The following is a 72089-nucleotide window of genomic DNA, read 5'->3' on the forward strand; positions in this document are numbered from 1 at the left end:
GGGGTAAGACCATGTTGTAGGCAAATGAATGACTTACAAACTCTTTCACAGAGGACTAGGGTGGCGTGGGAAATCTCATGGGTTAAAGGAAAGTTAAGGAGTAAATGCATACTATTTACTGTTCCTAAGACAAATTCGAAGGACACTGGAGCAGATAAGTGCTAAGATCCAGTCAAGATCCATCACTTTGTAACCTAAAGAAACATAACTAGTTGTTAGTTTTTATGGCTGAGTAGTATTCCATTGTATAAATATACCACATCTTCTTTATCCAGCCATCCATTGATGGACATTTAGGCTGTTTCCATGTCTTGGCTATTGTAAATAGTGCTGCTATGAACATTGGGGTGCAGGTGTCTTTTTGAAGTAGGGTTCCTTCTGGATATATGCCCAGGAGCAGGATTCCTGGGTCATATGGTAAGTCTATTTCTAGTCTTTTGAGGAATCTCCACACTGTTTTCCACAGTGGCTGCACCAAACTGCATTCCCACAGGCAGTGTAGGAGGGTCCCCTTTTCTCCAGTATTTTTCATTTGTGGAATTTTGAATGACGGCCAATCTGACTGATGTGAGGTGATAACTCATCGTAGTTTTGATTTGCATTTCTCTGATAATTAGTGATATTTAGCATTTTTTCATGTGCCTATTGATCATTTGTATTTCTTCCTTGGAGAATTGCTTGTTTAGGTCTTCTGCCCATTTTTGGATTGGGTTGTTTGATTTTTTCTTATTAAGTCATATGAGCTGCTTATATATTCTGGAGATCAAGCCTTTATCTGTTTCATTTGCAAAAATTTTCTCCCATTCCGTAGGCTGTCGTTCTGTTTTACTTATGGTGTCCTTTGCTGTGCAGAAGCTTGTAAGTTTCATTAGGTCCCATTTGTTTATTCTTGCTTTTATTGCTATTGCTTGGGTAGACTGCCCTAGGAGAGCATTTTTGAGCTGTAACGCCATTTGCAGCAACATGAATGTTCCTGGAGAATGTCACTCTAAGTGAAGTAAGCCAGAAAGAGAAAGAAAAATACCATATGAGATCATTCATATGTGGAATCTAAAACAAACAAACAAACAAACAAAACATAAATACAAAACAGAAACAGACTCATAGACATAGAATACAAACTTGTGGTTGCCAAGGGGGCGGGGGGTGGGAAGGGACAGACTGGGATTTCAAACTGTAGAATAGATAAACAAGTTTATGCTGTATAGCACAGGGAAATATATACAATTTCTTGTGGTAGCTCACAGCGAAAAAAAATGTGACAATGAATGTATGTATGTTCATGTATAACTGAGAAATTGTGCTCTACACTGGAATTTAACACAACATTGTAAAATGATTATAACTCAATAAAAAAAATGCTGGAAAAAAAAGAAACATAACTAGTAACAAAATGTGACAAAATGCTTACCCTCAACCATAATCTTACACAATCCCATTTTCCCCAAGATATCAGTGTAAAAAGAATTTTTCAAAGATAACCCACATCTCACTAAGGTGTGATGAAACAGGTATTCGTACATATGTGTAATGGGGTCACAATATAATATAAAATTTTTATGAGTAATTGGACAATTTGTGTCACCATCTGTAACAATATTTGTACCCTTTAATATAGAAATTCCACATCTTTAGCTTTTTCATACAGAAATAATTCCAAATTCATTTAAAAATCATATGCAATAACCTATTTATTATGGTGTTATTTATTAATCAGAAAAATGGTTAACAACCTAAATTTCCAAAACAGTGCATTTAAATATAATTATAATAACTATGTAACAACATAATGTTTATGACATCATGTCAGGTTAAGGAAAACCCGATATTGAAAACGTGTAAACGGTACTTTCTGAGATTTCATCAAGTGTAGAAAGAAAGCAAAATGCTCACAATAATCATATAGATGATGAGATGATCATTTATTTTTTGTCATTATTTTCTAAAAGTATTATGCAATTTGAATATGCTATTTTAAGACAAAAACAAGTCTTTCTGAAGGAATCTTAAACAGATTTCAGTGACCATTAAAGAAATTTCTTTAAGCATTCATGTAACAACACTGCCTTAGGAACTTAACATTAAGAAAAAAAAAGTCCTTGCCCTTAGTCGACTAAACCAAGAATACAGTGTAACATATGTGTACTTACCTCTGTAGTATACACATATATGTGTGTACATAGCTCTGTAGGGATCCAGTAGAGGAAGCTAATTCTGACTGTTAACAGTGAGCCTCAAAATATATTATCTGCTCATCGATGACAGTGACACACAAGAATGCTTCCAATTGCATTCATTTCGTCCTTTGTGATCTTTTTTTTTTTTCTCAAAACGCACAAGAGTGCTGGTCACAAGCCTGATTTCATACACAGATGGTTACATAAGCAATCGTCTTAGTTCTTCCTCTGGGGATTTCTGTCAATGTGAGAAAAAGGGTCCAAGAACAGGAGCCTGGAAAGTTAGGAATCTCTGCAAGGGATTGGTGGAGACTAGAAAGATAAAACAGTTGCGGAAGAGGGTGCCTTCCCAGAGGGGAATAAACATGACCAAACAGGATCAAAGATGGCGCCATGTTGGAGACGCTCAGAAACCCATCGTGTTCTCCGGGGCTTTTTCATCTGGAAGTCGCCTTTCCAGCCAAATGCTTATGAAATGGACTCTTGCCTGGTTTCATAAACTGAAGGCTTATTATATGCTTTGCCCCTAATTTGTCAGGAGATGAGAAGTGGAAAGGCATTTACCTTAACCAATTTAAAGACAGAAATTATTTTAGACCTTGATCTAATGGCGAAAACCGGACCAGTGAACAGCTCATCTGTTCCTTGTTTTAACTTCTTCCTCATTATGTGTTTTCACAGCGGCATGATGCTTGATTTAATCGGAAGTCTGGTATCTAATTACTATCAAGGGTTAAAACGATCACCCCCCCCCCACTTACTGCTTTAGGGTGTGGGGTAATAGTCTATGTTACCGTGTATCTGGTTCTGCACTAGGCTCTTTACAGGTTATCACTAGGCTAGAAAAGATCATCTATTTTCATCTCCGTAAAAATGCATTTGATGGATATCATTGATTCCATGTTACAGATTCAGAGACTGAGGCTCAGTGAGTTTAAATACCAGAACTTGGCTCAGGGCTAGGAAGTGGCTGACTTTTCTGTATGATCCGATCCTAAGCTATCCACATACTTGAGGAGGGGGACACTGTAACTGTTTTACAGAAGTATTCCAGCGAATGAACAGCAAAAGGATTGGAGTATCCTTATTTTGCAGCTGCTCACTATTAATGAATCTAGGCAATGAATGATCAGACAGATAATTTGCATCTAACCAAGCCTGTAACTCTATAAACTCTCAACAGGCATTGCAGGTGATAGGAAAGCATGTGAAACAAAACCACCGGAAGCCAGTAGCAAAATCAAAACTGTGGGAAATCCTCCGGGATGAAAAACTCAGTTTATTCAACAACAACACAACATATAAGAGACATAAAAGAAATATCAATGCATCACAATGTATGGACTATATCTCGATTGTGATTAAAACAAGCTATTAAAAAATTTACAAGACAATCAGGAAACCGTGAACACTGACTGTGTATTTGACACCCAGGAATATTAAGGACTCGATGTTAATTGCTTGGGTGGGATGTTAGTGGCACGATTCTCTGACCTTATAGAGGTACCTAATGAAATAGATCAAATGAGGTTTGGTCTGGATTTTGGTTCAGAGTAACACTAAAGAAAGTATAGTTGGAACAAGGTAATTGCAGGTGCCTATGAAATTCATGTACAAATACGGATCCGGTTCACTCTATTTTCTCTATATATGTTTGAAATTTTTAATAAGAGAGCTCGAGAACTACTATAAAATAGCGCCTTCTCCCCCTCCCACACTTGCTGACAAATGATGTTTCCTGATCCTGTAAAACAGAACATAACGCAGTCTGGAACTTACTGGCAAATTTAACTTTCTTCAGCTTCAAAGATGACCCGGGACACGCGGGCCACTCTGGCAATGTCTGCATTGTCTTCCTACGTATCTCTAAATTGACACTAACTTTCCTTGTGACGCGGGCCATGTCCAATGACCAGATTTGGTGGTCTTGTCAGAAGAGGGGTCACCCATTTGGTTAAAACCTGGTTCTGGTCCCGGCGCCGTGGCCGCGATTATGAGAAGGGAGAATAGATACGCAGAAAAGGCCTAAAGCGCCCCCGTGTGGCCAGTGCTGGTTAAAACAAGCCGCGCCTTTCTTAACGCCCCAAAGTGGCGGGGACCTCCTTTTCCCTTCCGATCTAAGACGTACAGCCAGAGATCTTGTAAGAGCACTCCCTTTGCCAGGTCTGATACTCTCCTAAATGTTAATCCTGATCGCCCATCCTGATAGTGATCAAAAACAAATCACTTTTCTTTGGAAGAGAACAACTGAAGAATCTTCAATCATGGTATCTCTAAAAGGGTCGGCGATTCGGGGTGTTTATGGTCTTAGGCCTTCATCTTCTGCAAATGCCTTAGGTGATTTCCACTAAACTCTTCGGCATAGAAAAGGGTGTCGACACTTTGTTGTGCTTTGTAGTAAATTATTCCTGTGTCCAAACAGAAAGGGAAGAATCCTTAAAAAATTAAAACGTGAAGAAGTGGCTTTCTCTGAGAGGGCACTCCATCCTCAAAGTTAAACGGAGCAGGCTCAGGCGGCAGAGAGAGCGCGGCTTGGGACTAAGAAAGGGCAAGAGGGATGCACGGCTCTTGACTCGATCCCCAGGGCAGCTCCAGGGGGCCAGTGTTTCCATCTCTGTGTAGAGAGGCGGTGACTGGCCCGGGGACACGTGGCCAGCCCAGATTGATTTACCACAGCCATCTCCTTTCTGTTGCTCCTGCCTGGCGAGCGGGTTATGACCACCCTCAGCCTCCATTTCTTTTCCTGCAAAATCAGAGCATCTGGGCTAGACGATCGTAACGTTCAAAGGCTAACCCTTTAGCATTTCTCTAATGGATTCACTTAGTAAACACTGACACGGTTAATACCACGATGAGAAGCGCTGGTACTGGGGGTGTGGGTTCCACCCAGGTCCCCCTTAGGGCTGTGGCACTGATTACCCCATATACTCAGTGTTGGAGGACGGTGAGTACAAAGATTCTTTGCTTGACCAAACTTTGATCAGGCTCCCAAACCTTCTCCTAAGCCCATCTGTGCACTTCCTTGCAAAATCCAGTTTTAGCAAGAATTTCTCACCCTTGATATCCCATCAGGTGCCTCAGCCTCCACCATCCGATCACCCTGGTCTGCCCCCAGCAAAGATCCTGTTCCGTTGGCTTAGCCAGAATCCCCCTCATTCCTGACACTTCCTCTCAGTCACTGTCCATCCTCCGGCCCCCACTCTGCTCCTTGGCTATAAATCCCCATTTGCCCTCACTGTATACGGAATTGGGCCTGGTTCTAGCCTGAGGTCTCTTCTCCCCTTTTGCAGCAATCGTGAATAAAATCTGCTTTGACACCTTGCTGTCCAGCCCTGACATGAGCATCTCCCCTCAAATTGCTCTGCGCCAACCGGAGCCTCCGGCCCAAAGTGGTGTCCCTCTTTGGGAGCAGATGACACCAGGGACCCAAAGAAGGGCACAGGGACCCGGCCCCGATGTCCCACTTGGGCATTTCTGAAGGGCTGCCCCTGTGCCAGGCTCCCCAGCCTCAGTTGTGAGTGCATCAGATTCTAACTAGTCCCTCTGCCCAATCCTACTTCCTTCACTCCCCGCAGTGTTGACCCCAAGGCACCACCCCTCCAAGGGACTGCCTCAGGCCCGGAAACTTCCATCTCAGAGGGAACCCATCAAAGGCAGCACCGAGGGCATGAAAGCCAGGCTACCGGGTCCAGGAGCCTGGGGTCTTAGACCTGTATCTCCCTGGCAGGGGTCTGCATCTCCCAAGTGGGAGTAATACTCGGGTGTGAAGTTTCTCGAAAGAATTAAATAGGACCACATTGTAAGGGGGCGAGCACAGGAAAAACAGCTCCATCCCTTTTTCGTTCTTACAGTATGAGGATTAGATGATTGATGATGACAGTGATGATCATAATGATGGTGAATGGAAGTGAATGGCTGGGGGCTCCACCCCATCGGATTAACGATTTCTATGCTATCAAAATGAGATCTAACCCAGTGGTTCTCCAGTAGTGACGCATAGCAGGACCCCTGGGGAGATGGAGGGGCCCAGAGGAGTGAGGGAGCTGAGTGCAGAAATGCAGATACTCAGACCTACATGTCTCTCCCAGTGGGTGCAGACAGCCAGGGTGATGCGGGGGTCCCTGGACTACCCTTTGAGAAGATTGTCTCACGCACATGCCCTCCTCCGGCTGAGACCACCTGAGCCCACCTGCAGACTCAGCTGCCCCGAGGGTCTAATCCTGACCCTAATCTGAAGGCATCACACTGGTGTTTCCATACTGCCCACCGACAGACAGCCTTGGGTTTCATTCTAGAAAGTGGGCTTCCACGTGATTCCCAGGCTACAGTAAAGAGAAAATGCCCTAGTTGGCAACGTAGTTAAGGACCTTAACAGGGTGCAGTCACTCGAGAGTTCACCTATGCTCATTCTCTGAGATCCAGAAATCCCACTTCCGGGATGTGCCCCACGGAACTCTCCTGGGTCCGTTCTTAAGCACATCAGGATGTTTATTCCAGAGTTATTGGCAGTCATGGGAAGTTGGAGGTGACCTGGGGTCCAGCCCAGGAGAACAGAGAAGTAAATATGATGGATGCATTTAGAAGCGATAACCCAACGTGACTAACTGTATTCTTAAAAGAGCACTGAACGAAAACATTAGGAATGAAAACAAAAGCCTTCACATAATTTTGGTCATATTTCCTAGAAATTCATACACACGGCAGACAGCATAGCGGAGTTCACCAGGAGTCCCACGGACCATGAGAAGGGTGATGTGGGAGGGACCCGGTCTTACCAATAATGAGCTGCAAGATTAATATTTCCAATCATTGCCATGAAAAAAACCCCAAAGTTTGTCATTCTGGTCTGTTTCTCTCCTTCCCACCTTGTAACACTGGTTTCCAAACGATCTAGTACATCAAACATCGTCTAGAGAGGTGATGAGGAAAAGGGACGGTGGGGAGAAAAGAAAAATAATTGATTGGTTGATTAAAATAAACCAAGAAAAGGGTCCCACAGGGACCAAGATGAGAATGACTTGAGGAGTGTGATCAGCACTTATCTCTGTGTTCGTGGCTGGAAAGAAGAGATGGGAGGAAGGAGGGAAGACACAGTAGGGGTATTGGACCCCAGGATACTTGAATCCCGCCTCCAAGCAATGAGAGTTTACTTAACCTCCCTGATCTGGTTTCTCCAGCAAGAATGGAGAAACACCCGCTGTGCACCGCCCTTGTGGTGGTTCAGGGCGCCGACTCTGGAAAGCATCTGGTACTTGGTAGGGGTCCAGCGTTAGTTACCATCTTTCTTCTTCTGAGCCTGGGCCACCGCCTCCTGCTTCCGGATCCTGGGTCCCTGTCTAGCCAACCTACCCAGCGAGACTCAGAACAGGCTCCTCCCAGCGTGGTCCATGGCCAGGGAGTAGGTGGGATTCAATGCACACAAATGATGTCTTCCGCCACCGCAGCAGGGTGACCTCTGCTGGGTGCCCCCGCGCCCCCGGCCATCCCACTGCTCTTTGCAACATAAATGACATGGGTGTCTCTTTCCAGGCTACCATTCAACCTGCATCAGAAGTATCTGGGGTGGTTTTATAAATGCAGATTCCTGGGTGTGGAGCCCAGGAATAAACATGTTTAGCCAACTTTCCAGATGATTTTTGATGTACTGTAGAGTTTGGCAACCAGTGTTAGAGATTGGGAAGGAGAAAAATAGACTAGAATTACAAACATTGGGGTTTTTTTCACCCAAATGTTTGAAAAATATTGATTTTGCAGCTCATTTTTTTGCATTCTTTTTTATTAAGTATAATCGGTTACATTGTGTCAGTTTCTGGTGTACAGCATAATGTTTCAGTCATACATATACAAACATATGTTTGTTTTCATATTCTTTTTCATTATAGGTTACTACAATTTATTGAATATAGTTTCCCATGCTCTACAGTATAAACTCGCTGTTTTTCTATTTTATATATGCTAGTTAGTATCTGCAAATCTCAAACTCCCAGTTTATCCCTTCCTGCCCCCTTTCCCTGCTGGTAACCATAAGTTTGATAAGAAATAATTAAAATATTATATAAAAAGCAACACTGGTCCACAGTCCTTTATCTGAAAGTCTAAAGACCCACAAGCCCTTAAACCACATCAAAACACTCTCATGTGGCAAAAAAAAAAAAAAAAAAAAAAGCAAGAACAAAAAAAACAAACCTGGACTGAACTGAGAAACTGTATTATATCCTTTACATTCCCGATTTAATGTGACTTTTTTATCTTTCACTGCTGAAATATTCATGTGTTTTTTTAAAAAAGAGCACTGCCCAGATGCCACTGGAGGATACAGAATATGAGCAATTACGCTTTTTCCTAAAATCCAAAATATTCTCAAATCCAAAACACATCGGACAGCCCTGATTGGAGGTGGGGTTGTGGGCTTGTACTAAGAAGATACCACATTGGTGTATAATTTGTCAGCTGGGCTGTATTACACCTTGATTGATCCTGGGTTCTCCCCATGCCTTTGGAAAGATCAGGGGCCCCATTATGGAAACAGTCACCTGGAGCTGTGCTTTGAGAAGCTCCTTCAACCCAGCGACCTTGTAGTGTGTGGATTCCCCTCCTTTGGTTTGCACACCTGTCGGTGACACCTGTGGGCTCACTTTTATTTTCCGCTGAGTCTCCGAGAGAATGTGGCCCATGAGAGCTTTCAAAACATTTTCCCAGAGCTTATCAACTGTCCTCAGCAGAAGGCACTTTCTATAAAACCAATAGGAGAGCAACCCACTGCCCTCCGCCTTGGGCTTCTCAGACCCACAAAGCTAGAATGTCAGGTGGGGAGGGAGGCAGCAAACCTGAACACTGCTCTGTCTGCTCTCCGCCCCAAGGACCCTCGCTTTTCCCCGGTGGTAACACTCCTTACGGTCCATCCGTGCCCTGGGTTGGGGATTAGGCACGCTCAGCCCTTGGTCTGAGCACTAACTAGTAAAAACAATACAGATCAGTCCAAACGTGCCTTTTCAAAGGCAGGCCACCTCCCAAGCAGAATGGGGGAGAAAGAAGGCTAAGAAAGGAAGTAAATGACCAAACAGAAAAGAAAACAGACTCTAGTTAATCTGAAGAAAGACCATGTGAATGGAAGGGATGAAATGTTAGAAAAGCAGGGCAGGGTTCAGGATTTGCCTCCCATTCCCCTCAGGGGAGCAGTGGGAGCAGTTGCAAGTGCCCAGGTGTGGGACAGTCAGTCTCTGAATTTAAAAAAAAAGTTTCTTCTGTATAGTACAGGGAACTATGTTCAGTATCTTGCAATAACCTTTAATGAAATAAAATATGAAAATGATGTCCATCAACAGATGACTGGATAAAGAAGAGGTGGTATATTTATACAATGGAATACTATTCAGCCATAAAAATGACAACATAATGCCATTTGCAGCAACATGGATGTCCCTGGAGAATCTCATTCTAAGTGAAGTAAGCCAGAAAGAGAAAGAAAAATACCGTATGAGATCGGTCATATGTGAAATCTAAAAATAAAATAAATATGAAAACGAATATGTATGTATATACATGACTGGGACATTGTGTGTGCACCAGAAATTGACACATTGTAACTGACTATACTTCAGTTAAAAAAAAAAAAAAGACTAACACATGAGATTCTCTGTCGTTGTCATCTGGTGTGTTTTGATGGTGGTAATTCTGCCCAGGCTTTGGCCCTTGCCACAGAAGAGACTGAATTTACAGATTTATGGTATTGAGACCCAAACCCAAAGAGATGTGACAACCGCCCCTGGGGCCAAGCTGCCTTCTTTACTGCATCAGGAACCACCTACCTTGGTCGGATTTTTCAGTGCACTCCCCCGGGGGCCTTTCTCGAGGTCTTACTGTTTTATTTTTGTTTTTAAAGCTCTTTAATGGATTTCCCATCACCTTCAGGAGTACAATTCAAATTCCTTAGCATAGCTTGGGAGATCCTTCCAGATTTGCAACCCCCCTGTATTTTTTTATTCACTCATTTACATACAATATGAGCCAATCTTACCAACCTATGAGTATATGTGTCTATACAGTGGGCCAGATATATTATGCAACTCACATACTGAGTTTCAATCTTTTTCATTGAAGTATAGTCAGTTTACGATGCCTGTTAACTATGAAATCTTGGTTAAAACAAAGAAAACAAGGGTATTTTCAGGACAGATTTGGATTTTCAAACACGGGATCTCTATTACTATTACAATGTTTTTAAATATGACAGGAATTTAGAAATTGACAGAGCCGTAGGAACCTATAATTAAGAGACTAAAGGAGAGGCATCTTTCCAGGGAGTTTCTGTATTAGGAAAAAAAAAATCTAGCTAAGTCTTAGAAAAAACAAACCCTTGTCTAGATAGTCATCTCAAGTAAACAGGAGGTGTCACTTGGTGAAGTCTTACATTCTTGGTGAATTTCCTGACTTGAAGACACATTTTTATAATTCGTGAAGTGCCTATGTGTTTTTTAACTCAAAAATCTCCGGAGCATGTGTTCCCATCCTGCCTGGTTATACCTATATTCAGCAGAGCTGTCTTAGTGAGCAGGAATGATCGAGGAAAGCCCGCCCTTAGTTCCAGCCACCTGGCCAACGACTTTGTTGCTGTGGGTTTGTCACTGACCCGCCCAGGCCCCCAGCTTCCTCCCCTGAAAACTGAGCCGACAATACTGAACCCCTGAGCGCCTTGGCTGTACATCCCACATCTGTTCCAGGGAACCGTCTTCACTGGTGACCCGCGGTGTAGCCGTGACTTCTCTGTCCCTCTCCCTGAGAAGTGAACCAGGTCAGGGGAGCGTGGAGAGACCCTGGGGAGCAGATAGGACTCTGAACAAGCTTTGAGAAAATGCTTCAAAAAAAAAGAAAAAAGCACGGAAACAAGAAAAGCCGCAGAGGGTAATGATGTCACGTGACACAAGGGACTTTGACGGATGCAGAAGGAGAGACCGGAGAAAGGAAAAATGTCCTTGGAGGAATGTGTGTTCGGCTGCTTTCCCAAAGCCATGGGCAGTTGCAGGAATAAAGAGACAGCTTTTCACAAAGCAGTCCCCATCAAGCCCAGCGATGCTCTGGGGCAGGTCATGATGTTCGGGGACAACTGGGGTGGAGCAGTGGCCCGTGAAGCTCCCTGGTGAGGATCTTCAAGAGGCCCACTCAGAATGCCCAGTCTGGCTCCTGCCTCCTCTCCATGACTCCAAGGGACCGCGGGACCTGATGGGAGACTCGGGTTCACATGTAGCTTAAGATCTGGTGCCTGGTTCCTCAGACGCCCTACTCAAATACTGTGATCAGAAAGTTGCTGGTGGGGAGCTCCAGGATGTAGCGATGTATTTTCCCAGGTGCAGGATGGGATCAGAGCAAAGAGAAACATGAAACCTTTCCACAGAGCACACTGGGCTGCTCATGGCAGGGACATCTCCAACCAAAGGGTTAAAGGGTTGCTATTATGTCTGCAGGGCAAGACAGGGCCCCCAACACCCCCGGAGACCCCGGAGAGGGATCAGATGCACATCAGAGCCTGGGGACGTCCAATCATCTTTCAAAGGAAAAATAAAGTGCTCGTAAACCAAATTCCCTCACTCACATTTCCTGAATATCTAACCCAGATGGCTAATGGGTGAGCCACTTCACAGAGCCTGTCTTCATGGCTTTTGCCTTTCCTTTTGTTTATTTAAAGATGCCTGGAATAATCTTTCTGCAAGCAGTCTTCTCCGCCACAATCAACCGGATCAACTAACAACTTCACAGGCTGAGGGACGGAAGGATCGGTTTGAATAAATTATTTTTGGTAGAACAACAATTCTAAATTCATTTGAAATGAATTTGTAGGGATTTCTTTGAATGTGTGTGACAAAACAAACAGTCTGGGATGTTAGCTCCCTTTCCAGTAAAGTGAAAAATATTTAATAATCACAGGAACACTTATTTCCTAATATTACACATTTTATGGAAAATAGGTTGTTACTTTGAGGCAGGACCGCAATATTTCAGCCCTTTTTAATGGTCTTCTAAAATTTCAAGGGAAGAAAGCTAATAAAACTTTCAGAAATGTGCACCCACTGGTCCTTAGGGTGGTGGTGGAGTCTGTTTTCAGGAAAGCCCTTGTTTTATCTTTGGTTCAGCCTCATTATCACAGAGATAAAAGGCAGATACACTCTTGGCATCATCAAAAGGCTGATTCCCTCCAAAATTGTTCTGTTCCACAATGTAAAACATCTTCTCTGAAAAGGAAAAGGTAACTTGCTAAAGAAAAAAAAAAAAAACAGGGAAAAGGTACGTGTCTACAGAAAATAGACTTTCTTTTTTTTCCCCCCCTATGGAGAAACTGGCCCTTTGCTCTGGGATGTCTGAAGGCAGGTTTCCGGTGCTGAAATGACTGGTACCCAAGATGCAGGTGTTTTCATGGGCGCTGGGATGCGGGAAGCTGATTCCCAGGCAACGTCTGTGGAGTCTGTCCCTTTTGTGATGATGACGTGGCATCTGAGATGAAAGAAAGTATCCAGAGGGATGGATGACCCAGAGGTGGACAGAGAGCATCCTTGAGGATGACACAGAGGCTCTTATTTTATGTATTTCTATAAAGCTTCCCTTTCTGTCCCTTGGATGCTGCTTCTTAAAGCCCAGTGTATCTCTGAGCCTGGACCATTGGGCCCCTTGGGTGAGAGAGGCCACCAGGTCCAACAAGGACCCAGGAAGGGTGCCAAGGGCAGGACACACAGGAGGATGGGCTCACTGCCCTGGGAGGGCGGCCCAGTTGCTGCCGCCAGGAAAATGCTCTGGGTGCTGGGAAGGGTCCAGACCCCAGGCGGCCTCAGGGATGTACCCAGGCAGGAGAAACTGCGAACTAGACTCAGGAAGAGGAGGGGATGGAGGGAGAGCTCAGAAGTCATGCCCCGTCTCCCTCCCTCACATCTCTGCCTCCCCGAAACATACTCACAGACAGGACAAATTTGGAGGGGGTACCCCTGCCCAGCTAAGGAAGGATGGAGGGGAAGGTGGGTGATTAATGAGTGTTGCACTGGCTAAAGTCACGGACGTTATAAAGGCAACACAATATTAATTATCAGTGGCCGGAGCAGGGTAATTCACGGCAGTGGTACCTCCAGCCCCCAGCTGATGCCTCGAGTGTTTCTACCTGGGCACTGGAATTGAGTTGCTCCCTGATTTGAATTTGAATTTTTTATTTCCTAATCACCGTGAACTCTTTAGAGAAGCTGATGTTTTCAGAGAGAATGAATTTATGCTCCAGTCTTTTAAAAAAAAAAATCATAGTCTTTTATCCTGTAGTTTGCCTTTCGGCAGCCAGACATCTTAGCTTGGATTTTGCTATGATTCTGAAGGAGGCAACTTTTATGTTCTATACTTTTCGACTGATAAAATTTCTTCAATACGACTTTGTTTCCTCCTTAATGAAAATTCTCTTCCTGAATGGAAAATTTATTCTCCATGTTGCTGGGTTTGCCTTAAGTCCCATCCCTGGCTAAGCACAGAGCATTTTCGTCATTTAAACCACTGTTTGGATAGATTTGAGCAAAGAAAAGCAAGGATGGTAAGAGAAATTACTTTGGAAATTTAACTATGTTAAATTATGGGTGGACGATTGTGTATTTCTGTTGATCAGTTACAGGAAAGTTTATTCCCCTTCCCGGGACGCATTCAAATACAAGCGCAAATCATGCAGGGAAAGTATGTTCCCCACATTCAGTACATCATGCAGTTTAAAAAGCTAAAGCTCTAAACATTCTTAGAAACAGTGAACTGTACATACATGTAAATTTTAAAATATGTGCAGTATATTGTGTATACATATTTGCATGCAATATATTGTATATGTGCAGTCAAATTATAACAATTCTACCTAATAAAACTGAAAAATGAAAAAAAAAAAAACCAAAAAAGAAAAAGATACATCACACAAAGCAGAAAGAGTAAAAGGGCAGAGCTGAGACACCCAAGCACCGTCTTAAGAGGCAAAACTGAATTTACTTTCTGGTCCCCGCTCACACAGTGCCCGCTTGTTCTTCTTTTGTAGACTAAGATCACAAGAATCCTCAATGGAAGAAATGCCAAGAGGACTAGAATCTCACCAGATGGTGGCATTAATAATGGAGCAAACTAGACCTGATGACAAAGACATCACGTCTGAAAAATGGCACAAAGAATATAAATACTGTGAGATGGCTGCCCCTCCTCCACCTCCCAAATTCCACCTACTGCCAAAAACATTCATTTCTCTCACATTATTCACGGTAGAATACGGAACACAGAATCACGCATCACACCCCAGACTGGTCTGCTGGTGACCCTGTGTGATTCACTCCTTTCTGTCATACATGCCTTTAAATAATAAATTGATGGTTATTAAAATCACAGAATATTCAGCTGGAGATTATTTTATGCATATTACCACTTTGATTCAAAAAAGGATTTCAGGTGGTTTAGAAAGAGAGAAGAAAAGAGGGTAAACAAAGGCCAGGACTTGCCTGGAATCAGAACTGGAGTAAATCTTGAGGAATTAATGCCACGTAGGTCTCCTCGTCCCGTCTGGGTGGCTCCAGTGTGCGTGGCTGAGGAGGGGCTGCGTCATCGCTCCCACCGCCGTCCACCCCAAGGGCTCACGTGTGGTTGGAAAGAGGTGAAACTCAGAATGAGCTGACAGGTGGCAAGATGCATAGATGTGGTCAAATGGCCCTGAATCTGGGGACCAAGATCTGCTCGTACATCCTGGAGTCTCTGCTTTTGTTTTTGTTTAATTGGCGTGTAGTCGATTACAATGTAGTGTTAATTTCTAGTGTAGAGCATAGTGTTTCATATATATTCCTTTTCATATTCTTCTCCATCATAGGCTATTACAAGGTATTTTTTATTGAAGTGTAGTCAGTTTAACAATGTTGTGTTAATTTCTGGTGTACAGCATGACAGATCAGTCATACATATACATACATTATACGTTTTCATATTTTTCATTGTAAGTGACTACAAGATACTGAATATAGTTCCCCATGCTATACAGTAGGACCTTGTTGCTTATATATTTTATATACAGTTGTATCTATAAATTCAGTCTTTGAATTGTTTGTCATCCATGTTGAGACTTCCTTCCCAGGGACAATTCTCCTGCCCACAATAGTCCCAACCTCCCCACATCTCCACACCTCGCACCCCCTCAAAATACACAGACATATAGGAAAGATATCCCAACCCGTGTGCTCCCCATCACAGAAATTAAAATAACCCTCATTAAGGTGGTTAGGGTACCTAACACCTGTCCTGTCCTGGGAGGCACGTGGTCATGGAGTGTCATTCTCAGGGTCCTCTACTTGCCGAGTCTGACTCATTGCCAGAATCGTTACCAGGAGCCAAGGAAAGGGAATTCATTGTTTTAGGATGCAAACAAAAATCAGAAGGAATTGAAAGTCTCAAAATGAAGCCTAGTTGAGGTGCAAAATAATAGAGCGTCAAGTGATGCAGAAGAAAATGTTCCGGAAATGTGTGTGTGTGTGTAGCATGCGTAGTAAATACAAATGTATAAATTATTCCAAAAAGAAATTATCAGCATGAAAATGAAAAGAAATCATATGTAAAAAGTGTAGAAAGTATAAGCAGCAAGAACTGACGGTTACTTTATTTTGTTCCAGATTCTGCTTTAAATGCTGTACATATAGCGTCTTATTTCATTTTAATCCTTACTAACAAACGTATAAGATAGATACAAGTCTTATTTTTATAGATAAGGGAACTAAACTTGGAATTAACTGCCATAAAAAAATTCCTTTTCATGAGGAGGGTATAGCTTAAGTGGTAGAGCGCATGCTTAGCATGCACAAGGTCCTGGGTTCAATCCCCAATAACTTCTCCAAATATAAATAAATAAATAAACCCAATTACCTCTCCATAAGGAAAAAAAAAATTCGTTTTAGAGCTGAATACTGAGAGATATCTAGGTGAAATAGGGTGTCTGTAATTTATTTAAAAATATTTCAGAAAAAAAAAAACCTAAAGTAAATAGTGCAAAATAATAAAACTTTCTTTTTAAATCCAGGTGCTGGGTACACAAGTGCTTATCATCTATTCTGGTTGTTTCTTCTGTACTTTTGAAAATTGTCTTTATTGCTTCTCTCCTATTTTGTCTATTCTTCCTTTGGGGGACAAATAAACCTAAACATCCGTTAGAAATATTTTCTGGTACTTGTAATGAAAAGCCAGCTGCTGTGGCTTAACTCAATCGGGGTTTTAATTTTCTCTCAGCAGGGGGTCCCGAGGGAAGCTCCTGTCAGCAGGAAAGTCTGCGACGTCCCCTTGGACCTCCTCTCATCCTCAGAAAGTCATTTTATTCGGAGTGACGCAGTGGTGATTCCCCGACTCCACCGTTTCCTTACAGCAAACCTGGCCATCACCCATGTTAACTCAGGAAAATCGATGGAGGACGAGGCAGCATTAATAGACTCCCATCCGTGTCCCATGGGCAAGGACTTCAGCCCCTTCTGGATGAAAGCAAGGCTGGGAGAGCAAGGATTTGGGTGTGTCCGCCCCTGTCATCAGCTGTGACCTTTGTGGACCCCACTATTTGTCTGCGGGGTCTCAGCCCCTCGCATTTTCCATTCATTTTACTTTGAGGAATTCTGGGAAATGTACTAAGTTGTATGTTTCAGTTCAGATGTGTTTCTTTAGTTTTGTCTAATTGACTTTTCAAAAATTATTTTATTTTATTTTACTTTTTTGGGGGGAAAGGGTAATTAGGTTTATTTAGAGGGAGGTACCAGGGGTTGAACCCAGGACCTTGTGCGTGCTGAGTAAATACTCCACCACGGAGCTATACCCTCCCCCCGACTTTTTAAAAGTTTATTTCTGAACTTTTCATTTTAGTAAGCCATTTTCTATTATTAGAAGTCCTAATGGCTTGGTTTCCCTCCTTGTGGTTTCCACACTTCGACCTTCTTTAGACATCTTTTAACCGGGAAGTTATTTTCAATAACATGTAATAACCTATAATGAAAAATAATATATATATGTATAACTGAATCACTATGCTGTATGCCAGAAACTAACACATCATTGCAAGTCAACTAGAATTCAATAAAAAAAAAATTTTTTTTTTAGTTCTTTTATTTATGTGGAGATGGATTTCAGATTTCCATGATGGCGGGAGGCAGGGGGAGTGTGGGGTCCCTCCCCGCAGTTCACTCCCAGCCCTTCTCCCATTCTGGGAACGGAATCATTTACTGGAGCACCCAGGATGCCTGGCTGACCTCTGCCCTTGATCCTCTGGGGAACAAACTTCCCACCAGTGAGCTGTTCTCTGCGCGGGACAAGCTCTCCCATCACATGCCCAGCACTACTTCTGCCTGGGTGGGGAGCATCTGCCTAATTCTGGGCTTCAGCCCACTTGTCGCAGATACAAACCACATTTTAGCTACACGCAATGTTCTGTCTCAAGTGCCTCCGCCTACCTCTTTGATTCAGTCCTTTTTTTTCCCCCCCGAACATACACGGAGAACACATCCAAGACCCCAGTACTTATGACACTATCAGATTATTTGGCTCTTATCTTATAGTTCTTGAGAAACTTTGTGTTGCTGACTCACTAGAGGCTGGAAGGTTTCCTCGTGTTTTCACAGCGTCTCACTGAAAGATCACCCAAGCACGGCTCCGTTTTCCATCAGACTCCGTGGGGCTCGGGGAACTGAAGTGTCCCCAAACCCCAATGATGGATGCTTGCGTCTGTCAGGTGTCTGAGTGGCAGTACTTACCCAGGACCCATTTTTAGCCTAATTTCCCACTCCTGGGCCTTCCCCTTGATGCTACTATCCGAGAACAGGCTGGGCTTGGCTTCTCTCAAGCTCGTTTTCTTCCACTCAGAGCATTGCAGTCACATTTCCTTCCTGTCACCCTGGGCGATGTTTACAAGAGCCTCTCTCTCGGGGACCACGGCCATCCTGAGGTTCCGGCTTCACGCAGGGGTCCTGGGTTTACCTCTTTATCTCAAAGCGGGCAGTACGCCTCGGATTCTATCCAAGGATGGAGGCTCACCCCCAAGCCCCGGATGGATATTCAGGCTGGGGGCCTGATCTCTGCCTTTTGTGCTCTGGGAAAACTGATTCCCACAGGGTGACGTGTTCTCTGCCAGGGACCCATTTTACCCGAGATGTTTGTGTCTCTATCCTTAAACTGAAATTCTGAGGCAGCTTTCTTTTTTGGGGATATCTTGTTTTTAGTATCAGAGTTATGCTTATGCAAGATGAATTTGAAAGCATTCCTAATACAGACCTCTTATACAAATTAGGATGCAGCCCTGCGGCTCAAAGCCTTCACCCCACGGCCCTGCCCTCCGACAGGACCAGCTGAAGTTCTCATTTTGAGGCAGGGGAGGGCGAGTAAATGGAACACCACATCCTACTGTGTTAAATATTTCCACCCTACTCGCATGGTACTATTTTTTTTTTTTTCAATTGAGGTGAAATTCACAAGACATAAAATTGACTGGAAGTGAAAAATTCAGTGGCTTTAGTACATTCCTAATGTTTATAATTATCACTTGGATCTAGTTCCAAATCATTTTCATCACCCCAAGTTGTTCCAGGCAGAACTGGCATGATACTTATTTATTCATGTAACAAACATTTAGCAAGTGCCTGTCGTGTGGCAGACACAGCATGTCTATATAATTTAGAACAAGGGGACTGATATTTAAAAGTAAGCAAAAACTTGCTTAAGGACGTTAACTGGATCTGGACATTTTTTGGAGGTCATGAATTAACTATTTCAACAACCTTTTCAAAGATTGTCAGTTAAATAGGTTTTCTAGTTCTTTCATTCTAACTCATGTTCCTAAGACAATCATCTGTTTCACTGAGATTTCTAAACTTACAGAAATAGTATACAGCTATTGTATATTTCCCTATAATTAATCAATCTTCTCCAAAGCTGTTTTGATATCCTTTTCTGTCTTATACCTCTCTGGTTATGCTCTGTGTTTTTTTGTTTTGTTTTGTTTTGCAGGGGGGAGGTAATTAGATTTTTATTTATTTATTCTTAATGGAGGGACTGGGGATTGAACCCAGGACCTCGTGCATGCTAAGCACGTGCTCTACCATTGAGCTGTACCCTCCCCCCATTCTTTGTGGTTTTTATGCTTCCCTTGAGAATTCTTTTGATTAATTAATTAATTAAATTTATTTTTTAATTTAATGGAGGGACAGGGGGATTGAATGCAGGACCTTGTGCATGCCAAGCACGTGCTCTACCACTGAGCTATTTCCCTCTTATATAGATCACATTTATTCTCCATCCTTGTCTCTCATTTCGAAGTGATTCAACTTGGCTTAACTTTTAGTATCAGTTAAATTTTCTGTTTTGATTCCCCCAAATTATTCTGCTGTTTTTCAGTGCCATGCTGTGTCTGACACATTTCAGGCACTGGATAACCTCTGCCTTGAACGAATGCAGATATGGCCATGACCATGGTTCACCATGATGTTCTAGTCCGGGCCATCCTTACAGTCCCATCTTCCCTCCCTTAAATTCTTCCTCTACACGACATGTTCTTGTTTTCCTAAGAGATCTGATCATGAGCCATCCTTTCTGAAAAATTACCAATGGCTCTCTATCGTCCAAGTCTTCACTGAACTTGACTCATTTTTCTAGCTTCACCTCCGGTTTTACATCTTCAGTCTGTCCCTTCCCAACCCCACGTCCCGTGCACATTTTGTAAAACCTCATGCCCAAACCCCTCAAGTGTCACCTCCTCTGTGACTTCCTGACCCCACAGCAAGAATCACTCCCTTATGCTGTTCCCACAGTACTTTGAACATAATTCTTTTAGAAAAAATTAGTACATTATATTTCAATTGTGTACCTCCATTTCAGACTAAGAAATCCTTAAAGAGCAATTACTCATCTTTTGTACAAATAACTGTTACAATAATCCTCGATACTTCATAGAACCGAGCACTTTAGTTCCTTAATGGGTGCTTGAGAAGGCTGAAGCCAAATTTCTAACACTAGACGTTTTCCGTTGCAGTGAAGCTAAGTCTACACCTCGAAATTGGAACCCCGATCACAGCCTTTTCCCCTAGGAAACGTGCTGAGTTAGTAATAGAATCCCTTGCAAGAGAAACACCCCATATGCTGAATTTCACATTTCATTTCAGTGTTTATGGGTCCCAGTAATCAAACTCACCTTCTCAACTAACATCATGGCTGGAAATTGAAGTTTCCTTACTCATAAAATAGGGGCTGGCACAAGTAGAAAAGTCAGTGTGTGGGTTCACAAAATCAGGTCCTAATACTGACTCCTACGCTTTGCACAATCCTTAAGCCTTAAGACTCAATTCCCAATCTTTTCAATGCAGAGAACACATTCTCTATTCTGCGAATTTGTCTTCGATGCAAATTAAGCACAACAGCACAATATGGACATATAAATTCCTTTCTAATTACAAGGGTCTCATGCAACAGGCATGGAACCTCCCTGCTACGATTTCACAGGACAGACGTAATGAGGTAACATGGCTGTTTCTTGTCACTTGCAAAATGAACAGGAAAAATAGTATTTGCAATCCGAATACTGGCAGTGTGAGGGTTGTTTATCCTTAAAAGTAAAATCTGAATTATTTTTATTTTTCAATATATTCAAATCAGTATTTAACCTTTAATGTTTTAGGTTTGTGGTAGTGTGACTGCTGTCTTTTCAAAACGGAGTATCTACAGATTCCCGGGGCTCCCATGATCAGATTCACTTTCTTTTTTTCTCTAATGTACGCTTTGTAAACATACCTACCAGGCTGCATGTGACACACAGCAATCAAATAAGCTTTTCATTAATAATGGCCATGATGATGGAATCAAAACTTAATGATAACCTATTAGCGCCCAGCCTCAACCCATATCAATTGATAGACCAACAGAATGAAAGACAAGCTTCAGAGTTTTCTCCAGATATTTAATGCAAGATGCAAAATCACCAGAGTCCAAGAAATGCGATTACCATTAGCTGGGCTGTTGCCCTAATGAAATCAAACACAAGTATTGGGAAACAGCTAAAAGCTTTAGACAGATGTATTTCTGTTCTTAATCGCCAAGTGTAGACAGTCCGATAAACAAGTCTACCACCTTTGCTTTTTCTCATTTCTGTTATGTATTTTGTAGATGATCAACTTTACTGGTTTAAGAGTTCTAAGTGTTATTTTTACTCTAGACTTTTTGTTTTTCCCCAATTAAGATGGGAAGCCCCAGCCTTTGGTATAAATAACTTATTTCCATGACAATACATAAAGGATATCATGCGTGTTCCTTGTCAGCTGTGCAGTCTTTTGGTAAGGGGGTGGCGAGAGCCTCTTTGCTCTCAGTAAGTGCTCGGGGCTGATGGATGAACACGCTAAACTTAACACCCTGGTTGTTGGCCGCTCTGACAAACCCACTATTGGCAGTCATCGTGATGGCTTTTAAGGTGTCTCCTGTGCCAAAGATCGTTAACGAGCGGCTATTGATTTTTGAACTGGCCACTAGTCTCAAGGCACGCTCAGAAGGCTGGTCGGGGACCACATTAATTCGCTTAATTAGCATCGTGGCCCTCTCTCTCTCCCCAGGTCCTCCTAAAGTATCTAGAATAGACTGGAAATCCTTGACGGCGGATTCACAAGCAAACAACTCCTTGTCCTTCATAAATGCCTCCAGCTGCGGGAGAACCTGCTCTCTCCTCTCTTGCTCTGCTTGTTCCGTGAGCACTTTTTCTTTGAAGATAAAGTGGCAGCCTCCGTAGCTGAGGGCAGAGACGTACGTAATTAGAGTCGTAATGTCCAGATTCACTCTCTTGCACACGTCGACCTTGATCTCCGTGGGAAACGCAACGCTGGCTAGGATGTTTTCCCGGTCGACTCTGGTCACCTGCAGGAGTTCGGGGCCCTCGTCATCGTCGGACTCACTGTCACTGGGCTGGAGTTCTTCAGGGTGATCTAACAGAGAGTTCACCGCCACGATGTCCCCTCTCACGGATATGCCCATTTCTCGCAGCTTCTCTGCCACGGGGCTGGAGACACTGTTGTAAAACGCAAAGATGATGTGAGGGTTGCTATACTGCACTGGCTGCTGGTGGCTGGCCTGGAGGAAGTCTTCTGCCTGCTCAATGACGCTCTTGTCACCATACTGACCCCTGCCCAGCCAGATGTTATGCAGAGCTTCAGCCTTTCGGCCGATGGCTTTCACCCAAGTGTGACCACCGTTTGCAACAACATCGACCACAAGGGTCTGCTTTTCTCCCAAGCTGTCTGTGTAACCAAAGACATGGAGAACGCTGACAACTTCCTCCAGGTTTTCTGCCGATTCCACGATGGCTCTTAGGTGTGTTAGGTTAGTGCTCTGTAAGTGGGACTCCTTAATAGCGACTTTCCCAGCTTCTACTTTCTGTAAGAATTTTAATTCTGCCTTCAGTTTGCTGCACAGCTTCGCCCCGCCTTCGATGCCACCTTTTCTTGATCTAGAAAGTGATTCTGCTCTCTTGATCAGTTCCTTGGCTATGGCAATTCGCTCACAGAGCATGGAGTGTGCAGACATGCTGACAGCATTATTCCTTTCCTAGGAAAACAAGAGCAATCAATGGTAATCAGTTCTTCACTCAGGATTTTAAAACTTCAATCTAACAACAAAGATTATGGAGGCTGGGATTCCGGGATCGTCTATGAACCTGGGATTCTGGAGTGACTCCTTCCTCTCAGAGCTAAGGAATGGATGACAGCTATACTTCTGAACTCCTCCTTATGTATGCTGGATTCTGACACACTTTAGACCTTCGTTTCTTCAGCCTGAAGGTCATGGGGCCCCAACATATTCCGGGTTAGGATAAAATGCGGGGCTTTGGCAATCTGCTACGTAAGAAAGTCCTGTATCAGAAGCCTTACTGTTTGGTTGGAGAGAAATTTTAGTAGAAGCCTCAGAAAATCAAGATGAAATGACGAAAATAAAAATACCCACACAAACTAGCTGGTTAACTAACTGCCCAAAGCAAGAGCATCTCTCTCTTAAATTGAACATTCCAAACCTTTCAGGCGTCTCCTTCAAACAGCTGCCTTGTGATTTCCCAGGGGCACAAGGCACACAAGACAAGAAATCAAGACTGCCTCGTTCCTGCGTTTGACGTCAACCCCGAATATTTCGAAAAGACCGAAGGAGCCCACCAACTTGGCGCCCGCTCCCACGCCGGGAGAAAAGCCCGGCGATGAAGTCCACGGGTGCAGCCCCCGGCGGCCTGGAGGTCGGCGGGGCCTCCCGGGCGGGCGGCGGGCGCTGCCCGGCCCCCCTGCACCGCCGGCCCCGCCAGGCCGGCTCGGGCTCGGGCAGCCCCGCGGCCGGCAGCGGGGTAGAGGCGCGGGCGGAGGGCGCTCGGAGGGCCGGCGCCCGCCACCCTCCCCGCCCGGCCGGCCCCGGCCCCTCCCGACCTGGGAAGCGGCGGCCCGCTCCCTCCTCCCGCGCCCCCTCCGCGGCTCCTCACCGGCAGCGCCCAGGACCGCGAGCGCGAGCAGGAGCGGGCGGCCACGTGCGCGCAAGGCCGGGCCCGGCCCGGAAAGCTCACCGGGCAGCCCCCCACCCGACTCCGGCCTCCGCCGCGGCTCTGCCTGCGCGCGCCCCGCCGCCTCGGGCGCCTCCCGCGTCACGTGGCCCGGCGCCGGGTGACGCCGCGCCAGCGGTTCCCAGGCGGCAGCGCGACCGCCCGAGCGGGGCTGACGCCAGGCCGGCGGCCATGCTTGTTGAGGGCGCCCGGCTTCTCCCAGCCCCGCCCCGCCCCGCCCCGCCCCAGGGCGAGCCGGGGGGCGCGGGAAAGGGGCGGGGCGGGGCGGGGGCGGAGCTCGCGGGGCCCCGCCTCTGCCAGCGGGGCGCCACCGCTGGATCCCCAGGGCGCCGGGCCGTTGGAAACGCGCCCTAGCGCCTAATCACGGTCGGACTTTGCCTGGGGCGGGCGTCGGTGCGTTTTGGCGGAGAAAACCTCCCGGTTGCGCCCCCACTCGCCTGCCTGGGCCAAGTACACCGTTTTGCTATCAAGCTCAAACCTCTGCGGGAGTGCCAGGCGATGGTGGTAGTCCTAGGAAAATTCTGGATCATTTTAACGGAAGAGAAAACAGGCTGGAGAGGCTTGTCAGAGGTTACACAGCTCTGTGAGTGCTGGTACTGGGACTTCTGACCCCAAGTCAAAGCACTTGCCACTGCACCATCACGGGCTCGCCCTAGAGCGTGGTGGTACAGAGATGTGCTGCCTCTCCGGAAAGGCTGGGGAATTTGTTAGCCTAGTATAGTGTCCAGAGTCACCCAAAAGGCTAATTTTAAAAATCAAAGAGTACTTTAATTTAATATTAATCCTATGTATGCCCACTCCTTTGCTAAACTTTACTTAAATGACTAATGAAAAAGGAATAAACTCACAGAACTAAAAAGAACAAGAGGTTGACTGCACATGAGATACGCCAATACGTTTTTGGAAAACAAAGAGCAATAACACTTACTCATTCCTTACTATATGTCAGGCATTATTCTAAGTGCTTTTCACGTACTAATTTATTCAATCCTCTTAACCTAAAAGACTTATTTTAAAGGTAAGTCCACCAGAGAGAGGTAATTTGAACCCACGAAGCCTCTCTGCAGATCGAGTAGCATCAATGATTCACACAGCAGAACCCCAGAAAGGCTTTGGAACTACAGATGCCTGGAAGGGAGGCGAGCAGTGACGCAGGACTGAAGATGGACACTGCTTACAAGTTGTATAAGGAATAAACACTCAAGTCCTCACCCTCACAAAACTCTCACGGGTGGCAATCCTGCCCCACCCTTCACCACCTCTCCTCCAAACCCTTGTTTTTCTCCGCAGAAACACAGCACTTGAAAAGACCACAGAGAAGTGATTTCTAGACGCTAATATTCAGTGTCCCCCAGTGAGTAGGTCTGGGAGTCACTCACAAACACAGCACTTCCAAACATTTTTCTGTTTGGAATCTGAAGGAAACAAGGCGGAACAAAATTTTTTGTTTTTTGTTTCGTTTTATAGATATCTTTAGCATCCTCCGATAAGAGATATTTCAGCCATGAATCAAAGGATTTTTTTAAGGAGAGAGAACGGAGGATAGGAAAGAGTTCTTCAAAATTAAAAATGATATCCCAAATCTTAAAACATCAATAGAAAAGTAGGGAGAGTGGGTAAAATCTACTAGAAAGTAGAATAAAGAGACAGGTGAAAAATGTAGCAGAAACAAAAGGGTCCAGTATGCTATGCAATTAATAGTTTTAGAAACAAAAAGACAATGAAGAGGAAATTTCTCACAGTTATGCTAGAAACTGTTAAGATCTCAATTTCTACAGTCAAGGGCCTACTGAGTGCTCAGTACAACGAACATTAGTAAGAAACCCACAAAAAGGTACGTCATTGTGAGATTTCAGAACGCTGCAGGTGAAAGAAAAGATCCTAAGAGCTGCAGAGGGGAGAAAAGGTAAAAATAAAGGACTGGACACCCCATTTGCAACAGCATTAGGCTTCTCATCAGCAAGAGTTGGGTGAGAACTGGCAGATGACCTGCTGTGTGACCATGAGAACAACAACGTGCAGAGGGTTTTACAGTCCTGTTGCGGGGGAACTGGCAAGAATTAGTTGACAACTACAGAGAAAACAAAGCAAACAAAAAAATGAGCCAAGATCGTCTCCGGGAAAATTATTCAGGAAACGTAATCATAGTATACTTACATACACGTAGTGAAAACCTTTTAAACTGAACACTGTGATCTAATTAAACTGAAGCAGACGGAAATTGAGGGTGGTGTTAATAGTTCTAAATTCTCATCTTGCTGAATAAAATGTCTCCATGATGGCTAACCTTCAGGAATCCAGAGATAACTCTGTAAGCCTACGATCTGAAATACAAGGGGTGAGCACCTGATGGAATGCCTAAAAAAGAAGGGAGTGATGAAACTCGGGGACAAGGCCTTTGATGAAAGGTTAGAATTATCTTTTAAAACAGGCTCATGCTTTGGCAGCCAGGTATTGCTGGTTCTATAAGGTCCGTGAGGGCCGGGTCAAGTCAAGGGATTCGTCTGAACTGAAGTGACTGTGTGAGGCAATGCGACGTTAACACAAAACTACCAGACTGGGTTTTAGGAAATTAGAATTCTAAACCAAGCGAGTTACCGACTCTTACACGTTCTTGGGCAATTTACTGATTGTCAGTTTGTGTTTCTTTACAACAGGGCCTCAGGGATGGCCTGTGTTAGCCAGGAGACACCTGATGGAGAGATGACGTTAACAACAGAGCTGGCGGTTTGGGTCCATGAACGTAACTGAGCAACAGATGAGAACTCCTCTGACCGCCTGTGTCACCCGATCAGTGCCCAGTGAGTCAGCACCCGTAATTACAAAGATCAACATTAACTTTTCTTCCTTATTCCTCCTTCCTTTTCAACTCCTTCTTGCCCCAACCTTGGTGAATTTTAAACATTTCCGTGCTTCACTGCTAGTAACTGTTTTGCAAACTTAAATTCCTGGTCCAGTGAGGAACCAGAGGAGAAAGAACAAGTGTGGGGAAAGTTTTTAAGAGAATATACAAAAAACATTAAACCTAAAATGGAGAGGGGAATGTACATTAGGAGCATTGGAAAGAAGCTAGAATCCACAGGCAAGAAAAGACAGGAGTTTGGGAATGTTTTGGGATGCAGCCAACGGGGTGCTAGATCCAAAACTTGAGTTTCCCAAGAACTGGGACAAAGGGGAACAGCTTAATCTTAAGGTCAATGAAAAGAACAAACTGAGCACAAAGGGAGAAGTGTTCTGGGCAGCTTCAAATGAACGGGGTTTTGCATTTAATGAGGGAAGAGGCAGAGAACAGACTCTGGATACAGAACTGCTTTGGCTAATTTTTCCTTTTATTCTGTGGGACCTATTCCATTAGTACCCAGTTAAGAACCCTCACGTGCCTTCCTGCTGTCCTAAATATAAATGCCTTTACTCTTCCCTCTGATTTTGTAGACTTTGGGCATTCCTCTGGTTTCCAGATATTGACATTAGAGAGGGTCTCAGCAAATTCAAAGGAGCTAAAGCTTACGGAGCACCTGACCTTTCACCTTGCCAGGCCTTTCCCTTGCATTATCAGATTTAGGCCCTAGAAAGCCCCCTGAGATAGTGACCCTGTGCAGTCACTCAGCCAGTTCAGTGGGGGAGCCGAGACCTCACTCCGGAAACCATTCCTTTTATCTCTAAGTTCTGTTTCTAGGTGCTGGATTCACAACATACCAAGAGCCCATAAGGAGAGATGGTTATGATAAATGAGGCCCTAGAGACAAGCATCTTGAAAGAAGAGGTCAAGTTGGCCACTCCCATCTCTCGTAATAATGCTTCTGCCACTATAACGATAGGGTTGTTACAGGGATGGTGGGCAGACCTGGGAATCCCGACAAAAATGCTCCAAGATAAGGCTCTTTCCCCCTAAAGCTGGCTAAGTCTTAATCAAAATCTTTTGAGCTACGTTTAAATATCAGGAATGCCTCCTGTGTCTTCTTTGGTAAGAATAGCAATGTTCATACGCTCTACGTTCTGTGAGCAAGACTGACGACATGATTTCTCTTACCCTACTATGCCTTAAAAAAAAAAAAAAAAAACAAAGCAGCATGCCTTCATATATAATAAAAATAGAGTTGATACCCCATTATTTGCTTGCTTATATGAGCCTTAATTTGCAGTAAAGGTTCTGATTACACTGAGATACATGAATGAGGGAGAGACTTAAGCCGTCATTTTGACATTTATGTATTAGTATTTTATTTCCAGCACTTGTGTTCATTCTGGAGTTAAAAAGATCTAGTAGACTCTAGGGGGCTCTTTTTAGATGCATTTACCTACTTGTGATGGAAAAACCAACAGGAACTAGCACACCATTTTTATTTATTTACATAGTATCTCCTATAGGAGACTATTTGGCTTAGACTCTTGGCAGCTCCAGTGCAATCTCACGGGGTTTCACTGCTCCACACCTAAGAGTGCCTGAAACACATCTATGCTTCCTGCCTTGTCTCAGAATCCTTGAAAGTCTGCAGATTCTCCCAGCTCTAAAAGCAGTGATGTTTACCAAAATCCGCCTTTTGCTTTACTGAAGCACAGACAACATCTGATAGTGAAGAGGTCACAAGATTTGACTTAACCAAAGTTGCATGAAGACCAAAGAGTGGTTTCACCGTTCTGCTTTGCAATGTAGTTCCCAGAAATCAACTGTTGATAAAAAGCAGGAGATAACTATGCTAAGATTTTACTAACCCCTAAAAAAGCTGGAAGTTGAATTGAACAGTTTATTATGATTTATAAGTCTCATTTTAAAAACATCAGTCCATTCAACCATGTAGAAATAAGTATGCAAAAAAAAACATACTTTAAACATGTTTAAGTTGAGATTATCTGAAATTCCGGGTTTTTCAGTCACTTCATTATTATGCGATGGCAGCCAAGTAGTCCTTAACTTCAGTGGGAGTGAGCCTCCTAAATCCGGCTTCATTGCAGATGCCAACTTCTATGTTATCTTCTGTCATTTGCCCTTCAAAGCTTTCCTAATGGAGAGGGTAGGGGAAAAGGTCAATTTTCCCAGCAGTTAATTATAAAATCATTACAAATCCAATTGTTAGATAGTGAACTGACCTTCAGGGTTAATATGGCTGTATGAATGGCATCTTCAAGTTCCAGATCTTCATTATATCTAAAAAAGAGGGTTTTTTTAAAAAAACAAACAAAACAATGATTTACAGCATTAACATTATTTATGACTTGTAAACACAGTAATAGCAACAGCATAAGATTTTTTAAAAATCTAAAATACTCTTAAAAACGTTAAGTTTCAGATTAATTCTTTTAGTCCCCTCACTGAGCAAGCTGTCCCCAAATAAGAAAGTGACAATTATTTGGTGCACATTCCCAGCATCATGAAGAGTGTAACCCTAACATGAACTTATGTGACGTATAAATATTTTAATATAATTGGAGTATGGTGGCATTATTATCTTTTCTAAAAGTAAGGCAGAGAACTCAGACCTTTGCTAAAATTTCTTTTGTTTGTTCTTATAATGTTTGGAAGACTCACTGATAACATGTCAAAGGGAAAGGACAGTGCTTTAAGATCCTAAGATTATTTAAGTTTACCGGGAAACCCCAGGTCTAAGATTTTTAGTAACCTTAACATTATGTGAAAACGTACTGAGAAGGTTCACTTGTTAGTTAAAATCAATCACAAAGTTTTCCCATTCAAAACGCAGGACCTTTTCCGGTGAACTACAATAATGCCGAGTCCAGAACACAGCTGGCAGTGAGCGAGAGCAGTCAGTCGTGCCCGGCGGGGACACGTTTTTACCCAACAATGCACTTTTTATCAAGCACATATATCACATCTTTATCTTCATTTTGTGTGTGTGTGTGTAATTATCATAGTGTAAACTGTTTACCACTTCAATCATTCAAAATTTTTCCTCCCAATTTTTTTACTCCAAATCCAATGGTCTCTTTTTTTGAGATGGTAGGAAAGATGAAGTCAAAAAAATAAATAAATAAAAACAACATTTAGGAAATGACCATGAGAATGTGAGGATGTACAAAGAGAAGTTCTTAAGAAATGAATAATATTGCTACTTAGTATAATGAAGGCTGGGGAGCCAGGGTTGAGAAAGGGTTTTGTTCGTTCCATCAGTAACTAGGCTTGAATACCCAGTAATACTACAATTTTGTTTAGATTCATGGTATTATTTAAAGAGAGCAGAAGGCCGTAAAGCAAGTTTGCTAATGCATCTAGTTTTATGAGCCTACCTTTTCTCCAGGAATGTCTTCCCATTCACATAGTTCTTTCCCATTGCTGTGGCTTTCCAGGCAAAGTAAGCTCCCTAATCAGGAATGGAAGAGGAAAAAAACGCATTTTGAGTTAATCTAATTATATATGACACTTCCATTTATTTCTTAGCTCTATAATTTGCTTCTAATTTCAAAGGTCACGGCACATTTATTGGAATGCAATGGAATATGTCACAAAATATGTTAAAAGGTTCGTGGAACAAATAAGAAAGAGGCATGAAGAACCTTTTAGAGGCTATGGAGTTCAGAATCCTGATTGTGGTGATGGTTTTCTCAGGTATTTATAGACATTAAAACTCCTCAAATTGTACACTTTAAATATGTGCAATGTATTATACAAAATTTACATAAAAAATAGAAACGGAGGTTAACATAAAGCAAATAATCAAAAGTAATACTGTAGCTTACTAGGATTGAACGGCTCTAAAAATCTGTCACATAGATCTGAAAAATGGTACCACCCTTCCCCATCATTGGTGACTAAATTAAAAAGACAGTTTTGCATTAAAAATTTTCAAAAGTGTTGATATTTGGTAATCTAATGTTAAACCAAAGCAGCAGCAACTATCATATATAACATGACCTCATTCGCTGACAAAATGCATAGACACAAATAAAAGAAACATATTTTACGACAAATAACTGCCTTTCAGATATAACAGGAGAAAAAAGGACCCAAGATGCAAACTGGACGCCAGTCACGGTGGCTCACTACCCACGGGAAAGGAAGGGAAGAGGACGTGTCACTCAGCTTCAGAAGCTCAGATATGGGGTAACAGACACAGTCAAAGTTCCCCAAATTCTTAATTTTTCTGATTTAAATAACAAACAAAATATTTCTCTTTGGCCTTTTTAGATTACAAAGTTTGATCATTAAGATTTGAATTTAGTGAATGTGCCATTATCTAATGACCCATCAATTACGAAAGATCAGTTCCTAGTTGATGATTTTTTTTCTTCCGGGTCTCCTCACAGCAAACGTGTGTGACTGTATGTATGACAAACACGTATGACTCCACTACGTGGAGTAGTGGTATCCTCTGCAGACACCTGCTAACTCGGACACCAGTCTGCTGCTATACAGCAGACAACTCACCCATTTTGCAAAACACTGGTTTCAAGGCAGTAATATCGATGTTTGTCCAGGAAGAGTCACACTCAAGTCAGTCCCAAGATTAAATGTACAAATGAATATGTCCTACTTCTAAAGCCCAAATGAAAAACAAAAACAAAACAAAACAGACAAAAATAAAATACTGCTAATTTTAAAACTATTTATGGCTTCCATTTTTATTAGATATTCAAGGAGCACTTGAACAAATCCCTCAGATGCATCTAGGGAAACTTACAGATGGATCTGACTGGAATAAATACGGTCGTCCCTCATTCCAACCACAGATAAGTAGAGAAACTCCAAACGGACGAACACCACTGAAGAAAGAAAAATGAAAATTACTTGGCATCTTCATGATGTTAAAGTCAACCAAAGGTAAGAAATTTATTAATAGTCTCAAGTCAAGCAAATTAACAGGCGAACCGAATTAAACTTCTAAGTTCATTAAAAAGTACTGAACATGTTTCGAAACAAACCAATTTAAAATGAATTTTCTTTATGGTACCAAGGAATAAGGGATCATTTTCGGAAAGGGACTGACACAAATATTGGGGTTAAGTGTGGGGTAACGCTTTGTTTCCCAACAAATACGACAGATTTCAACAAATGCAGCTTTTCCATTGGTTTTATGTATCAGCAACTGCCTTTGCACCACACCATCCACGTTCACATCCAAACTCAGAAACACTGAAATTAAGCTGAATATGGATGCCGAAGAGTTACTGCTTCCATCATGTGCTTACAGTCACTTCTGGTTAGAAAGAAATTTGGAAGCAGCAGTGACTGCCCATGAAGAAATGTTTCCAACCCTGGCAAGAGGACTTCATCCAGAAGCTGCTTTCTGCTGTTACATGAACCGCAAGAAAACATTCCCATTTTCTCTTTAAGAAAATATTCCAGATTCAGGTAAGATCAGAAACATTCGTCATAGTGATTTTCTTAAGGAAATACAGGAATATTAAGTCCTCTCTTTTTTTTTTTAATAATACATCTACTCTTATAAAATGATTTTTTTTTTTCTAATTCATGACACATTTCAAGTACTAAAACCAACTCACCCTGACTGGGTGTATTCTTGCATCACAGAAGCTACTCTCTGTACCAGCTGAGCTGTGGGAATGGGTTCTTGGTAAACGAGATAGTACTGTTGGGCCAGTTTTCGTGCTCTGTGCACAAGGACTCTGGCAAAAAAAAAAAAAAAAAAAAAAAAAAAAGGATTTAATTAAAATTAAGACACTCTACTATCTAAAGAATCACTCTCCTTCCATAAGCATGTATCTGTCGCACAAGTCTGACATGCATCTCTTTTGTAGAAGCTGAACTCGGCTCAAAGCCAGTCTTGTTCTTACATCTGATTCTAGTTAATTTCCAAGCAAATATCAGAGCACCGCCGAGGAGCTAAACCATAGGAGATGGACAAGAACGAGGTAAAAGGAAGGAAATTGTGGACTAAGGGTACCAAACAGCTCAGCAGTGACAGATGTACACACGAGAGCTTTATCTCTCACCATGGCTTCAAGATTGTGTCTGTCCCCCCTTATCCCAAGGGCAGTCACTTCATCTTTTCAACATCTCACACCAGGCAACATATTAATAGGCACACGTGTGAACACACACACAAATTCAAGCATATTTTTCTCACTCTGCCTCATATCTTTTCCATAGACTGGACTTCAAAGAGTACCCTTTGGAGATTACGGAACAGCAGGAAACATCAGTAAGACGAACAGGATTTACCGTGACCTGCTCATGTACTACTGATCTGAACTATCCACACTTCCCTCTGAACAACACACATGCCGTGTCTCTCAGTTTATTCTGTCAGTGGACGCATCCATTGCAGTCTCCCTTCTGTCCAGGGGTAACAGGACCCACTGGAGTGAATCCTGATCACATTCCAGGGACACCGCTATTTTTTCTGACTCATGAGAGTGAAATCTTGGCTCTACCTCTCTTGTTCCACAAAATTAAGAATGAAGTAATAATATTCCTTTTGCTTGTTAAATGACAAACACAGAAAGCTGTCAATCTCTTTCAACTTGCTGGCACCCCGATGTAACAGGATTACTCTCTCTTCCTGTGAAACAGAAAAGGAGGGGTGACATGAGCATCCAGATCCTGACGGGATTCAGTGGCCTTTCCAGAATTTTGTCTCTTTGCTACAAACATAAATAAATAAAATGAGGTTAACCCTGGATGGTGCCCTTTCTTTTGCTGTCTGACAACTTTTTCAAAATACAGTTCATTCCAACATGCATTGCTTTGATTGTTTTTAAAACACGTTAGAGAACAGCAAAGCCCTTGAGGCGGAGCCCTTCGAAGGTAGAGAAGGGAAAACCACTGGACAGAGATGGGAGGAATAAGACCCTATCCATCTCCTCCTTTACAGCTGAGTGGCACTGAGTCCTCCTTCAAGTGGCCCTCAGTCTGTCTCACGTTAGCAAACCAACTGCAGCTGCCAGTGATGCTGCTGTTGGTAAACTAAGAAAAACGGGAAGTTTGAGAGGTTCAAGGGAAAACATTCCCCGGGTTTTTCTGCTCAAAGGACAGATTACAAGCAATCCATGAGATGGTGAGAAAAAGAACAGACAGGACAGGGTACCTGTAGTCCGGGCCCATGCCGCTGTACACCAGACCTATGTGCTTGGTGATCGGCTCCACCTTGTGGACGCTTCGCTCATCATACAGGATGGATTTCTGTTTCTTCTCAGTTGCCAAGACCACACCATTTGCAGCTTATAAATAAAGTTAAAAATATATGTTTTTTAAAAACACCTAAATGTTGAATCATTGAAAGACTCTGCTTCAACAGTTTTCTAATTATGGAAGCATTTCAGCCAAACTCCTTTGTTTCTTATTTATAAAACCTTTTCTTCTGGACGTCTATATTAAAATCACCCAAGGAACAGTAAATCAACTTTCCCTGCTGGTCATCTGAACGCACTAAGAAATCCCTCAGCTAAAGGTATTACATAACTTCTCTTAAAGTTTTCTAGGACGCCTGAGAATCCATGTACTTTAAAACAATGGAATTCTGCCTACTTGGCCTACTGTTCTTATAATTTAAAGTTTAAAAATCAATGATACATTTTGAATCAGGTATCTGTAAGTTTTATAATTAACCTTTTCTAAGTTGCAGAAAAAAGAAAAACTGCCAGAGAATAGTGAGATCTATAATCAGTGGAAAAACAAAAGAATACTCAGTTCTCTGGACAGGAAAGACTATTGGTGGGTTATCGCAACTCAAAGATAAAGGTGTTATGTTTATTTGCAAAAAAATTAATCGTTTTTTTTGGCTTACTGACTTAGATTCTTTAAACTTCAAAATACTGTAAAAGAACAAAAAGAACTGTTAGAAATTATGCTGCCACAGCTATTTCTTTTTACATTACTTACTAATTAATCCCCAAAGAACATTAGGACAGCTAAAACCAGGAATCTGAAATGAATGAAGCAACTAATTACCTTTAATTCCCACTGAAGGGGCTCCTCCAGCTACCGCAGCCAAAGCATATTCGATCTGGACGAGTTTGCCAGACGGGCTTAAAAAGAAACAAAGGTACTTGCTAAATCCACACATTCTCAAATATTTATTATAGGAACACCTCTGAGAAAGGGCAGATACATAGGCCAAAACCACTAAATCAAGCACCAAGGAATAGCTGGGCTCTGAAAATTTATCATGAAGTTGTACAGAAACGAAGTTCACTGGGTGCTTTGAACACACTCATAGTGAAACACTAATCACTTTCCTTTGGTTGATCTTTCTTGTTTGCCACTTAAAGCAGCATCATTCCTGCTGCCTTCCCCCACTTGCTAGCCTTGTGACTTTGGGTAAGTTACTTAACCTCTCTGGGTCTCAGTTTTCTCATCTGTAAAATGGGGGTAACAGTAGTGCAGTAATTCCCCACTTCAAAGGTTGATGTGAAGATTAAATGAAGTGATGCCTTTTCTGCCTGCCACAAAATTAGCAGTAAGTAAACACCAAACAGTAATGTTATTAAGAACATGTGTGTGTCTATTAAATATCAAATAATGGTATATATTCCATATGGGTGGAGTTAAACATTTTATAAAGTAGTCATGGCCTAAGACATAAGACCTAGATATAAGTCACAACAAAGTATTTTCTGTATAATGTAAAACTATTTCTAGAAGCCATGAGCTGGTTATACTCAACAAACCTGGTTCCATGAGTTTAGCAGCCAAATGCTAGGCCCAAACTGGCTTTTTAGGTTATAGTTTATTTCAATCTATTTGTTGAGTTAGAGCAATCACCACAAACATCTCCAACCTTTCTATTCTTATAGAGAAAAGTCCTTGAATGAAAGTCATTTGTCCAAAGGGACACACGACTAGGTCCGTATCTCCAGGCTACTATTGAAAACATAATCTTGAGTTTCAGAAGGTCATCTGTTTTATCTTCATGAAATTGTAAGACACTCTCTTTGTCACTGAAGTCTCAACTCCCACCATTCCCCTTGCTCCAGACACACAACTACTCTCAGAATTCAAAAACCCATTCGACAAGCACAACCCTCGGTCTGCAACGCATTTCACTACTGTCTGGTCAACGCTTTCCTGATCACCCTCCAATCCTTAGCAGAAATGTCACATCCTCAGGGAAGCTGCCCTGACCACCCAGATTAACTGAATCCCACACACTCAAGCCTACAGTGTCCTGTGCTTCCTCTTTGGCTAAGGTAAGACTCATCATACTTGAATTATTTTTACAGTATTTACAAAGTGTAAGCTCTGTGCGGTCAGCATTCCAACACATAACCTAGGACCAGGAGACCACAAACGTTTGGCTGACAGACAGACACACATCTAGACCTATTGAAGGCACGAGCCTAGGGGCAGCAATCTAAAGACTGTTAAATGACAAAATTAACTGACTTGAGTAGAGTAACATCAATAAGCATTTAAATTTTAAAAATTAGGCTGTACTTGTTTTTCTTTAATGGTCACTATTTCAACAGTCTTATCATGCATGACTTTCTGGGTCCACCCAGTTTTCAATCATTCTTCAATACCTAGTTCAAATGCCTCTGTGGGATATTTTAAAGCCTCAGGTTAACTTAAAGTTACCCATTCCTCTGCAGCCATAATCACGTGTACATTTTTTATCATTGCACCTTTCTGTGAGAGAGCTCACTGACCTGTGAGCCCACTGAACTAATCACCAATCTTTGTATTCAATTCTGCCATGACCCAATTCCAAAGTATCAGCATTTCTACCAGCAATAACCGAAACAGCCTTCTAACTAGTTTTCCCCTTTCTACTCTTACTTCCACACCCCAGCCCAGAGTTACCTTTGTACCATGTCACCCCCTCCCCTTAAATCCCATAATAACGTCTCCATTCACTTATAATAGAAGCTCCTTCCTAACTCCCTTGCTCATTACACTCTAACACATTGGCCTTAGATCAATTCCTCTAAGAGTTTAAGGTCTCTCCCAACTTCACCACTTTCATACAACGCTCCTCCCTGTCTCCAACTCTCTCTACCCCTCAATCTTCAGTTGGCTCCCTTTCAACTTCCAGCCCCCCAAAGCACCCCTAAGCACTGGACTTTACTGGACTACCCAATCTAAAGTTACGTTCCTTCTTTTGCCCCCTCTTTATAAAAATTCCCAAGTAAGAGAAAAATCTTCTTCAGAATGCATCAGCAGGCATCAATTGGTTTACCCACTTACTGTCAGTATCCCCAATAAATGTAATCCTCAAGAACACTTTCTCGTCCTATAGTATTGTCTCTTGTCACTTCCACCATTAATAGTTTTAATTCTGATTACAACAGGCTAGAAACAAATGCTTTTAATCTAAAACAGAACTGTGCCATCATGTTAAAAATAAGTGTAGTTTACTAGGAATTTATTATAAAGAGTCAGCCTCCGATAATAATTAATTGTTTTATGTTCCACCTCCACTAGGATTACACTTTCTTAAAGATAAAGGGCCAGGTTTGCTTTCTTCACCAATAGGAACAGTGACTACGGGGCAAAAATTGTTTTCTATCATTGTATACGACGAGATCTTTAATTAAGGAATGAAATTAATTTCACTCAAAGAGGAAAAATTTATTTTACTTATTATGGCAAACTGCCAAGAGTAAGGAACACATTTTCATATTTAAGAAGTCATCATATGGTAATGGAAAGTGTATTAATTTTGTCCTCAGGAAGCAGCCAGTTTGAATGTTAACTCAGCTACTCGTTTACGATCATGCACAAGTTATTTCATTTGTCTGAGCTGTGGTTTGCGCATGTGTAAGATGCTGAGACAACATTTATCACACATGGTAGTAGAAAGAGATGGAGTAAGCTGTACCCACACAGAAAGTACTCAACAAGTTGGATCCCGCCCGCCTTTAGCAGCTGAGGAAACACACTGCAATTAAATGGGGTATTACTGATCCGTAGGAAAAAGGTCAAATTGAATCCTTCCCCGGTTAATTTCTTAAGTCTTTTGGTGACGGTTTTCTTGAAAAATGTACTTACATCCTAGTTCTAAAGTAGTTCAAATCCTACAATCTTTTTTTATTTTAAGTCAACATAGCCTCCTTCCAAAGTAACAGCCGAAACACAAATGTAGCCTAAGAGTTTGGCGCCCACAATCACTAAGGGATAGAAAGATCAGCGCTTTCATTTTCAGTCCTTCAGCTTCTAATAGGGCCATCGAGAAAACCGAAAGCGGGAAGAGGTTTCGAAAAACATTCCAAGACCAAATGCAAACTGTAAAGTTGGAGCTTTCCGAGAAAAAAAGGGACCCCAGAGATCTGACCGAGATTCCGAGCCCTAGAGGCTCCCCAGTCAGGCCTACTTGGGTCAGGAAGGAAATCCTGAGTTCTGAACGGGACACCCGGAGACAGATAATGCAAAGCTGCCTTCTTCTCTAGCCCCCAAAGCGAAAGCAAGTCCCTGCGTGAGGGCCTCATCCTCCCACAGCTCCAAGGTCGCCCTGGATCCCCCAAATCGCGTTCCCATGACCCCCGGCACCACTGCTCCCCAGGCCGCGGGAGGGCCCTGCAAATGACTTTGCAAAGTCGCACTTCCAGCCTCATTCCCTATTGGGCCCCCCGGAGGCACCAAGCCAGAGACCAGGATGTAAAAGACCGGGTCAGCTGAGCTCCTACAAACTCGGCTAAACGGAGGACCTCAGGGGCCCCTTCCGTACCTGAATGTAGTCAGCGAAAAGCTGTAACCACGCTCCGCCATCTTTACCCGGAGACCCAACGCACATCCGCACACACGCGCACTGCGGCCTGAGTCGTTTCATTTCCCCTCCCCGAGCCTTTCTTTCTCGCTCTCTGATTGGAGGAGAGGCAGAGACGCTCCTGGGGCATGCTGGGAGTTGTAGTTCCGTGCCCGGCTAGCCCCCGACTTTGCGTTTGTGCGCATGCTCGAGGTAGGGGCGACCCGGTGGGCGCGGCCTTAGGGCGAGCAACATGGCGGCCTTCATGCTGGTCTTGGTGGTTTCGCCGCTGGCCCGCAGCCCGGGGACTACTCCGGAACTTTTGGGAGCAACTGCAGCGGAAACTTCAGCTGAGCCGGCCAGGCCTTCCCCGTTCTCCATGGGGTACGTAAAGGAGGTCCTCCGTGGAGAAGGGGTTGGGTGAGGGGCCCCAGGCCGCGTGGTGGACACCGCTCTTACGCCGCCCTGCTCCCGCGGTCTGATCTTCCGCCGCGCGTGGGGGCCGTCGTCCGGGACACTTACTTAGGAACAAGAAGAGACAGCTGTCTCTGCCCCCCAGTCTCCTGCGAAAAAAGAAAAGCCCTCCAATTGTCCCATTCGTTTACAGAATGTAACCCAAGCGCATCGCTTAGCCTCAAGCGACACCACGATCCAGATCCGCTTCTCTTTTCTTTCCAGTCGTCCCACCCCCTAAAGCAATTTGTCCTCTGTGCAGTTGAATGTTGATCTTGTTTCCCCCGAAAACTAAATTTAAATGAAAGCATCCTGGGTGTTAAAACTGTCATGGCTTTGACATTTACATTCTACTCGATTTCGGAGGTATCCCGAACATGATAATGATCATGCCCAGGCCGACTGAACGAACAAAGAGCCCACTGTATGTCGAAGCCTACATAGGCTTCTGAGATAATCGCCGCCACAATCCCATTAGGTGTCTCCCCTTCTCAACTGAAAAAGTAGGCTCCGAAAGGACCCAAGGTCACACAGGCCGTCCAGATCCTGTGCTATTAACCCCTGGGCTATGCTTAGCAATTCTTTTAGATATACTGAAAAGGAATGCCAGTTGTTAAGTGTTAGACACCTTGTATATTTTTAAGAGTTCCTACAATCAAAAGAGGTATTGCAAGTCTGAGGAAAAACAGCAAGAAAAAAGTAAAGGAATCTATTTGAGTTTATAAACAGTTCAGAAAAAACAAAAGGGAAACGTTGGTGGTCACATAAGTAAATTAATATCCTACAAAGTGTAATGAGCTAGCTCTTTTCCTTAAAGAACTGAGAGGAATCAAGATTAAATATTTCGAAGGACCAAGTGATGGATCTACCAGGTTATATGACAGAGGATCTAACTCAGTTTGATTATAATAAGAAGGACCAATCAACAGTTATCTCCGTGCCATCGGGAAATGGCTTTTGGAAATCTCAAGCTTGGATTTAGTTGTAAACGTAAATCTGCGCCCTCAAGTGGAATGTGCATATTTGAGTGTGGGTTTTTTGTTTTGTTTTGTTTTGTTTTGTTTTGTTTTGTTTTTTGCCTTGATTGTTTTAAGTTAGATGTCTGTCAGACATTTATTCATGTTTACTAGTGAACCCGTGAGTTCAGTATTATAAGATGAGAACATCTTGGTAGAATTTCACTGATTTTTTTTTTTAAGCAGATGCCTCTAAGAAAAAATTTTGTGTTTTTTAAAATTACTTTATGTATGAGCTTTAGTATAATTTTGGAGCTACTGAGGTTGCCTGTTAAATGTCTACTGAGGGTAGTATTTTAAATTATATATATATGTGCCTGTTGGTATATCACTGTAGACCATTAAGGGGACTGGTACCTGTAAATAGTCATTTACTAGCTAGGAACCAATTCTGTATCTCCATGTTTTATTTGGTAGGGCCAGCATTAGCGGTCCAAAGTCCAGCTACACTTACAGAATCAGGAGGTGATGCCAATGGCAGTAAGATTTCCAGCCTTTCGGATAGTGTCTTTTGGATGGCAGCTCCCAAAAACAGACGCAGCATTGAAGTTAACCAGTGTAGGAGACGAAACCCGCAGAAGCTTATTAAAGTTAAGGTAATGTGATCATTTTTGTGGGTGTGCTTTTTCTCAACGTCCGCCACTGCGTGTTCTCTTGGTATGTTCATATAGCCTGCGGGTAAGTTATTTTCAGATCTTATGTGTCTACTTTCCTCTGGCCTAAATTAAATACAGTATTCTCATGTATGTATGTGTGTCTACTGTCCTGTAGCCTAAATATTAGGAACACAGTCAGGGGAGGAGTTTTAGAGTCTGGAGAGCAGACTGGGTTGTGAAGAGTCCACGTGACTTTTCTACTGGGAGCTGTGCCAGTCCTGAGCTGTGTGATTTTGAACCATATATGAATAAACATTTTAACTACGACAGAGCCTAAAATTAAAGTCAGAAGCAGTAGATCTCTTGGATATTGAGGTTTTCCCTTACAGATTTATTCTGTTCTTTACTGTGTCCACCAAAATACTGTGAAGGAAAGTCCTTAGATAAGTAGTAAAAATAGCTAATTGTGAAGTGCCTCTGATGTAGCTAAGTGCTTTATGAATTATCTCATCCCCACAGCAGCCCTCCAGAGTAAATATTGTTTTGCTCAGTTTTGGGAGGAAGAAACTGAGGTGGAGAGAATTTGCCTGTGGTCACAAACAGGTGGCAGAGGCAGGAGCTGAGCCCTGGCCGTCTAATTCTTGAACTCACATTCTTGAAGCTTTTTTTTTTTGTGTATATGTTCCCATCCTCAGATAATTCCAGACCTCAGTGATCCTTCTCCCCCATGGGTACACTTTATTCATTGATTGAGTAACAAAAAGTAGTGTTTCTTACCTTTGATCTGTTAATTTGTGGCTTTAACAGCCATGCTTTGAGTTGCTGTGTATTTCATGGCCTCCCCAGCAACAGGGCAGTGCAAATGGACCTCCAGAGCAAAGAATTGACTTTCATAAGCCTCCACAGTCAGGGTTAAACCAAACCCAGCAAAGCTTAAGACTCAAAGTATTACCCAGTCACAGTCGGACCTAGACTTAAAACGTGGAACTGAAAAATACTTCATTAACTGAGACAAGAATAATTCGTACAGTTCGGTTGAGAGAACTGCAGATTTTAGGAATAATTACATGATTCTATTACAGGATTTCCCTGATTTTCTTTATTCAGAGGGGAAAGAATAGCTTTTATCCTGCACGTTCATTTTCTTCATTGAATTGTTTTCTGCGACGTACAGTACGTTATGCTGAGCGCTGTGTTAAAGGTATCAGCTGACTGTGGGCATCTTTCGATGCCACGGCCAACCTCGAGTTGAACGTGCAGACCAGTTTTCCACGTATCAGAGTAAAATGAGGGGTTGGGGAGGCAAGTAATTTACAAGGTTCTTTGTTTCTCTCAGATAATGAGATTCTTTTTGTGATCTGCCTTACAAATATTTGTATATTCACCTGAGGACGTGTTTAAAGTTGACTGTTTACTCCTGTTTACTATTTCTCTTATTTCAAATCTACCTTTAGAAGATGATGAAAGGACTTCTTCAGAGTTTATAATTGTCTTATTAAAGTTGGCTAGACATACAGTAACTCAGAAAAATACCCTCAAGTTGTAACACATCAAGACTTTTACATTAAGGAGTAAACCAGTGCTCATTGATAAAAAGAAAAATGATACTGTATACCAGCTTACACTTCCTACAGGAATTTGAATTACACAGTGATAATCAGGGAAAGCTAATGAGTAGCGTGTTTATCACCTTGTTTTTTCCCAGGAGAGCTTGAAAGAAAAAGTGCCCTTTCTCTTGGTCTCTTATTTAAGATACTGGTTATATGGGTCACCCCAGCCTTGCTGATGGAGTCCTTATCAGAGGTTTAGTTTCTGAAGATGGGGGAGTGGCGTGCCGTCTCACATACTATTAAGTAAAAATGTACCAGGTTCAAAGTCGGCAGAGTCTTGGTCCCGATTTTTCTAATAATTCGTATCAGCGTCGTTTGTCCTCAGTTCCCATGTTAAAACGAGGTTGATCCCAGTGGTCTGTGACCTTGTGCGGCATGAACATTCCCAGAAAGTTTGAATAGAAGCCTCACCCCCATCAGTGAGTATTTGTGCATTATGTTGCCTCTTATTAAAATGTCTTTGTTCGCTTGTTTGTTTTTAAGAACAACATAGACGTTTGCCCCGAATGTGGTCACCTGAAACAGAAACACGTCCTTTGTGGCTACTGCTATGCGAAGGTGTGCAAGGAGACAGCAGAAATCAGGCGACAGATAGGGAGGCAAGAGGGGGGCCCTCTCAAGGCTCCTGCGGTGGAGACGGTGGTTCTGTACTCCGGGGAGACGCCGTCCCGGCAGGATCAGGGCAAGAGGATCATCGAGCGGGAGCGGAAGCGGCCCTCCTGGTTCACCCAGAACTGACACCAGAGGTGTTTTCGAGAGGATAGCCTCACATAAGACATTTCCCCTGGAAACGAGGAAGATTCTTTGTTTTCATGTTGCTTGTGTGCTTTTTAAATCACCACTATAATTTAAAACATTCTCTATAAGCAGTTTTTTTATGGGTACTATGAAGAATGTATCAAGAGTAAAATCTGAAAATGTTCGATTACGCAGAGGCTCAAGTGGATTTATGTGTCTGTTTGCATTAAACTATCAAGTTTTAGTAAACGTAAAATTTCCAGGACAGGAAAATGAAACAAATAATTTAAAATTCACAGCCAGAAGTACGCATTGGGGCTCTGGTTTTGTCTGTTGGCCGGTGGTTCTTCTACACAACGATACTTAGGCAAATGCTTTTGCTTAAGTAGCCCCTGGAAATGGGCTATTAGTTAAATTCTGGGTATTGTATTTGGTATTGTTTTTGGCACGGTAGCTGTAACAGTAAGAAGAAGTTTGTTCTGTTTGGTTTTTTTGTTTGCGTTAGCAAATTAAAATTGCCTTTGCATGGCACTTTATTACATTAACTTACTTAGAAGTAGTTCCTCCCATTTTACATTAAATCAAAACCACATACAGAATTCATTAGGTGGCTCATGAAATTTGAATTTATAGTTTGGGGAGAGAGATTTTTTAAAAGGAGACGTGAGTGAATTCAGTAGCACACAGAAAATGTGCTAAGGGGGTTGCCCTGGCATTTGCCTTCTAGGAAATCCTTTCAGTTTATTTTATGTTTTATCATTTTTATCTCCATAGCAATGGCCTTTTCATCTTAACCCAATTCATTTCGTCTTTCCCACTGCCTCCCCCATTCCTGTATCTACCTTGAGCCCAATGTTTGCTATTTTCTTTGTTTCCTGCCTCATTCAAAAAGATAATTGAGACGCATACTGGCCTTTTTTATCTTCTGGAAAATCTTTCCTCTTACGCTGTGATCTACAAGTTGATAAAGTATGCCTTTGTTTAAAAAAAAAAGATAATAGTAAAAGTGAAATAGCTTATTAAATTACAGAAGTAAGTAAGGGAATTGTAGTTAAATGGAAAATCAGTAGACAAAATAAGATAAAGGCCAGGGATGTATTTAAAACAAAATGCATAAAATAGTCTGACTACTTATAAGAACTAGGCAGTGAATTGAACCCTAAACTCTCTTTTCCTTGGAAGGGACTTCCGTGGATAGGTCTGCACCAGGTGAGCCACATCATCCAGCGGGCCCTCCTGAGGCTCCTGTGGCAGGGTAATCCACGTCAGCATGCCTAGATGTAAAATTACTAATTTCCTGAAGTATAGTAGAGACCAGTGATACGTGAAAGAACAACGGAGTAAAAGGAAATCCTTAAAACTTCAAAAGCACTCAAGTCTCAGTGTACAACTCTTTTGAGGCTTGGCTCGACCCCCAGCATTAAACAAATTGAGATTCTGGAGGAATCGGTTATCTGCATATTTTTGTCAAGGCAATGCCCTGCAGATAATTCGTTTTTACTGTCAAGTCAAAGAAGTGCTCTGTGTCATACTTCAGGTAGATAGACTTGAAGCCATGATTCACGAAAGCTAAGGCTGACCAGGTACATACCTGACTCTCCCACCACCTACTCAGCATCTGAGTTGACTTAACAGGTTGCAAAGCGCAAGTCTGGGTCGACGTTGCAGAGGGCTCTCTATGCAGGTGCACTGAGTGAGAACGTGTGGGCAGGATCACTCTTCTGTCTGCTAGTTCGTGGACGGATAAACGTTATCAAAGGCCTCCCCGAATTAGCAAAGCCAGATGTCTATTTCGTGTCAGAAAAGCCATGTCATAGGGGAAAGTGGTTTATCGCCTGTTTTGGAGAGGTTGTCCCCCAAAGTTATAATACATTTTATTGCTAAATGCTTTCAGTTTTTACTGTCAGAAAAAAAAAAAAAAGCATCATGAGTTTGAATTGAATCATTTACATAACCAGTTCATTCATGTTCTGAACATTAGACGTGAACCTCATCCCTGCCTCCCCCCATCAGCATCGGGCTGTTGAGTGAGACCTTCCACTTTTGGAGGTGGAGGTGGGGGTGGGTGAGGGGTGACGTCCCCTCTGAGCTTGGTAGCAGTCCCCTCCATCTCCCTGTGCTCTTTAGCCAGGTGCTGGGAGATCACCAGGTTCTGAAAATCTAAATGTCTGACTTCATTGCACCTCCCTGCCAGTGTCCTCATTCCGACCCTAACCATCTCTTTCCTGAGCTGTTACAATGCACTTTCCAATGATTAATTTCCAGTCTTCTCATATTTCTTATTAGCTTTCTTGAATAAAATTTAAATTGCAGAAATGACACAACATTGTAGTTAATGAAGCAATGCAAAGTATATAAGCAAAAGGTAAAGGGTCATTTTCCCACCACCACACGTGCCACACCATCATGGAGTCTGCTTCTGAGTGCCACCCTGCTATGTGGTGGATCCTGAAACAGTTCTGATCCAGTCACTCCCTGATCAAAGCCAGGCTCCTAATTAAACCCTGTCTGGTGTCCTCATGATCTGTCCAAGTTTGTGGTCACCTCCCTCCAGGGGGCAGTCCACACCCCACTCGGGTGGTTCACATCGTAATCACGTGTAGCAGAGATTATGACCCCCTTCTCAGTGCACATCTCTCCTCCCACCGTCTCCATTGGCTTCACTGTGCTCCTACCTCACTGTGTCTCCCTCTCAGATCCCCTTCCTCATTCCTCCTCTTCCCCCCAACCTCTTCAGAGGGCCACGGCTCCATGCTTGGTGATGCACTCCGTGTTACAGCTTTAAATAGCAACTGTATCTTGATGCCTTCCAAGTTGGTATTTCTGGCATTGGCCTCTCGCGATAACTCCAGGCTCACGTTCAGCTGTGTAGTCGGCCTTGCCGGTTGAATGGCTAACAGATGTCTTGACTCAGTTATCTCCAGCTCTGAGTCTCTTCTCTCCTGGTCCTACAATTCCCCCACTCCCCAGTCTCCCCAGTGTCCCCAGTCTCAGTTGATGGCAACGCTATTCTCCTAGTTGCTCAGTCACCCTTGACTCTGATGTCTCTCTGTCTTTCGCTCACACCCAGGCTGTGAGCACACCTACAAATCCCACGGGTTCTACATTTAAAAGTGACTTACATTCTGACCATTCATCACCGCCTGCACTTCCACCACCCTGATCACAGCCCCATCGGCTTCTCTGGAACACCAGTCCCCTCCATCTGGCCTCCTCTAGTCTATTCCCAGCACAGCAGCCAGAATCCCTTCAAAACAGGTCACGTCTCTCCTCTTAAAATTCCTTTACTCAAAACCTTAACCCAGATGAAATGTGCGGATACGTACATGAGGACTTTTGCCTTACATGAGATATACATACACACACACACACACACACACACACACACAGTGTGTGTGTGTGTGTGTGTATATAATTTGTGAATAGACTGAGCTTTGATAAATCAAAAAAATTTAGGTATACTATAGATAACCTCTATTTAAAGAAATTGTCAGAGACTTTTTTAAATATATGGAAATTTTTTTTCCTATTTTGCGTAGTGCGACTTTTAAATTCAAGATTCCTTCTTTTAAGAAGCACAAAGATACATCCCCGGTGTGGGGATCATTTTAACACTCCCGCCAGAGAACTAATCCTTGTTCCTGCCCCCACCCTCCCACAGGCAGTTGTTATGTTTCAGGGACAGGATTAGTCCCTCCACATTTCTAAATCTGTGCTTTGGAACCCTGCTGTCTATGATTAGCGTTTCTTTTCCTGGCACACGCACCGAAATAGACGCTCCGTCTTTAGCTGCAACTGGGAAGCAGCAGTGTCATCCCGTGGCCTATATCCGCGCACTGCATCTTAATTGGTGGGAGTCGCCGCCAGGGGCTGTCTTCATTCGTCTCGACAGCAGAGGGCAGCCGAGAGCAGGTTCCTGGTGCTCTAAGGGGCTGCCCCCGCCCACTTTTCAATCAGGCTGCTTTTACCGCGTTGGAAACACTTGCAATGATCCTGCCTTTCTGTCACCCCGCCCCTCGTCCTCTCCTGTCTCATTGGCGTCCTGTGATGTCGCTAGGTTGTGTTACGGATGCCATTTGGAGCACGGACGGGAGGAAAGCGAGAAGGCCAACCTGTTCTGGTCTCCCGGACCCTTGTCGCGCTCAGAGCCAGCTTGGCAGTTTCAGCCCGGACACCGAACCCTGGAAGTGCCACAGTTTCCCGGACATCCCGAGCCGCCTCGCTAGGGGGCAGCAGGTGACCTGTAGTGACTCATTCCAATGCAATAAAAACCTAACGGGTCCAGCAATGCTGGAAACATTTCATCTGTTTCTACCAAAGTCATCCGCGCGTGGAGAGCAGACAGGATTTCTGCAGGGGAGACAGGGCTGTCTGCAAGGCTGAGCCAAGGTGCTGGCTTCTCGCCTCTGTCCTGGGCTTCAGCGATGCTCTCCCGCGGCGGGGCTCCCCTCTCTAATTTCCCTACCCCACGCCCTTGGGGTGCACTGCAGCCTGCTTAATGATCACATTCTTTCCAAGAGTTTTTACAGGATAATAGCTCAGAATGCTACCTCTTTGTAACTATTTCGCCAATATTTTCAAATAGGAACATTTCAGTGGCTAAAAAGAAGTACTGAATTTCTCATGACCGTGACTCTAATCCTGTAGTTCTCAACCAGGGGCGATTCCTTTCCCAACCCTAGGAGCCTGAAATGTCTAGTGAAAATTTGGTTGTCACAACTAGGGGAGGGGGAGAGGAGTCCTCCTGACTCCTCGTGGGTAGAAGAGAGGGATGACACAATAAAATACGTGAAAAGAAAATAGTTTAGTTTCACTTCCATCGTATCTTTTCCATACTTTAAACTCACATCTCTCAGGTCTTGGCCTCTAGGTGTAATTTTTCCATTGATCTCCAGACCCATATATCCAAAAAAAAAAAAAAAAACACCAGAGATTTCCATCAGGATGTCGCTTCACAGCCTAACAACTCTTCCAAATCTTTCCCCCTAAATTTGCTTCTCTGGTAGCCCAGCTTGGTCCCTTACTCATTCAACAAACATCAATCATGTCTAATACTTATTTCCAGCTATAGCACACTCCTGCTTGGCTAATTGACATTTCAGGGTCAGCACATGGAAAACTATTGATCACCCCTCCCACCCATCCCCATCAGCCAAACCTGTACCTGACCCGAACTTTCCCACCTTGATTAAAGTCATTGCCTCGTGCAAAGTTGCTCAAGCAAAACTCTCGTCATTCTTGATTTCTCTCTTTCCTTCTCATCGGACATAAGCAACTCCTCTTGACTTTAGCCCTATGTCATCACTGAGACCTGAAGCAATTGGTTTGGGGCCATAGGCAGGGATGCTGCAAAGACAATGATTGGAGAGGGGCAGGAATGCATGCAGGGAGACAGGCCAAGGGTCTCTGGCAGTAATTGAGGCCAGAGATGATACAGCACAGACCAGGGTGGTGGCAGTGGACGTAGCAAGAACTAGAGGATGTTGAGATATATTTCAGAAGCAGAATAGGGTGATTTCCAAGTTTCTAGCTTGAGCAACACAGGAGATGTGAACAGGAAGCCCATGTGAGGTGAGGGCAGGTTGTGGGGGGAATAAAACTACCCATTTTTTGACAAGTTATATTTGAAAGACTATTGGACATCCCAGCTGTGATGGCAGGGTGGCCAAGAGCCATGCAAGTGTGTAAATTCGGAAATGGTCAGCAGATGGAATGTTTTTTAAAGCCACGGGAATGAATGGAACTATTCAGAGCAGGTGCTCAAGAGAGAAAGGAGAACCCTAAACCAGAGGAGGAAATCAGGAGAGGTTGTCCTGCCACAGATTCCAAGAATAGGGAGCCTCCGTTCTGTCTAACGTGGCTGGAAACAGGATCGATCGAAAAGGACCCAAGGATGGTGGTGGATGGAATTCGTTTGCGACGTGACAAAAGCAATTTCCTTTGAGTGTTGGTGGCAGAAGCCAGATGGGAGTGGGCTGAAGAATCGACGAACTGAAGAGGTGGAGGCAGCGTTCCTAGACAGGTCTTTGCAAAAGCTTTCCATTCAGGGGAGCAGGGAAGTGGGGCCATAGCTAGAGGAGGGTGGGAGATGCTGGGGCCTGGGTGTGTGTGTGTGTGTGTGTGTGTGTGTGTGTGTGTGCGCGCGCGCTCATGCTGCAGACTGAGAGAGCAAACGTGTAAATTTATGTTCATGAGAATTATTCGGTAAAAGAGGAGGCTCTTGGTGAAATGATGGAGAAAAGCCAGCCAGACAGCCAGACAGAGGGAGCTGTCTTGAATGAAGGGAGAGGACAGAGCCCAGGGCTCGCTATTTTTAGAAAAAGGAATTGCATCCAAAGCATCCTCCTACCTGAAGGTTACTGAGCACCTGAAGGTTAAACCCGGAAGAAGACCTGGAACAAAGCTGCATCAAATATGTGTATCAAACAAATGGTTTTGCCCATTAAAAATAACAAGTAGAGAGTAATGGTGGTACTTATGGGGAGAGACTAAAAACTGGTTTTAAAAAAGAAATAACCGTTTCAGCCTAATTTATTTTTTTTCAGTCCTCAGGCTGGTAGACAGATGTATGATAACTTTGCTTTGGAATTTTTTATTTGTATTTTTTTATGGTTATAAATTTATTCCCTGTTTGCCGGGTTAACAAAATAGTGTCCTTAATTTTTCTATGATTTTTTTTTTTACGTGCAAAGTTTTAATCCCTCTGGGATTAATTTTGATATATTTTTAATGGGGGGAGATAATTAGGTTTATATTTATGTATTTATATTTATTTATTTTAATGGAGGTACTGGGGATTGAACCCAGGACCTCGTGCACGCTAAACATGTGCTCTACCACTGAGCTATTCCCTCCTCCCTGAAATATGATATATGGACAGAATGTAACATGATTTTTTTAAATTGAAGTATAGGTAATTTACAATGTTGTGCTAATTTCTGATGTATAGCATAGTCATTCAGTTACACATATATTCTTTTTCATATTCTTTTTCATTATAGGTTATTACAAGATATAGTTCCCTGTGCTATACAGTAGGACCTTGTTGTTTATCTCTTTTATATATAGTAGTTAGTATCTGCAAATCCCAAACTTATTATGATATTTACCTGCATTGCCACTTTCCCTAATACCGTTTAACATTGACACACATTTGCAGGATAAATTCTTACATATGCTAGGGTCTGTCTCAGGCTATTCACTCCCATTTCTGTTCGTGAACCAGGACAATGCCATTTGAATTACTGCAACATTGTAATGCATTTTACTGCATGGTGAAGAAAGTATCTCTTCCCCACTCTTCTTTGTTTCAAAAAAATTAACTCTATACTTATTTTTCAGAATAGACTTTAGAAGCATTGGATCCAGTTTTATATTCACTGGGATTTTGCTGGGGATAATATTAACTCTTAATTTGAATAAATTTGGCATATTTAGTCTTTCTCCATAGTAACATGGTATTTTTCTAAATTTATTTCATCTTATTTCATACCTTTATTTAAGAGGCTCTAGTTTTCCTCACATGGGTCTCATGCATTCATTGCAAGGGTCAGTTCAATGCCCTTGACCCAAACCGTTGGCCATAGAGAGGAGGCTGTGTCCTATTAGTTAGCCAGCATGACTTCCTCCTCCATCAGACACGTCTTGTTTACTAAAGTAGGCCCAGAAGCCAAAAGAAACCTGAGAAGCCTGATTCATTTTCGTATTTTTCTGGAATCCACCTAAAAGAGGTCTCTGAATCTGCCCTCACAACAGCTCAATCTATAATTTTGCTTTTCTCATTTTCCTGCCATTAGACTTAGATGAAGCAAACAGTTTCATTGGTCCGATGTATTGATGACTTAATGGCCAGTGTTACGTGTCAGTGTGTCATTCCGGAGGCTTAATGGTTATTTTTGCTGATACAATCTTCGAGAATATGAGGACCAGGGACATCTAAGTGTATACTTTGAGCTAGCACGGGATGTGGTTTATAGAAGTAAAAACAAGCAGTAGGAAGGACAGATTCTCATAGCTTTAAAAAAAAAAAAAGTATTATCTCCAGCTAACTCCATCATTCAAAAACAAAGTCAGTCTTCGTATTAAACTCACAACCATCTTTCTTCAATGCAATAGGGGGCATTTACTGAATATCTATTGTATGTTGTATTGCATATGTTATAAATAATCTTAAAATAACATTGTGGAGCAGATATTTATAATCCCAGCTGCTGTGTTTAGTGGATAAGTCAGACAAAGACAAAATATTCTGTGTTATCGTTTATATGTGGAATTTAAAAAATAAAACAAACCAACAAATGTATATAATACAACAGAAGCAGATACGCAGATACAGAGAACGAACTAGCGGTTACCAGCGGGGAGAGGGAAGCGGGGAGGGGCACGAGGGGCATGGGGCTAAGATACAAACTATTCTGTATAAAACAGAAGCAACAAGGATATATTGTACAGAGCAAGGAATATAGCCCTTGTTTTGTAATAACATTAAATGGAGTATAATCTATAAAAATATTTAATCATCACGCTGTACGCCTAGAATTAATATAATACTGTAAATCAACAATAGGTCAATAAAAAAGGCACTCAAAAAAAAAACATCACTGCTGCTGTTTGTCGAGTGTGTACAATACGTGAAGCCCAATGTTTTCCATAGATGGCTTATTAAATTTTTGAACGGTATTTACCGCTTTAAAATTTCAACTGACTTTTTTTTTTCTGTGATATTTCCTTGTATCTGATTCAGAAAGCCAGAGCATTTTAGTTAATTTCTCAAGGAAGGCAATACGGAGTGAGAGAAAAAAGAAAGCTTTTGAAAATCCTGGCCTGTAAGGGAGAAAGCACAGAACCAAAGCCTTGGGGAAGGCACCTGGTAGTAAATAGGAGTCCGTGCTCCAAGGACTCATCGCCACCTAAATGTCCAGCAACCTTCTCTAAGGTCGTGCGTCCTGCAGAGAACCTTTGATTCCTTTCCCCGTCTCTCTGATCTTCTATTCCTTCAAGGCTCCTTCTTTCAATAAACAGTAACATCACTCATCAGCTGTGCATCCTTCATCCTTGGAGTTATCCTTGTCTCCTCTCTCGCCCACCACAGATCCAGTCTTTCAGCAAAGCCTGTTGGCTTCACCTTCAAAGTATAGCATGAGCCTGACCTTGTCTGTCTCCCCTCCACCACCCCCGTCCTGGTCCAAGCACCCATCATCCTTCACTGACTTATTGGGACAACGCGTAACTGGTTTCCTGGTTTCTGCCGTTACCCCCAATAGTCCGTCCTCCTCCCAGCTGCAGTGAGTGCTTGGAACCAAAGGTCAGATTGTGCCCCCTCAGCTCAAAACCCTCCAAAGGCATCCGCACTTCATCAGAATGAACTTTAAGCTGCCATTTTTGGTCCACAAGGCCATGTACGTAAATCTGTCCATCAGCTACCTACTCTCAACCACTTTTCCCATCTCTCCCTGGGCTCCAGATTTTGTGTGCTGTCTGTTCCTCAAACATACCCACTCTGTTCTGTCTTGGGCTCCTTGACGTGCACTGTTCCCTCTGCCTGGAAGGCTGCCCAGGGCTGCAGCTTTCTCTGCTACTTCATTCGGGTCTCTGCCCCATGCCATCATTTTCAGTCTTCCCGACTCCTGGGACCTCAATTCCCTTTCCTGCCTCACAAGCTCTTTGCCTAGCATCATGCCCCTGGATGTACACACAGACTGTTCACTGGTTTGTTATCCTTCCTGCCCCTTGCTTGGTAGCCAACTCTGAGCCAGGATTTTACCCATCATCTCACTGTTGTTGCCCCTGGACCTCGACTGGTATCCAGCACGTAGAGGGCACTCCGTGGACCTTGTTTGAATGAATGAATGAATGAATGAATGAATGAATGTCATCACTCTGTACTGTGAACCACAGTGACTGAAATGATAAAAGAGAATAAAGACCCACAATAGATCAGCTTAATAGCTCTTCTTTTCATTCCCTGACTGATGCTAGAAAATGAACATTTCTGGCTGGTCAGTGCCATGCACCACAATTCTGATCAGAATCAACTCATCAAACTATGGGAGGCGCATGGCATATCTAATTGAGTGGGTGCAAACTAGACACAAACGTGTAGTTTGTGGGTTGGAGTTACTGCAGAAAAATGCGGTAAAGAAGTAAAGACGAGGGAGCAGGGACTCATTCTCTGCCCTGGCCGATCTACACGCCGTTACAGGGAATGAGGAATTTCATTTCTGGCAAAAGAGAGAAAAGAATGAGATGGAGAGGGCACGGTTGGCACCACTTACATATGTGCCTTTATGTTTTACCGCCGACTTGTGACCCAAGGTTATAAATGAAGATAATAAAAGCTACTAAATGCATTGCCTTAATCCAACCCCCAGGGGAGATAAAGGAAGATTGAAAGAAGCATCAAAACAACCCTCTCTGGCAGAGATGTCTCATTACTTTTTATTTCACTTCCCGGCATCCGGAGACAACGGTGCCTTTTTTTAACTTGTCTGGGAGGCTTACAGAGGAGACAGATCCTGGGGTCGGATAATAATTATGGAAGCCACAAAGAGGAAATATCTTTTAGAATGAGAAGTTCAGAAATGATGAAATGATGATGAAAACCTTGTGCTCAGGCCCTTCGTGCTCAAAACGCAGCTATCTGGGGTGCATGGCCGGCTCGTGGACAAGAATGAGTGTTCCTAAAGGCTCCATGTTTGGAGGTTTTGATGGAGGGGTCAGAAATTTAACCAAAGTTGGAGGGAGCTAGTCTCCAGTTTAGCAGATTCCTTGCTAAATATCTACCCCCTGATGGAGCACAGGGGATTTTTAGGGTAATGAAATTACTCTGTATGACACTATAGTGGTGGCTCCATGTCATTATGCATTTGTCAAAACCCACAGAATGTACAACATCAAAAGTGAACCCTAATGTAAAGTACGGACTTTGGTTGATAATAATGTGTCCATGATGGTTCATTGATTGTACCAGATACGCCACACTGAGGAGGGATGCTGAGGGGAGGGGAGTATGTACGTGTGGGTGGGGAGGGCTATGGGTGAACTCTGTATTTTCTGCTCAATTCTGCTATAAACCTGAAACTGCTCTAAAAGAATAAAGTCTCTTAAAATTTTTTAAAAATCTACCCCTTGAGGTTCTACAGCCAAAAGGAAGGGCATTCTAGACATTTAGCTTTTCCCTCTTTCTTTATTAAAATGATAGAGATATTTTTTAAAATGATACTCATGGGATTTTCTCTACAATAGATGAAAACAGGCTTCTAACCCCAGAGATGTACTCATAAGTCATTTTGTCATTAAATATAGGAGAGAAAGGGGTAATACAGGTGACCTCTTAGACTCCTTCAAAAGAGGAAATTTTAGGCTTTTATGAAGTCAGAAAGTGACTCCATAAAACTAGCTCAAGCAAATCATTTCTATCTGTGAACTTTCTCCCAAGCTTCCAACGAACAGTAAAACCCACACCAGAGTCGTCCTCCCTCGGTCCTGCCTGGGCTTCCCTTGGTGAAGTTCACAGTCAAGATGGAGTAAGATGGTCAAAACTCTGAGAAGAGGCAAATGGAGAAACCAGGACCCAAATAATGCACAAGCCGGAGCGCCCACTTTGGAGGAAGCGGGAGTCAGCTGAGGCTCGTGGGTCTCCTCCTTTTTCAACAGCAAGAACAGAGAGGACCCCCAAACAGGGACCACTCTCTCATTCATGGTCAGCAGGCTGATGATGCTGGGAGAAGCAGACCACGGGGTGGGGCGTGGCCTGAGTCCTGGCTCCTCCCCTGCTTGTTAGTTCAGTGACCATGAGCCTCAGTTTCCTCATCTGTCAATTAAATAAATTGTCTAATTAAACAATGCCTAAATGTTCCTCAGCTGGTGCCTATGGCTTAGCGGGCGCTCCATAAATGCCTGTTTTCTTCTTTCCTTGTTACTTTTCCCAAGATACAGGATGAAGAGCAAGGTAAATATATCCTCAATACGTCATAAAGAACATGACTAGTTGTGCTAGAAAAAGACCTGAATAGGGAGATTTAAAGGAGGAGGCATGCTACAGGAATCAAAGGAAACTTCGAGAAGGTCGTTTTCCAGAAAGCAGCTGGGGGCCTAGTACCTGATCTCTCATTCACATCCCCTCGCCTCCCAAACTCCAAGTTCAGCTTTCGTCTTGAACTGGGTTCACCTTCACTCCCCTGAGCATTTGATCTTCATAAGGGTCCTTTACGGACTCTGGCTTCTCCCACTGCCCCATCCTCTGGTTTCTCCCATCCCCCAACCTGAGAGATCCAACCTCACTCTGGGCACATGGCCCTGCTACCACCCTCCCTTCAGAGAAAGTCATCTCCCCGAGTGGCTGGATATATACAGACAACTAGAAGAATTGGGTATAATTGAGCAAATCGAGGCTTCCGCCACCTCAATCATGAATTTGCTTTTGTGTTTCCTGCCGTGGCCCCATGGGTGTGAGACCCCAAAAGTAAACACCTTATTAGGGATGGGAAGGATTTTTATTTCCATAACTAAGTCTTAAAGATGCGATTTGAAATTGTCAGGGTCCTTTGAGTGCTTCCGATTTCAAAAGGCATTCTATTAGAATCTGGTCATGGTGACTGAGGCACGGGGCTTATCTTCAATCAGATGCAGAAGAATCGATATCATTACAGTTCAAGCATGCAAAACTGTGGCAAGTCAGCAACTTTTCAACTGTCTCAATTTAAAAAATTAATTCTATTCTCAGGACCTGTAAGGAAGATAAAGAGAGTAATCTTGCTTTGGGAAGAAACTGCTACTCAACATTAGATGTGGTAATGAGTAGGCGGGAAAAAAGGCTGCCTTGGCAGATTAAAAAAAAGAATGAAAATTTGCTATTTGCAACAGCATGGATGGACCTGGAGAGTATTATGCTCAGTAAGTCAGACAGAGAAAGATAAATACTGTAGGACTGTATATGTGGAATCTAAAAAAAAATGAAACAAAACTTGTGATAAAGCAAAAAGAAATAGACCCACAGATATAGAGAACGATCTAGTGGTTACCAGTGGGGAGAGGGAAGGCGGAGGGGCAAGATGGGGTAGGGGATTAAGCAGTACAAATTACCAGGTATAAAATAAATAAACTTCAAGGAGATATTGTGCAACACAAGGAATATAGCCAATGTTTTATAATAACTATAAATTGTGAATTACTATGTAATACACCTGAAACTTATGTTATATTGTAAATCAACTGTACCTTAATTAAAAAAAGAACTGCCTGGCTGAGCAGCATTAAATAATTTACAACACTGTGCTCATGCAGTGGGAGTCTGTGTGAAACGTGTATTTTTTTAAGCCTAAGGAAACTTAGTGATTAACATAAACTCTTAAGAGATTCTCCCTACCCAATATCAAGAAAATAACTCAACTTTCTAAATAAATCTCTATACTGAGAATTAAATGTGCATTGAATTAAAAGCCATGGAGAATCTGCCTCCGGCACTGGGCTCTCTCACCTTCCTATACCCTAAGATTCCTGTACCCAAATCTATGTCCAGAATCTCTGGTCCTCTCACCAAAGCATCCTAACCCAAGGTCTGAACCACTGTGGCAGTTCCATCTACAGACCAATAACCCTCCTGAACTCCAGATCAGCTTTTCCAGCCACTGTTTGAACTTGGACTGCAAACCACACTCAAAGTCTACCATGGGAAATCTCTTCCTAAAACTTCTGTTTCTGCCCGGATGCTGACATCTGCCCCCTTGCATAGCACCAGAGTTGTGACTCTTGGAGCATTTTTGGTAGAAAAGGAGGCACTGTTAGTTTCAGTCCATTGGGAAATTCTCTGTCCCCTAAACCCACAGATCCTTTGCTCTGACCATTTCTGAGTCACACCACTGGGGGCCCCCAGGGAAAAGCCGTGGCCCAGCCACTCCCCACCCCTGATTATTTCACACCTGCTCTTCAGTTCTCAGAATATAAATAAATCCAAGAGACCTCATTTTTCCCAGTGGCTGTATATTACATTCACTGACATTGTCTATTTCAAAATGGTTTATTTTTAGAATTCTGAAATACACACTCTTAGAAATAAAAAGGCCAAGGTATTTGGGTATGCTCCAGTAAAATATTCCCCAATATAAATTTTTGGAAGACTGAGTACTTTTCTCTAAGTATCTTCTTTGCAAAGCTCCTTTTGGTTTCCTAGGATTATTCGTATGTTAAGAAAAGGATCAGTCCCTAAATGTCATAATTGGTATAAAATCTAACATTTAGGGTTTTTTTTAATCTCACAGATTATGCATATTTTCATTGTTTTCCAGTTAAAATTTGAACTTTTTTTGCCCTGTCTAGTTGTGAACTGACTAATGTTATATGAGACTATGTACTTAAACTTAAACACTGTAAGCACTGTAAGCACTGGGCTGAATTCCAGCAAATGAACGCTTAAAACTCAGTAACTCTTAGTAGGAGATGGGAAATAACCAAAAAATACATGTAAGACCGAGAAATCCCAATCTAAATCCGTTTTCTCTTTAACATCTTTAAATACACAGGCCACTGATTGAGAGTGAATTCACTTTCTTTCATCAGTAGTGTTAGTGGGGAATTTTCTTTTAATTAAGTCAAGAAGAAAAGAACATTAAACATTGAATAAAAAACAAATAACTTTTCTTGCATCAAAGTTAGAAGTATTTTGAGGGGCAGGGCGGGTGGCTGGAGCACTGATACTTCAATGATTTTTTTTTTTTTTTTTTTGGCTTTAGAACTATTTTAAACATCAAAAAAAGAAATCCCTAATAAACGTTACTTTGTGTTAACCCACGTTTAATAAGACTGGAGCTACTGAAGAAGGACCTGTAAGAAGATGCTGAAATCTGATTTTGATCAGTTGCACACTTCAGCGAGGTAACTAAGAGCATCTCTAAGTGAAATAGTCAAGTGCGTGATTGGTATACCTAACAATTCGCTCACGAGGACACATTTCTACGGGTAAGAAACCTTCTCCCAGCAAAGAAAGTGGAAAGTGCCGCATGAGTTATGAAGAGGCTGTCTCCACGTACTGCTCCTTAATCGTATCTGATGGAATCGGTGCTCTGGAGACCTCCTAATGCACTTGCTCCTGAATTAGTAATAGGTTTCCAACCTCAACGTGCCTCCCCCCAACGCTCAGCCTTTTATTGTACAGCAGGCTGAGTCGAGATAATATGACCATCCTTTTTCTCTATTTCCTTATTTTTTTAAAGAGTCATCAAAAAAATGCAACGTGAATTTATAATGAAATGTCTGCTTACCGTGCTATAGCATGATGGGACACGTTTTTTAATTCTCCCCTGAAATCCTACCTTAAATTTATTCGAGCCTTAACTAGACAGATAAAACCCCTTTCACTGAACCTCACTGTATTCGGGTTCCTCTCCCGTCTCAGTTTGCTTTTGAAAAAATATCCAGATGAAAGTTGAGAGGGAAAAAGCTGATTCTTTTTTAATTTAGAGGGGGATACAAGTATCGGCTAAAAACAAACCAGACTTTCAGAGCTTGAACATCGAGCATGGGCATTAGGTTGTTCGCAGCAGATCCTGATTCCAGAAGGACCAGGGAATCACCTTTGGAGTGAAAAGAATGTAGGAATGCTCTGCCCACCTTGAGATGCTGACTCAGGAAACACCGAATGTGGCTCAGGCATTCAACTGAGGATTTCTATTTTTAAAAAAAGACAAACTGGCTATTCTCAGAAGAAATAATTTCTTTTCCTCTCAGAAAGCTACGGGGTGACATTCTGGAGCAAATAACTATTGCTTATAGGATGGTTTGGCTCAGGGGCCTCTGCTCGTTCAGCTATCACTACTTATGTCCAAATTAAAATTCACCTGTGTGGTAGGATACAGTGTCTTAAACAAACTTATTTATTTGTCCTTAAACTCCCTCTGTCTTTATTTTTTATTTTTTTGCATTGCTTCTTTTCTTTTATTGAAGTTGAGTCAGTTCACAATTGTTAATTTCTGGTGTACCAGATGTTTCAGTTATATATATATATTCCTTTTCATTTTTTTCATGATAGGCTATTTATTATAAAGTGTTGAATATAGTTTGCTGTGCTGTACAGTAGGAACTTGCTGTTTATTCTCTGTGTCTTTAAATCAATAAACACAAATCACTTTGGTTTTATATTTCTATTTTCCCCTATTCTGTACATTTGGCAATATAGATATTGTAACTGGATTCTATAATTCTATACCAATTTTCTGTTCTGTTCTTTATTTCCTACATTTTAAAATACCATTTTTGGCTTCATATTAGTGATTTGAAATGCCTTTTTTTTCTAGTTTATCTAATCAAGCTCCTGAACCTTCTGGGATTCTCTGTGACATACTGGAAAAAGTTTTACAGAATAGAAAAATTTTTATAAAGTTGGGGAAGGGAGTATCACCACTCCGTGCTGAGGATTAAGCCTCCATCACCTTTCTGATTTCTCCGAGGAAACTAGAGAAAGAACAGATCACCCTTCACGGTGGTAAATGTCATTATCTTCCAGGATTTTCTGTTCTAGTCCTGGATATGATATTGCAGCAAAGTTATGAACTTAAGCAGCTGCCCAAGACAAGAGGGGATTAATGAGCCCCACACCACCAGAATCTGCAGGGTAAATGTTTCCCAGGCCACTTCAACCTCGATTGCAAAGAAAGGTGAGAAAGGAAAGTCCTCTCTCAGGAACACTGGCTCTCTCTCTTTCTATTCAATTTATTTGCACCATGGGAAATGATACAAAAAAAAAAAAAATGCAAGAAAGTCTGGAGCTCTGAGGCCCTAAAATATTTCCCTTTGATGCTCAGCATATTTACTCAAAGGACATATGTGTTTTAAGCCCAGGTTTCTGAAAATGAGTGGCAGCCAGCCTGCTAGATGCATGCTCGATCCCATGAAAAGAAGAACTTGATTGCTTTACCTTCCTTTTATTTTATATTTCTATTTCACTTTACTGAAACAGCTTACTCGGCTCGCGCCCCAATGACTCTTACGCATCTGTTTATGAAATTACCAAGGACCAAACTCAGATTAATATTTTGAAACATCACCTGACTAATGCAAGCTCCTTTCTCAAAGCCTTCACTTTGTCCCTATTACCTCTGAATGGGATTCTTCAGAGTGCGCGCCACGCTATTGTAAAGCCGCTCTACGGGAATTCCTTTCTCTTCCCGTTACTCCAAGCACGTGTTCTTTTTTTTTTTTTTTTTTTTTTTTTTTTTTTATTCCCCCCACAGGCCTCCTTTAGACTTTGCTCATATTTTGTTTCTCTGGGATCTCCTTTCTCTTAGATCCATGTATCTAAAGTACAAACGTAAAATTCCTGATTAAAATAATGCCCATGAGAGAGAAGAAAAAAACCTTTAACGGGAATTTTTGGAAAATACATAAAAATCCAGAACCAGTTAATGCAAGTTATTTTTTTCTTTACTTCAGTTCTGATTTTTTCATTTAAGCTCTGTTGATGTTTTATGTACCAGTTAAGCCACCTTAAATAAATTTTGGCAGGAGGCAAGAAAAAAAATATACAGTGTATAATTATAAGAGAAAACATTTACATAATATTCAATACATGCCAGTCGCCAGTTCTCTATACATTAACTCACCTAGCTTGCTACCGCCTTATAAACGAGGTGCAATCATTATCTGTTTTACAGATTATGCAGAGTTCAGAGCCGTTAGTGTATCACACTGCTAGTAACTGGCAGAGCCAGGATGTGGACCTGAGCCATGGACCTACCTTTCCAGTATTGCTGCTGTTAAACACAGTGCAATTCTGACCCCTAATCCTTTATATAAGCCCGTTTTGTTTGTTTGTTTCCGGGAAATTTTATCGTCTTTTCTTCACCTCTCGTGTTCTGAAATTTCAAGAAATGTAACTCGGTGGTATTTTACAGGAGCCCTTGTGATCTACAAAACCGTGTTCTCCCATTCTGTAAAACTGTTTTATTGTTTCTTTGCTAATATGTTCCCATCCACTTTGTCTCTTTTCTAGTTCTGAATCTACTAACCGTTTAATGCACGGAATCTCTATCTTTATTTTGTTTTCTCTTTCTTTGCCTTTCCAGGAAATATACTGGCCACTTCCTTGTCTTCTTTGCAGTTTTCAGTCTTTACAGCATTCCAATGTATAAACATGTTACAATGCATGAATCCTTTTTACTGTTGATGGATATGTATGTTAAACATATATGGAGAAGTGCAATTTCTGGGTCGTAGGGTCAGCCTAACCTCACTTTAGTAAAGAATAGCAAAGTGTTTGCCGATTTGTTGGCCCAATTCCCACCCCACTCAACACTGTGAGACTTTCCAGGTGCTCCTCACCCACTCTTAGACTTGTCCGTCTTTCTAATTTTAGACATTCTAGGAGTGTGAAATGGTAATTTATTGTGGTTTTAATGTATATTTTCTTGATGACAAATGATGTAAACCATTGTTTTCTGTTCACATTGAAGATAAAACTCACTAGAAACTGATACTGTAAATGGTATGAAGGCAAGATCAAGCTGTTTTTTTTAAATGAGGATATGGAATTACCCCAGAGTTATTCACTGAAATCTGTCTTTGTTTCCCACCTTGCAGCATTACTTTGATTATAAATCAAGTGTTCATGCACACGTACTTCTGTTTCTGGGCTTTTCGTCCTTTTGCATTGGTCTGTGTGTCTTTCCATGCGACAATTCCACTCTGTCTTAATCACCACATCCTTATTACGTCTTCATATTCCGTAAAGTATTCCCAAATTCTTCCTGCACTTTCATAACAATTTTGAAGTCTGCTTGTCAAGTTTCACTCATGCATACACACACAGAAACAATTTCGTGAGGTTTGCATTGAATCATAAATCAGTTTGGGTGAGGTATTTGTCATGTTGTGTCCCCCATTTCATGAACACAATTTGTATCTCTGTTTAGGTTTCTTATTCCTTCTCAACGAGGTATTATTAAATTTTTGCTTAGAAACCTTAAAAACTATTTAAAAATTAATTCCTAATAACTGCTTAATTTTGATGCTGTTGTAAACAATGGCTTATTAAAATTTAATTTTTCTATGAGATGTTGCTTGCATATGGTGTGGTTATATATATTTTCCACGTGGGCTGCTAGTATAAGGAGATACAATTAGTTTTTTTATATTGGCCTTCTATTCAACAATCTTTCTAAATTCATTATTGTTTCTAATAACTTATCTAGAGATGATTCTGAATTTTCTACTTATCCAACCACATCATTAAGTATATTAGCTCTAGGAATTTGTGGATATTCTTTATCAAACTTAGGACATTCTCTTCAAATTTTAGTGTGCTAAGGGTTTTTATTATAACAAAATGTTGGATTGTACCAAATCCTTTTCATGTGTTGTATCAGTCAGCCTTTGTCATCATGGTGCCACGACAAAACTCAGTGGCTTGTGACAACTGAACAGCTGATCTAGACTGGGCTCGGCTGGGTTTGGTTAGTCTCAGAACTGGCTGTGGGCTGGGCTCAAGTCTGTTCCTCATGTTTCTCATTCTGGGAACAGCAAGCTTCCTGAGAGCGTAGTCTTATCATGCTGATGGCAGAAGTGATGGAGGACAAGTCCACCTGCTCAAGCAGTTTTCTTGTATCACATCTACTAATATCATCTTGGTTAAAGTAAGTCACAAGACCAGGCCCACAGTGTGGCAATGGCAAGACTGTAGCTGTAACTAATCATTAGAGATGAGTAAAGAATTGAGATCAATAACTCAATCTACAATATTCATTTATTGAGATTATTACATGATTTTGTTAATGTGGCAAATTACACTGATTGGTTTTTCTAACGTTCAACTATCTTGGAAAAAATAAAGTTAATGTTGCTGTGTTATATTTTTTATATTTCACTGAATTTGGTTTGCTAATACTGTATTTAGGATCTTTGCATTGATGAACATGTGTGACATTAGCTTTTTTTTTTTTAATTTTTAATTTTTTTTTACTGAAGTACAGTCAATTACAATGTGTCCATTTCTGGTGTGCAGCACAATGTCCCAGTCATGCATATACATACATATATTCATTTTCATATTCTTTTTCATATTTTTTAAGAGATCATCACTCTAAGTGAAGTAAGCCAGAAAGAGAAAGAAAAATACCATATAATTTTCCTTTCTCATAATGTCCTCATCAGCTTTTGGTAAGATAGTTTAGTTTGCTTCATAAAATGAATTGGAGACTATTTCCTCCATCCCTGTATTCCAAAAGAGCTTACATAAGATTGGAATTATTCCATCCATAAATGTTTGAAGAATTCCCTTTGAAGTCATATGTGCCTTGTGATTTGTTATGAAAGTTTTAAATTTCATATTCAATTTCATTAACAGTTACAGAATTATTCCTATTTCTATTCCTTCTTATTTCTGGTTTTTTTTTTTAAGATGAAACTTGAAAAAAATAACTTCTCATTACATTTAAGATTTGAACAACATTCCATCATTACCTTTATTTTCTGGGATTTATGGTGATGTTGCCTTTCCCTTGACTTTGGCATTTCTTGTACTTGTTCTCTTTTTTAATTTGATAAGCATCCCCTAGGGATCTATCAATTTTATTCATCTTGAAATGAATTGCTGTCCATTAATACAAATTAAAAACAGAGTAAATTAATCTACGGTGTCAGAGGTCAGGCTAGTGGTTTCTCTAGAGGAAGTAGACGGTGGGGAGCACGATGGGGCATCAAAGGTCCTGGTGGTTACTCTAGAACTGGGTGTCGCTTACAAGAATGGTCACGTTGTGAAAATTCATTGTGCTAAATATGTAATAACTTTTCTGTATGTATAACGTGCTTCAATAAAAATCAACTTCATGTGTGTGAAATGTTTGAAAACTGGAAAGCACTAGAGAATTTAAAGAATCTTTCCTTTAATAAAAAAAGTTAAATCAACTTGAAAAACAACTTGGTTTTGTTGAATCTATTTGTATATTTATTTTCCATTTTGTTAATTTTTGCTCTTGTCTTCTTTTTATTGAAGTATAGTACGTTTACAATGTTGTGTTAATTTCTGGTGTAGAGCATAGTGATTCAGTTTTATATATATATATTCCTTTTCATATTCTTTTTCATTATAGACTATTACAAAGTATTGAATGTAGTTCCCTGTGTTATACAATAGGACCCTGTTTTTTGTGTATTTTGTATATTGCTCTTGTCTTTATTACTAACTTTTCCCACTTTCTTATGTGTATTTTGCTGTTATTTTTCTGATCTCTTGATGCAGTTGCTTAATCTTTTCTAAATTTAGAGCTAAAACCTTTCTTTTATACACAGTTTTTTTTCCTCACAAGTTTTGAGATGGTATATTCATTAACAATTAGCTTGAAATATTTTCTGATTTTTATTATTCTTCTCTTTTCAATTTCAGTTTGATTTCAATTCCTGACTGCATTTCTTTTTTTAACCCAGAGATGATTTATAAACTTTCTCTTGATTTCAGAACCTGATGTTTTGCTAACTATATTTAAAAATTTATTTTTATCTTAATTGCTTTGTGGTCAGAGAAGATCCTTATGCTTTTAAACTTTTGTAATCTGTAGAGGCTCATTGCTTTATGACGCAATATGTGATCAATGTCTGTAAGTGGTCCATTTGCCTTTGAAAACAGTGCTCATTCTGCAGCTGGAGGCAGCATACTACGGATGTTCCTTACGTCTAGTTTGCTGATTGTATATTCAAATCTAAATCTTCACTGATATTTTGTCTTTGTTTTATCATTTATCACTAATTGTCCATTTATCTTTACAATTCTCCCACTTTTCCTTGTATGTATTGTAATGCTATGTTATTAGATGTTATCAGACACATACATGCTTAGAATTGTTATATATGCTGGATAAATCAGATATTTCACCATTTTGAAGTTCCTCTCCTCCTATCTAGTAATATGTTTTAACCTTGAAGTCTACTTTGATATTAATACTGCTATTTCATTTTATTTTGATTTGTGTTTGATTATGAAATATTTTTATATTCATTTATTTTCAATCTCTCTGTATCCTTGTGTTTTAGATGTGTCTCCCCTAAGCTACATACAGGCTTTTTCTCGGTCTTATAATTTTTACTTTTGAATTTGAGATATTATTCTTTTATATTGAATATAATACACAAGTATATTTGTGTATTATATTACATTTGAATGTAAATCTATGACCCATAGACTATTTTTCTTACTTATTCCATATGTCTCTCTCTTCTTAACCTTTTCTGGGTTAAAAATTATTTCATTTTTTTGGCAGTTCGGAAGATACACACTTTTATGATTCTTTTAGCGAATCGGAGATCACAGCATGCCTTCTGACCCATCAGCGTCGAACATTACTCTGCACTTTAACATCCTTCCTGGGCAACGCAAGGACATGAAAACACCTTAATTCAGTTATCCTCTTCTCATGCAATTTTAATTCTGCCCACAGTATAAGCTTCATGAAAATAACAACACCCAGCCACGATTTGTTTTGCTTAGGCTATGTTTTCATTATTTTCATTTCTTTCTGCATCTTAAACTTTCCATTAGGAATACGTCTTCTCCACCTGAAGAATATACCCTTTAGTTTTCTCTGTAGGTCTGCTCTGCTAGTGATAAATTATTTTCAGATTTTATTTGTCTGAAAATAAATTTAATTCACCTTCTTCTTGAGGGACATTTTTTTTTTGCTACAAAATAGGATTGAGAACATTGAAGAGATTGTCCCATTAACATTAGGCTTCATTGTTCTTTTGAAAGTATTTTTTTTCTACTTCTATGATTTTTTTTTTTTTTTGCCTTTTATTCTTTCTCCCTTCTCTCTCTTCCTCCCATTCCGCACCGCCCCCAGTGTTACACTGGTATTTTTAGATGTGGATTTCTTTTTATTGTTCTGGTTTGAGTTTTCTTTGGAATTTTTGAATCTGCAAATTGCTGCTTTTCATTCGTCTGAGTTCAAAGCCATTATATATGTTAGAAGTTGTAACTGTATCTCCTATGTTTCTTATTCTCTCTGTTGTGTTTTCCATCCTTTCATTTTGTGCTTTCTTATGGATATTTTTCTTCTGATCTTTTGTCCAACTCACTAATTCTTTTCTTCAAATTTTTCTGATCTTCTGTAAACTTTAATGTTGAATCTTAATTTTAGTTGCTGTATTTTTAAATGTTTTTGTATAACTACATGTTTTTTCAAAGACATATTATTTTTTTGTTTGTTTTCTAGTTCCATGCAGAAATAGTCAATCCTGTGGTTTAGCTCCTAGACCATGATAAGAACAGTTATTTTGAAGTCTGTGTCTAATCATTGCAATGTCTGGAGCTACAGTCCGTTGCTTCTGCTGATTCTCCTTCATGTAGTATTGACTCCTATTGTGGTGTATTTCTTTCTTTTTTTGTTTTTTTTTGGGTTTTTTTTTGGAGACAGAGGGGGTTTTCCAAGAATTGTATTTCAAAATTTGTAGAGGTAACTTGCAGCCTGGAGTCATATCAGTTTCCTCCAAAGACAGTTTCCATTTGCTCTTGCCACGGCCACGTAGGGTCCTCGCCATCCAGATGATGGCATCTGATTTTCAGAGTTTGACATTTCCTGGACCACTCAGAGGTTTTGAGGCTAGTATGCAGTGTGAATGAGCACTAGCTGTCTTACAATTCTCCCTCACTCCTAGGTTCAGCCTTGTAGGACCAAAACCCAGAGTATGTGGAGTTTACCAGGGACCTCAGCTTTATGATCTTCAACTCTTACTTTCTCTTGAGCTTTCTTCTCTCAGACTCCACAAGGCTGTGGAAAATGCTGATTGGACTGTCAGCCACCTTTTCAAGACTGGCAGTTGTCCCTGGGCAGAAAGATATACCAAATGACAGGCTTATCTTTCCTGTTTCTGGTTTTAGTTTTTTGTTTGTTTGATTTGGGCTCCCTTCTCTGAGACTTGACCTAGTAATCCGTATCTTCTGGTCAGGCATCTGATAACCTCAAGCAGATTTATTTAACTCTGGTAAAATATGCGTATCATGAAACGTACCATTTAACCATTTTAAGTGTCCAACTCAGTGGAATTAAGCTCATTCACACTGTTGTGCAACCATCACCACTGTCCCTTTCCAGGCATTTTTCATCATCCCAAACTGAAACTCTGAACCCATTTAACAATAAGTTCCCACTCCATCCTTCCCCCCAGCCTCTGGTAACCACTGTTTTACTTTCTGTCTCTATGAATGTGACTATTCTTGGTATCTCATATGAGGGGAGTCATTTCATATTTTTCCTTTCATGTCTGACTTATTTCACTCAGCCTGTATCTTCAAGGTTCACCCATGTTGTAGCATGTATCACAATTTCATTCCTTTTTAAGATTGAATAATGTTCCATTGCATGTATATCTTATTTGGTTTATCCATTCATCCATCAATGGACATTTGGGCTGCTTCCTCTGTAGATATTATAAATAATGCCTCTACAAACACGAGCGTGTAAATATCTCTTTGAGACTCCGTTTCCAATTTTGGGGGGGGAATATACCTGAAATTGGAATTGCTGGATCATGTAGTAGTTTCATGTTAGTTTTTGAGAAACTCCCATATTGTGTTCCACAGTGGCTGCACCAAATTACATCCCCATCAGCTGCACAGAAGTTTCAATTTCTCCACATCTTCCCAACACTTATTTTCTGTTTTAGCTTTATTTTTTTTAAAGAATAACTATTCTAATGGATGTGAAATGGTCATTATGGTTTGCACTGCCATTTCTCTAATGATTCATGATGTTAAGTATCTTTTCATGTGCTTTTTGGCTATTTGTATATCTTTGGAGAAATGTCTATTCAAGTCTTTTGCCCTGTTTTGAATGAGTACATTTTTTGTTGTTGTTGAATTTTAGAAGTTCTTTATATATTCTGGTTATTAATTCCTTATTATATATGTGACTGGCAAATACTCACTCCCATTTTGTGGGCTGCCTTTTTATTCTGTTAATAGTGTTCTTTGATACACAAAACTTTTTTTAATTTGATGAAGTCCAATCTATCTATTTTTTTTCTTTTGTTCTCTGGGCTTTTGGTGTAATAAACAAGAAATTATTGCCAGGTCCAATGTCATGACGTTTTTCTTCTCTTCCTTTTCTTCTTTAAGAGTTTTATAGTTTTAGCTCTTGCTTTAGATCTTTGATCCATTTTGAATATGGTGTAAGGTAAGGACCCAACTTCATTCTTTTGCATGTGGATATCCAATTTTCCCAGCACCTCTTGTTGAAAGACAAGATCATTCACCATTGAATGATATTGGCATCCTTTTCAGAAACTATGTGTATGAGGATTTATTTGGTGGATCTCCATTATATCCCAGTGGTATATATCTTTATGCCAATACCACACTGTTTTGATTATTGTAGCTTTATAGTAAATTTTGAAATCAGAAATGTGAACCCTCCAATTTTCCCTTGTGTTTTCAAGATTGTTTTTGCTACATGGAGTCTCTTGAGATTCCATATGAATTTTAGGATGAACTTTTCTATTTATGAAAAAAAAAGTCATTGAGGTGTTGATAGAAATTGGATTGAACCTGTGGACCCCTTTGGGTAGTTTTGATGTATTAACAGTATTAAGTCTTCCAACCCATGAACATGGAATGCCTTTCCATTTATTTAGTCTTTTTAAATTTCTTTCAGCAATGTTTTGTAGCTTTCAGTGTATAAGTCTTTCATCTTCTTGGTTCAGTCAGGCAGATTGTATATATTTCTATTCCAGCATTCTTTTTTTTTTAAACATTTTTTATTGATTTATAATCATTTTACAATGTTGTGTCAAATTCCAGTGTAGAGCACAATTTTTCACTTATACATGAACATACATATATTCATTGTCACATTTTTTTCTCTGTGAGCTACCATAAGATCTTGTATATATTTCCCTGTGCTATACAGTATAATCTTGTTTATCTAATTTTAGTTAGTGTAAGAGTTTGAATGACCTCTAATTTTGCATTTTTTATATAGCAACTTATTGGTATCCCATGATACTTTATTAAATCTCTGGAACACACACACACACATTTGCGTTCACACACATATATGTACACACATGCTTATGACTTTCTCATGTTCTTTGTGTTGTCATTATTTCTTTTTTTCTGTTTGATTTTGTCTCTGTTTTTAATTAGAGGATTGTTTCCTCATATGACTAATTCTCCTGAACTGTGTATTGTTTTTTAAGAGTGAAGCATGTAAAACCTGATTACAGTCTCTTTATGGGGTCATATTTTTGTCATTTGAGGGTTTCTAAGCGGAGTAACTTGGAGGGACATTTGCAGCTTTATGGAGGGTGGCTGCAGAAAGGAAGGGAGCTATTTCTGGACAACTGACCTTCAGTTCATCCAATCTTCTGGTAAAACTTCAGCGATATCCTGGGTTTGCTTTTCAGTATTGACTTACACCCACTGATCATGTGGATTTGTAAGCAGTTTGCAGAACAGTGGAGTGGAACTGGGTTATATGAAGGGTAAAACCCGTGAGGAGAACTGGGTCATCCTTCCCCCATGCATGGGGCATGGAAACAGCAGGCTGCACGTGACCCTTTACAGAGCACTTACGTGTCCCAAGAGGCCCTCATTTCCATCTGGGCACTCAAGCTGGATTGTCCTCTGCTCATGTAATTCTCTTTCTAATTTTTTCATATTTGCCAACTTTTAATGAAAGTTTGCATCCTCTGACTGTGTCTGCCTACCTTCATATCAACCATGCTGGTGTCACCACTCAGTAGGTGGACTTTCAACTGAATCTTCCTGCTTCAGCCTGTCCCTCCTGGTTACCTCCTGGCACATCTGTTGCCTCGTCATCTGTGCTCAGTTCCTTCAGAGAATATGTTTACTTCCCTGCTCATGCTGGGTTAGGAGAGGGCAGTCTCCTGATTGTGGGCAGGGGGTCGGGGTAGGAGTTACATTTATGGGTCTAGGTATTCTTTACAAACGCTTTTAGTAAATCCTCCTGTGTTTAGTGTGCTACTCACCCATGCCTCCAGTTCCTGGGTCTTTCTGGAGTTCTGTGACACAATCTGCTTTTTTCTTGCCTTTTTTCAGATGCATAGGGTTTAATTCCTCTGCTAGGTAAGTTGCCACTTTTTCTTCCCCTTTTCACTTTTCAAAAAATGTGTTGGCACTCTTCAATGGCTGTGCTTTTCTTTCCCATTTTATTTTCCCTTAAGGGTTCATATGCTTTTACTCTGCTGCCCCCATTTTGATGGGGGTCACGGGAGAGAGGAGTGCTAGTGTGCACTTCACCTCCCAGGTTTAACGCGAAGCCCATTTAGTTCTCTCAACAGCACTAAGAATAACTGTGCTAATTTTATATGTGAAATTTCATGGCCACTCAATTAGTAGCGGGTGAAGCTACATTTGGAACATGCCTGTCTGATGTTAAAACATGCTATCATGGATACCACGATACGCTTGCCCTTATAAAGCATCTTCTTTAATTGAGCAAAGATTGCATTGAAAGAAGTTACTTCTGTTAATTTAATGCAGAACAGTCTTAGGCAAAATCAAACTGTTTAAATTGTTTATTCCTGGTAAAGAAGGAAACACTCCAAATTCCTCAAGTAATAATGCACATCTCGGAAAAATCTTTCCACTCACAGGTGTTTCGCATCTTCATTGCTGCATGTAAGAATTATTACGCAAAGTAACACCAATGATGGAAAGTGCATATCTGTTTATTAAACTCAATATGCATCCAATTTTCCAAGAGTCTATATCATGCATAATCACTAATTATATTGCAACCTTTCTCTCTCTCTCTCTCTTGCTCTCTCTCTAAAAGAAATGTGTATTTCTTTTCGTTAATGTGATGTCACGAGGCAAAATAGCAACAATTAACACTTGGAATGCACGTGCTTTGTCCAGTGACAGCAGCCACTGAAAATACTACCTGAAAGTCAAGAACCAGAAGATTATCTGGGCGTTATTCATTCATGAAGGCTCATTGTCTAAACTCTACCTTCTTGGTTTAAGGGTATGAAACCAAGGTTGGCAGTGCAGTTGATTATGAATTTGATATTTTTTTTCCACTAGGAAAAAGAAATTTCTTATTTCAAGAAAGGAAATAATAAATTATAGTGTAATATAATTTACACTTTGGTACTTAGTTGGGCTTTGTTCAAATCCTGGGGCCTGTCAGTTGTGTGATCTTGGGAAATAATGCATCTCTAAACACAGAGCTGCCTTATTTAGAAAATGGGGGTAATAAGAATAGTGCCTACCTCAGGGAATTTTTGTAAATATTAGAAGGGAAATGCAGGGAAAGGATTTAGCATGGTGTCAGGCACATAGTCAGAATGTAATAATGGGCCAGGGCTGTTGCAAAAAATCGAAGATTTTACTGGATAGGCCCCTAAAAAGGCTAGTAAAATGAAGATAAACAGAAAGAAGATGGTTTGAGGGGGAACAAAGAATTATTGAGAAATACTGCACACCAAGTATCATGCTAGTTACATAGCCTAATTATTTCAGTCCTGCAGGAGTTGCGCAGAGTCTCCCACCCCCTGAAGCTGGGCTCAGGTGGAGGTGTGACTGGAATACCGGCTCCCGCCTCCCTGACTCTGACATCTGTCCTCACCCTTTACAGCATGCACTTTGCTAAAGCCAGATGCTAAACTGACTTGAAGTCAAGTCATCTGCAGATTTGTGATCTATTTCTGCTCTTTTCATTAATGTTATGCTACGATGCATAAAGTATGAAATTAATTTCCTCTTCTTTCTTTAATCATCCTTAAGGAGGGGAACAATAATCATCCTTCCTTTCTCATGTGGTGTTAAAAAATAGTAATTTCATGAGCTGTTTTAGAGGGCAAGTCCCTAGGTAAAAAGAATAACCACACTTTAGAACTAGAAGGAGATTTGGAGATTGCTGGGGAGAACCTGTTCGCTCTACAGAGGAGGAGATCCAGGCTTGAGGGGAAACAAGCATTTGCCCAAGTTCTGACAATGAGTATTTGGAGGGTGGAAGGCTTCTCTGTTGGTGAGGCTTGGGCTGAGGTAGAATAATCTTTTTCCTCATGGAGGGCAGAAAGGCAGGCTGAGGACGATGGGTCATACTTTTTTGTGACTCTTAGGCACAACCATCCATCTGTAGGTATCTTTCCCTCTCTCCCTGGAGTGGGAGGGGAGAAGTGGTGTAGCTGCCTTCTGGGGTCACAGACATCTGGTCAACTTCAAGATTTTCCAATCCATTCTTGTAAACTTTCTTCTAATCCCACCCATAACAAAGCAAAGTAGTTTCTAATATTTACAGTGGACTTATTATAAAGTATTTACAATATGTAAAATGTATCTAGTACAAGGTAGTTCTATGATTTTTATTGCTTTTCCCCCCTCTATTCTTT

General features: G+C 41.5%; 3 protein-coding genes across 5 annotated transcripts; 1 reads left to right on the forward strand and 2 right to left on the reverse strand.

Annotated features, from left to right (window-relative positions):
* Positions 1 to 21102: 21102 nt before the first annotated feature.
* Positions 21103 to 23916, reverse strand: C7H7orf25 (chromosome 7 C7orf25 homolog). 3 transcript variants are annotated; one of them, XM_032484275.1, is made up of 2 exons: positions 23749 to 23916; positions 21103 to 22754 (listed from the first exon to the last, which is right to left on the reverse strand). In XM_032484275.1, exon 2 carries the CDS (start codon positions 22731 to 22733, stop codon positions 21462 to 21464), a length of 1272 nt encoding a protein of 423 aa, XP_032340166.1. In that variant the 5' UTR covers positions 22734 to 22754; positions 23749 to 23916; the 3' UTR covers positions 21103 to 21461. The 3 variants fall into 3 exon arrangements, with proteins under 3 accessions (XP_032340166.1, XP_032340165.1, XP_006192146.1); XM_032484274.1 differs by having other exon boundaries at positions 23668 to 23914; XM_006192084.3 differs by lacking the exon at positions 23749 to 23916 and adding an exon at positions 23218 to 23347.
* Positions 23917 to 27941: 4025 nt separating this feature from the next.
* PSMA2 (proteasome 20S subunit alpha 2) lies at positions 27942 to 38445 on the reverse strand. Its single transcript, XM_006192083.2, has 8 exons — positions 38325 to 38445; positions 34610 to 34686; positions 33747 to 33879; positions 32203 to 32325; positions 31380 to 31461; positions 29989 to 30062; positions 28834 to 28891; positions 27942 to 28745 (listed from the first exon to the last, which is right to left on the reverse strand). Exons 1-8 carry the CDS (start codon positions 38363 to 38365, stop codon positions 28629 to 28631), a joined length of 705 nt encoding a protein of 234 aa, XP_006192145.1. The 5' UTR covers positions 38366 to 38445; the 3' UTR covers positions 27942 to 28628.
* Positions 38446 to 38595: 150 nt separating this feature from the next.
* Positions 38596 to 47052, forward strand: MRPL32 (mitochondrial ribosomal protein L32). The gene is given in 4 exon segments (XM_006192082.3): positions 38596 to 38631; positions 38633 to 38726; positions 40229 to 40407; positions 42501 to 47052. Coding segments are annotated over 4 exon segments (564 nt in total). The 3' UTR covers positions 42756 to 47052.
* Positions 47053 to 72089: the final 25037 nt, after the last annotated feature.

This window comes from Camelus ferus, chromosome 7, assembly GCF_009834535.1.
Source record: "Camelus ferus isolate YT-003-E chromosome 7, BCGSAC_Cfer_1.0, whole genome shotgun sequence".
Taxonomy (NCBI): Eukaryota; Metazoa; Chordata; class Mammalia; order Artiodactyla; family Camelidae; genus Camelus; species Camelus ferus.

Coding starts and splice junctions, on each gene's coding strand:
- C7H7orf25 (XM_032484275.1), bottom strand. CDS start 22,733: ATGTCTGCACACTCCATGCTCTGTGAGCGAATTGCCATAGCCAAGGAA.
- PSMA2 (XM_006192083.2), bottom strand. CDS start 38,365: ATGGCGGAGCGTGGTTACAGCTTTTCGCTGACTACATTCAG. Junction 34,687..38,324: donor TTTTCGCTGACTACATTCAG/GTACGGAAGGGG, acceptor TTTCTTTTTAAG/CCCGTCTGGCAAACTCGTCC. Junction 30,063..31,379: donor TATTCCAGTCAGATCCATCT/GTAAGTTTCCCT, acceptor ATTCCTGATTAG/GGAGCTTACTTTGCCTGGAA.